The sequence below is a fragment of the Juglans regia genome, chromosome 15 (assembly GCF_001411555.2).
Source record: "Juglans regia cultivar Chandler chromosome 15, Walnut 2.0, whole genome shotgun sequence".
In the NCBI taxonomy this organism is placed as follows: Eukaryota; Viridiplantae; Streptophyta; class Magnoliopsida; order Fagales; family Juglandaceae; genus Juglans; species Juglans regia.
The window spans coordinates 8,984,416-9,056,504 of record NC_049915.1 but is presented as its reverse complement, the minus strand read 5'-3'; the positions used below and the strand labels follow the sequence as shown (position 1 = coordinate 9,056,504).

Genomic DNA, 72,089 nt, shown 5'->3' with positions numbered 1-72,089 from the left:
TCTCTTAATATGTAAATAAATAATCTTATAATTTTATGATGTATCATTATAAATGATAAAAGTTAAAAAAATCATAACCTTTTTTAAAATAAAAATTATTGTATAAAATTAGAATCAACGCCAATATTTCCATGGTCAAAACATTAATTTCCTTACGCATGAGGCAAGCACCATTACTAATATTATGCCCACTTGTTTTTCAATATGCTGTTTTGGATGACTAATCATGACTTGAGGAACATAGAATTACTTGCATGTTGACTCTGTTGATTACTCTTTTTATTTTTATTTTTTTAAAAAATTTAACTAAAATAATAAATTAAAAGAAAAAAGGCATACAGAAAAACAAGTTAGCATTTATATTTTTGGTACTTACCTCATGCGTAAGGAAATTGATGTTTTGACTACGGAAACATCTGATTTCATCGGATTGATTATAAGAAAATTATTTATTTGTGACTAATTATTTTTAATAAAAATAATTATTTTCTGTTAAAATGAATCTTTTTTTATCGTAAATAATAAATTAAAAGAAAAAGAGCATACAGAAAAACAAGTTAGCATTCATATTTTTGGTACTTACCTCATGCGTAAGGAAATTGATGTTTTGACTACGGAAACGTCCGATTTCATCGGATTGACTATAAGAAAATTATTTATTTGTGACTAATTATTTTTAACAAAAATAATTATTTTCTGTTAAAATAAGTCTTTTTTTATCGTAAATAATGGTTATCGTAACAAATAATCAGTCACAAATATTTATTTTTATTGTAATATATATATATATGAAGAAAATAATTTATAATAGGTAGATTGGAACCTATAATATTTATTATTATGTATTACTTAATATTATTATTAAAAAAGTTTATACATACAACAATAAATATTATAGAGTTTACTTGTGTGCATCTTTTTCTCTAACATTGGACCCTATGCATCATATAAATATTTTAGAAGATCCTAGTCTCAATTCAACATTAACTAATCTTATACATTGGAAATCCACCATATATTTGAGAGATCATCTTTGACAATTATGGCGGAAAAAAAAAAATCTTCTGAATTTGAATACTTCAAGTAAGAAAGAGACGAACACATAAAATGAATCATTCAACACTTTTTATTATTTGTGTGACTTTTTCAAACGTCTTTAAATGTTTAATAAATATTAGAAGTATAAGATAAATAATCTAGAAGATCCTAGTCTCGATTCAACATTAACTAATCTTATACAGTGGAAACCCACCATACGAGAGATCATCTGACAATTATGGCGAAAAAAATCCTTTTGAATTTGAGTGTCTCAAACAGGAGAAAGACAGATATACAAAATAGATTATACGACACGTATTATTATTTGTGTAACTTTTTCAAACGGCATTAAACGTTTAATAAATATTATAAGACTAACCAGGCTTTCTAACTATTCACCAAGAGATGATTTTATCATAAGAATAATATTATATACAGTCGTAAAATATATAAATATTATGTAATCACTTTAAAAAAGAGTAGACTCTATTATTAAAAAATTATGTGAATTCCGTATTTATTTTTTTTTTTTAAATAATTATACGATATTTACACATTCATAATTATAACTATGACTTCTCTTACTAGAATATGGTGACAAAAAGCAACGTGACATGATTTTCTTAATACACATACATACATACACATGAGGCACAAACAACCGTTTGCTAATGATTATTTTCTTCATAATAACGTGTAAAATATATAGGTGGAAGTCAGCCTCAAAGAGACTATAAAATAAATGTGAAACCTAAAAAAGCAGATGGCCTAACACGTTCATCATGGTAATACGTACAAGATAGCATCATGACCCACTTGCTAGACAGAAAAAGCACGAACACAAGGCAACCAAAAAGCTAGCTCATAATAAGATAAAAGGAAAATGCTAGATTGTTTCTGAATTTGTTTTTAGATTTTAAATTAATTTTTTTAATAATTAAGTAAGTGACTATTAATAAAATTGTGTATTTTTTAAAAAATATCTAAAAAATATTTTTAAAAAAATACAATTGCACTAGGAATACACCCAACGTTAATTTGAAGCTAAAACATAAGTGTCATGAGCAGTACCAAAGTTAATTTGAAATAAAAAAATATATATTAAAAAAAAAAAAAACATGGTGGAAATGAGACAAAAGTAGATGGGAATGTTAGGTTCCCACTAACATCAAATTTGTCGGTGCCTATACTTGTGTTCTTTGTTTTGGCTGACTTTAGGGTTTTGAAGGGGATCACTATGCAAGGCATATAGCTGAAATTAGCTGTATTCTAGTTTAATAGCATTTATAATTATTTTTTGTATTTCTAAAAATAATATAATTTTGTCTATTTTAAATTTTAGGTGAGTTACAAAAAAAATTCCCACATATTAGAGGGTATTTATGACTTAATTAATCCTTGAAATTATCGATTATGATCGGTAGTTCATTGTGCCGAACCGAGAGAGTAAAATAAAAAGAGGAATAAATACGCTTTATGCTTTCAAATTATTAAGAATTTTGCATTTTGACACCCCAAACTTTGTATTCATCCTCGAGATTGTGTCATCTATATTATTTGAGTGTAGGGCAATTATGTTATTTTTCTTATAAATGTATAATATTACTATAAAAAAAAATGAACATTTGTGACGGATAATTATTTGCAACGAAAAAAAGATTTATTTTAATTTAAAATAATAATTTTTACAGAAAATAAATAATCATATATAAGTAATTTTTTTACAGTATATATACTAATGTTTGTTTTACAGAATATCTTTTTAAAAGTAATATTCTCTATGATCCACGTTGGATTATAAGTATAACGTAATATTCCTTATTATTAAAAAAAATATTTAATTTTTTAAAAGATAATTATTTATTTTTTCTTTTATCATATTTTAGGAGGTGGATAATAAGTTTGGGAAGAGGCCTACACGTGATGGATGCATGTGCAAGGACGGACGTTGCCTCACCCACCTTACCTGGCATCTCGTGAAAAGCAATTACATCGATAATACATGTCCAAACCAACCAATCCCATCCATCCATCCATCCATGCATCCATTGCATGCATCATGTGACCCTTTTGCCTTTTGACATCCACCGCCACTACTCCCACGTGGCCCCCACTTTTTTGGTAAACGTATCAACCTTTCTAGTTTCTAGAAAGATCTTCTCCCTCCATCCATCCATTTCAATTCAAACTAATTAACATATTAAAAATTATTCTCTTTAATCAATATTCATTATTTTATGCTCTACATTTTATAAAAAAAAAATTAATATAAGATGTAATATAGAATATGAAAATGAATTACTCCTAATACATAGAATTCCTCTTTACACATTTAAATAAAGAGTATTGATATGTCACAAAATGAATTATATAAATTAACGTAATTTTATTTGATCTGTTAAATTTATTTTATAATAAAAAAATAATTTTATAATCTGAAAAAACTCATCAAAATTTATTAGTTTGTAAAATTATTTTTATATAATTCATTTATAACTATAATATTTTTCTGTAATAAAATTTATTATATAGAAGTTTCTTATCCACAGACAACGTGAGAATTTGTCTACTTAGGCTTTCCATTAACAATAGATTTCCCCTCTACCTTTGGTCCAAATAAATTATTAGTTTGAATTTTATGTTATGCACCTCTTCAATATGTTAATTGGGTACATTTGTTATTTTAATGTAATGTTAAATATAGTCTTAATATATACAAAAGCCGTAACTTTCTTTTAGAAAATTTAGAGCCTATTATTAAAAAATGAGTTTGTTCATGTAGGTCTTATATTTGTTTAAATAAAGCACGCGAGATTTATACATTCTAAAATTATTATACAATATATATATATATATATATGTATATTGTAATGTTTATTATATGAAGGATGTTTACTTCATGAAGGAAGATTTTGCAAAAATGTTGTGTTATATCATATCATCAAACTTTCTATTTCATTTTTAAGAAATAAATCTAACTCAATTACAAAGTGTTATTTTCTTATATTTAAGAGTAATTGTATGAATAAGTATTTTTTTAATATTTATTTATAAATATATTAAATAATATATTTATAAGTAAAATATAATAAATAATTTTTAATAATTTAATATTATATTAAAAAATTATAAGGAGGCGAAAACAAAAGAGACGGTGAGAATCGTTACTCATATTTATTAATCTTGAAATAACAAAAATCTGCACAAAACTCGTGTGAGGGAAAAACATGTTCTCCTAGATTAGGGCTTCGTTTGGATGACAAATATCTCTCAATTCATCTCAACTCATCATTACAATTTTTTTAAATCTCAACATAAAATATAATAAACAATTCAACTTTTTTAAATTCTAAAATAATAATAATATTAAAAAATAATATTCTAATAATATTTTATCATCTCAACTCAATTCAACTCAACTCACTTCAACATCCAAACGCAACTTAAGATCTGAGGACACAAAAACCGAATCAGAGCGGAAGGTGGTGCCTGCCTGCCCACCGCCCACGTTAGACTCTCAAGTTTCAACATGTTTTAGTTCGATTTTGTCTTTGGGCATTATTGCCATAGTCGTTGTTGCCATCTGGAGCTGAGTCGGCTTCGCGTCGCGCGCCGCTCTTTTTATTTTATGGAGCAGGTGGGTTCTTTAGTAAAAGATGGCGAGAGAGAAATACGAGAAATTTTTTATAATATAAAATAAAAAAATATATTTATAATCATAAATTGATAATTTTTTTAAAAAATATAAAAAATTATTTTAAATAAAATTATAAATTAACATAATTATATAATATATTAGATTTAATTTATAATAAAAATGATTTTATAATTTAATATATTAATTTATAAATTTATTTTTATAAAATTTATTTAAAATTAAAATATTTCTCAATAAATATTTTTCAAACGTTGGAGATTCCGTATCGAATCGTATCGCTAGGAGCAGGAGTTTCCGACTAGGTGGAAAGAGTGTGTTTTGTTACAGTTGGGGACAACTACTACTACCAAGTGGGTGGTTGAGGACAGAGCAGTGTATCAGTGTGTGAGCGCGTGGCAAAGTGATATGTTATCTTTCACGTTTGCCACTATGCCACTTGTATAGTTGCATGTTATTAATATGGGATTTGAGTTGAAATGAGATAAATTAAGATAAAAATTTAAATTTAAATAAAATTTTATTTTTTTAAAATTTAAAAAAATTAAATTATTTATTATATTTTATATAAAAATTTAAAAAAATTATAATAATAAAATGAAATGAGATAAAATATTTCTTGTATTCAAATAGAGCTTAACTTCCTTGTTAGATTGTATGGCATGCAAATAAATAATTTTTTTTTAAATATTTGTACAATTTTAAAACAAAAATTCTATGTATAAATGATAAGTAAAATAATTCAAATAGGTTAAGAAAAATAAAACAAAACCAAAAATTAATAAATAAATAAATAAAGTGTTGTGTGTGGTGTGTAAGATAATGAATAGCAAAGCTCATCATTCCTACACTACATATCAATACATAATTTGTTATTTATATCCTTCTATTTAAATACAATATATTTATATATAAATATAAATGTTTAAATAGAATGATAAAAATGACAAATTACATGTTGGTGTGTGGTGTAGAGAATGATAAATAAAATTTTTCTTTTAAAATGTATAAATTTAGTACATGCTCATTAAAGAAAAGTAAAAAAACGAGACATAACGAAGATATCTATTTTTTAATAATAAACCCTATTATTTTTCAGAATGAGTATTTGAAACTTTTATAAGCTTAATGCAAAACAAAAACTACTATAAAATATATATATATATATGTTCAATTAATTTTTATCTCTACTTAACCACTTTCACATAAATTAATACAAAACATATTCAAAAATTATTCAAATGTTCTTATCCAATTTTTTTTTACAGATCCCAATAAACAACATATCTAAAAAATATTATAAAAAAATTCACTCAAACATACCCTATATATGCTTCATCCATTAAGTTCTATACAACTTTTCATCTTTCAATTGATTATTTAGTTTAGTTTTTCTCCTAACAAATAATTATAATATCTCGGGGGCTTTTTTCTGAAAAAAAAAAATACTTATAAAAGTGAGATCCTAATATGATTTGAAAAATTAGAGTTTTAGGTTATGTTTGGATGTTGAAGTGAGTTGAGTTGAGTTGAGCTGAGATGATAAAATATTGTTAGAATATTATTTTTTAATATTATTATTATTTTGAGATTTGAAAAAGTTGAATTGTTTATTATATTTTGTGTTGAGATTTGAAAAAATTGTAATGATGAGTTGAGATGAGTTTGGAATTCCTCAATTCAATTTTCTTTTTAAAAGGAATTTACAGTGAAATTACCCTCATCAAAATGAGTGTAAGAGCCTCCATTCAATCAAAAACAGTAATCACAACAATACTTTAATGTTTTCGATAAATTTTAATTAAAAATTCTCATTCTCTATTTTAACAGTCCTTATGTTCAAAGAGTAATACTAATATATCCCATAATTAATTATACTCACTTTATTTTCTTAAAATGACACCATAATGTGGCGTCACGTAACTTATTAAAAAATTAAAAACACAAATATAAAATGTTAGAGGGAATCTAGGATTTTAATCTTTCCTTTTTTGTGTTTTTAAGCATAATTTGTTTTAAATATTTATTTTTTATTTTTTTAATAAACCACATGATACCATATTGTAGTGCCGCATCAAGGGCCGAAGTTAGTGATATAAATTAGGAGGCACAATAACATTACTCTCTTTCAAATGACATATTTTACTTTTTTTTTTTTTTTTTCAAAATTCATCTATTCACAGTAGTCAATTTTCAAATACTCATGTCTACTTGATGTATCTTATCAAAATTTATCTATTCTCTAAAATTATTTAAGAAAAAAACCATTTTTTCCCTAAATATCACAGTTAAAAATAAAAACAAATGGCATGTACCGGTTTAAAAAACACATTGTAAATTTTTTTTTTCAAAAAAAAAAACTAAATAATTATAGAAAAAAATAACATGGACTCCACCTAATCTCACGAACAAAAATTTATATTATTCACATCCATATAGCAATTTTTGACGCGATAAATAACATGGGACCATGACACCAAAAGAGTAGATTATGTACAAGAATGTTTAAAATGTGTGTACTATATTACCAGTGCATGTGAAACAGATTGCATTCACCCTAACATATCTTCTTGGAGACCCGGTAGTGTCAAAATCGAAAGCATCTTCTTCAAAATAAAAGAACTTGAGTTGAAAAAAAGATGAACATGTGAAGTAGGTTTAATAAATGAATAATTTTATTTGAAAATTTTTACACTACATATCATCTACGTGATATAATTCAATTTGATATTGTAGTCTACCTCACGTGTTTATTTTTCTTGTTTTAGACAAATCCCAATTGAAATTAAAGAGAATCTGCCTCGTTTGCATTTAAAACTCACATTAAGTCATCTCATCTCATTATTACAACTTTTATAAATTTCCACACAAACCATCTCAACCCATCTCTACTATTCACAAACCATCTCATTCCATTTCAACTCATCTCTGAATCCATCAATGCAACACGATCCATGCACAATCAATTCCTTGTAGAGTAATGATAGAAATATAACTCATATAACTATTTTATAATTATTTTAGGCTATGTTAAGATATTGAGGCGGTCTCAGATGATCTGTGAATAGTAATAAAAAAAATAATGAATAACTGTAAAAAAGTAGTAAATAGTTTGTAAATGGTAGTGAGATAGTCTAACGCCTCGTTTGTATTCGTAACCCATCTCAACTTATCTCTTATCATCATTACAACTTTCTTAAATTCCCACACAAAATATAATAAACAATTTAACTTTTCTAAATTTTAAAATAACTTTATCAAATTTCTACACAAAATATAATAAATAATTCAATTTTTATTCTATTATTAACAAATTATCTTAATCCATCTTAACTCATTTTTGAATCCAACTCCCCTCGTTAACTAAACATAACAGAAATCTTATCATTTCTAACTTAGACATCATAGACATCCTCTGTTGGAATATTCTGTGTCTTCAACTGGTATGTAGTGGAGTGATGGTGTCGGGTTTGTAGAAAGTTGTCTCAACATTAACAATTATGTTTTACAAAACTGCTCTTAATTTAAAATAAAGTTATAAAATGGTTGTATAAAAATATTATGTTTTATAATTTTCCACCCCGTAAATTGTCAAACTAATTTATTCTTTTTCCTAGTGATAAAAAAGATGTGAATTTCTTATAATTTTGAATATTATTCTTGCTCATCATAATTTTTATTATCCTTAATCACACCTGATAATATCGTATAATCAAGACACTTATACTTTGAAAATGTATACAAAATGTAAAAAAATTATTATGAGTTTTACTATATATACGTTGGTGTGTTAACACAGAATTCATAGTCAGATCTATTTTAAACTAAAAAAAATTAAAATAGTAATTATTTTTTGACATAATGAGGTGAAAACTTTCACATCAACTGTATGTTGGTTGTGTTAAATAGATTTTCTCTTTTATTATATATAATACCAGCATTCATCCTGTTGACCGGCAGTGATTAGTGTCAAGGACTACATAGACTACACCTAGTTTTTTTTTTTCAATCTCTATAGTCACGTTTGAACGTTGATATGAGTTGAAATAAATTAAATTTTTTATAAATAATAATAAATTAAAATAATAGGTTTATTTGTATTTATAAGGTCCACTTAAGATATTTTTACGTATCAAGATAAGTTTATTTATATTTATAAGAAGTTTAAAAAAATTATAAGTCTCGTGCGTAAAAAATTGTTGAGTTAAAAAAGGTTATGAGCTCTATACATAGAGAGATTTTGAATTGAAATGAATCTAGTGATTTGAGAGTAGAGTATTTGGATATTAAATGGATGTTGAATTGAATTTAACTCAGTTACGTTCTTTATGAATAATAGTAAATTTTATGGGATTCACCTAAGATGAGCTTAAATGTATTTGGATGTTAAAATGAGTTTAGATGTATTTATATAAAGTTAAAAAAAAATTGTGAATCATGCATTTAAAGAAGTGTGAATTGAAAAACGTTGTGAGTCCTACGTTTAAATAAGTTTTGAATTGAGATGAGTTTAACAATTTGATAATTAAGTATTTAAATGTTAAATTCAGCTTAAAATAAGATTAAACTAAATTGATCTCAACTGAATATCAATCAAACGGGCTCCTAAAAGTAGAATCAGTTCAAGTTTCAAACGGGGCCTAAATTATTGAAAATATATTTAAATAAAAATGATAGAGAGATGTGGCAAAACAAAGTTTTGTAACTTTGTTATTTAAATAGAAATTATTGAAAATATATTTAAATAACAAAGTTAGAAAACACACACCGTCAGCCTTGCGATGGATTTTCCTACCAAACAAACAAATCTCAAGTCAGCCGAGCCGAGCCGAGCCGAGCCAAAAGACAACGGAAAAAAAGGGAAAGAGGCCGAGATTGACTAGGCAGGCCAGAGCACGTGGACCCCACGAAAGAAACCGGATCTCAACGTAAAATTCAAATCAGTTTAATAGAAACCCTCTCCGACACGATACTAGGAAAATAAAGTAAAAAACACAAACAAAACAGGCAAGCCGTCCGTGATGACCAAAGTATTCTCCCCCTCACGCGCCTGCGTCACCATCATTATCCCACGCTCTCTCTCCTCTGTCTCTTTCTCTCTCTAACTTTGTCCCCCTTTATATACTCCTCCTCGCTTTACCGGACCTCCCCACCACTGCCTCTACATAGCTTACGTAGATTTTGTTCATCGGAAACTTCTCTCTCTCTCTTTTTGTTTCCATGTCTGGCTTTGCGGAGGACCGGAATAACAAGAAGCGGGTCCGGGATGACTTGGAGGAGTCTTCAGAGCTGGACTCGCCGGAGGTGAAGCGTCTAAGGGAGAACCTTCTCGGTTTCCTCGACGACTCTGATCCCGATCCGACGTTTCAGGATCTTGCCTCAGTCATGAAGAGCTTCGAGGAGGAGATATCTCGGTCTCCGGTGCCCGTGGTTGACTTGACGTCTGATTCTGGCGAGTCTCAACCGGAACTAGGGTACCTTCTGGAGGCCTCCGACGACGAGCTTGGCTTGCCACCCTCTGGTAGTTCCTCGGGCGAGGAGGGGGCGCTGGATCTGGAGTCCGACTTAGTCCGGGTCACGTCCGAGTCGCCTTGTATCGGCGGGCTGTGGGGTTTCGAGGATCAGATCCCAAGTTACGACTCGTTCGAGTTGGTTGCTGGAGAAAGGTATAACGATACGACCGAGTACGTGGCGTTCGATGGGCTATTCGAGTACTCCGATATGTATTTCGACTCGTCCGACTTTTCGGACCTCTCGTGGCGGCAAGGATATTTGCCGGCACAATAGCAAAAAATTAAAATTAAAAAAAAATCCGAAACGTTTCGTTCTGACGGATCTTATACACGACCGAAAGTTGTAAATTTTGTTTTTATTTTATTAAAAGAAAAGGGAATATATGTAGGTTTAGGGTGATATGTAAGAACAAAAAGAGACGGACAAAGTCATTTTATATTTTGGATCTCAAGGCTTTCAATTAATCCCCAAGTGAAAAATGATTTGTAAACGAGTAGTGCAATAGATGAGTACATTTTACCATAATATTATATGTTTTCACTTGAAAGTTTAATTTTATCAATATTTTTTAAATTTGAATTTTTAAATATAATTATGTAAGTAAAATTATTAATATAAATAATATTTTTTTGGCCTAGTTTCTTTATAAAAGTTTGAATCCTGCCATTAAAAAATAAAAAGCATTAAAAAACTTTTTTTTAGTGAAATTCTTTTTTTCACAAAAAACTTGCACAATCTCGCTTATTTTCACCACCATTATCATTTAATATAATCATTATAATTATTTTAAATTTTTACATAAAATAAAATAAATAATTTAATTTTTTAATAAAAAATATATATGATATAATATTTTATTTAATTTTTAACTTTTATTTTAAATTATTTCACCAAAAACAAATGAGGCTTTAATAGTTAATACTACTCTTTTTACTTGGTTTAAATATTAAAATACTCTTAATTAATTTCAATTCATTTCAATATCTAAACATCACAATCAAAATTATAAATACTTTTTAATTTCAAATATTCAATTATTTTCATCTAATTATTTCTTATTATAACTTTTTCAAACTTCTAAATATAATATAAAAAATAATTTAATTTTTTTAAATATTAAAAAATATTATAATAATAGTTTAGCATTATATTATTTTTATTCAATTTTTCTGTCTCTACTTATCCAAAATTTCATAAACTAAATTAAACTTAAATAATTTTACTATTATTTATATCTAATCTTCTAAACCGGCCCTACTCTCATTGTTAGAAAAGAATAGCAAACATAGGTTGAAAGTAGCAAACAGTGAGACTATTGTAAAATTTGAACACTAATCTAAGAACAAATATATATATATATATATATATATAATAGCAACAATTGTATTGTTTTATTCAAATTTAAATAAAACGGTTTATATAAAAAAACGTGTGAAATAATTGTCATTGACAGTTGATAATAATGGTCAAGAAATAAAAAAACATATCATTTCGTTTGAATTAAAATAATTCAGTCATTTACGACGATGCGTGAGTGCTAAATGCGTCTGTAATAGCAACAGTTGTATTGTTTTACTTAAATTTAAATAAACGGTTTCTATCATAATTGTGTGAAATAATTGTCATTGATAGTTAATAATAACGGTCAAGAAATGAAAAAACATATCATTTCGTTTGATTTAAATTAATTACATCACTTATGAAGATGCGTAAGTGCTAAGTGCGTCTGTAATAGTAACAGTTGTACCGTTTTATTTAAATTTAAATAAAAGAATTTAAATAAAAAATGTGTGAAATAACTGTCATTCACAGTTAATAATAACGGTCAAGAAATGAAAAAAAATATTATTTCTTTTGAATTAAAATAATTTTGTTACTTGCAACGGTGCGTATGATGGGAACCATGATGAGCCTAGTCTTAAAGATCACGGAGACAATACAAGGATTGATGCAATCCACTTGGGACGAGTTTAGCAAGAGCCCAACATTCAAGATGGGGCTTGAAGGATGAAGATCCAATTTTGATTCATTTGATCAGCTATGGAAGATGGCAACAACAAGACTTAAAGGCTTTGCGCTCTTGAAGGGTTACAACTTATTTAATTCATTTAAATAACTTATTTTATTAGTTTAGAATAATTGAGTTTATTATGGGAAGCACTTAAGGGGGCCTATGCAAGGGCACGTTGGGAAAGTTATTATTTTATTGAACTAGGGTTAGGGTTACTGTAGCCGAGTTACTGTAGCGCGGCACTGTAGCCGAGGCACTGTTCATCCAAGGGCACTTTGGAAGATGAGAGTTTATTTTAGCTAGGGTTTCATTAGGTTTTGCTTTAAATACTCTATGTAGCCTCATTCTAATCAGTTTTATGAAATTTGATGAATTTATTCATTGTGAGTTGAGTTTTAGTCCTCTTGTTCTTAATTGAACTTTTGAACTTATCAAAGGTAAATCACAACCTTTGTGGCGTTCCTCATTTGTAATATGGGTTCTTGAGACAGGTTCTTCAACGGGTCTAGATTTTAATATAATCTAGGTTCTTGAAACGAGTTCTCAACGGGTCTAGGTTCTCCATCTATTGACTTGATTTTGGCTTTCTTCGGGAGTTTTCAAATTGATTGTGGGTTCAAGGGAATTCATCCCACGGGTTCATATCATTTGGTATTCAGAGCAAGGTTTCCAATCAGGTCTTATTCTATCTTTTATTTTTTGCATATTTAATTCTAGGGCTTCATTGTTCTAGGATTGATTACAAAAAATTAAAAAAAAAAAAATAGTGGTGGTTAGCAGATTTCTTCACTATTGTTAGGGTTGCTGAAATTCATTGTTTTAGGGTTTGTGTTGGCTGAAATCTCTTGTTCTAGGGGCTGCAGCACATTATAATGTCTCATCGGAGTAGCTCATCACTAAGGGGGAGCAAATATAACTCATCCATTGTGATGCAAGCCATGCAACAACAGTTTGAGCAGTTAAACTTGGTGTTGGGTGAAGTGAGGGATAGTATGGATAATCATGAAGCAGTGATTAGAAATTTGTAAGGTGAGAGAGATAGGAGGCGACGTGAGCCTAGAATTGAGAATGGGTATAAAAATAGAGAGTTTGGTAAGGATGAGGAAGGCTTAACATCTGAAGTTGGATTGGGTGGATATAGAGGAGTTAGGCATGGAAGAGGCCTTAGGGCAAACTATGGGGGTCGAGATGGAGTAGATAAGAACCTTGGGAGCATCAAAATGAAAATACCATCATTCCAAGGTAGAACTGACCCTGAAATTTATTTAGAGTGGGAGAAAAGAATAGAGTTGGTGTTTGATTGTCATAATTACTCTGAGGAGAAGAATGTGAAGTTGGTTGTAATTGAGTTCACTGATTATGTGATTCTTTGGTGGGATCAATTAGTGACCAATAGGAGGAGGAATCTTGAGAGGCCTGTAGAAACATGGAGAGAGTTGAAAGCTATCATGAGGCGGAGATTTGTACCTAGCCACTACTATAGAGACCTCTACCAAAAATTACAAAATCTTATACAGGGGTCTAGGAGTGTAGAGGACTACCATAAGGAGATGGAGGTGGCTATGATTCGGGCTAATGTAGTGGAGGATCGGGAGGCCACGATGACGAGATTTTTGAGGGGGTTGAATAGGGAGATAGCCAATGTAGTTGAGTTTCAACATTATGAGGAGGTAGAGGACATGGTGCACATGGCTATGAAGGTGGAGAGAAGGCTAAAAGGAAAGGGTACATCAAGGTATACTTCGGTTTCTAGTACTATTTGGAAACCAAAGTGGGACAAAAATGATCAAGTTGTAGCAAAGGGGAAGACCGAACCATCAAAGGGAAAATATTTGGGTGAGGCTGAAACCTCAAGAAAAAGAGAGAATGAGTTGAAAAACAATTGTGAGGCCGAGAGTTCAAAAAAAGATGAGACTGAAAGAAAAACAGAGAGTGAAAAGAATAAAGAGAGTAAGAGGAAAAAAGAGAATGAGGCTGAAACATCAAAAGAAAGAGAGAGAAAAAAAGAAAATAGAGAGGTGGTTGAGAGTCAAGAAAAAAGAGTGGAGCCACAAGAGGAAAAAGAAAGAGAGATTGTAGAGAGAAATAAAAAGACAAAAGTGAGTTTTTATGCTAAGGTCAGTTTTTATGCTAACGAATTTAACGACTCTTTACCTAGTGCTGTTGTTTCTTTGTTGCAGGGATATGAGGTCGTGATTCCTAGAGGTGTGTTTAGGGGATAGTCGTCTATTAGGGAGATAGAGCACTACGTTGATCTTGTGCCAAGTGCCACAATTCCTAACCGGCCTTTATTTGAAGAATATGAGTCCTTGACACACTTAAAGAGACAATGTAAGCTGTTGAATAGAATGCATGCTAAGTGGGAGGACTGTATTGAGATTTTTCCTCATGTATTCAAATACACACAAGGTATGAAAAATTTTGTGACTGATGCTTTAGCAGGAAAGTATGTTCTTGTTTTCATTTTAGATGCAGGATTGTTGGGACTTGAATATGATAAAGAATTGCATGCTAATGATGATGACTTTGCTAGTGTGTATGGAACAAGTGAGAAAGCATCGTTCGGTGGAGAATGATGATGACTTTGCTAGTGTGTATGGAACAAGTGAGAAAGCATCGTTCGGTGGAGATTCGAGGTTGAATCATTTTGAGGAGAGTGGAAATGATGGGAACCAAGGTGGAGATTCGAGGTCGAATCATTTTGATGAGAGGGGGAATGATGGGAACCATGATGGGCCTAGTCTTAAAGATCACGGAGACAATACAAGGATTAATGCAATCCACTTGGGACGAGTTTAGCAAGAGCCCAACATTCAAGATGGGGCTTGAAGGATGAAGATCCAATTTTGATTTATTTGATCAGCTATGGAAGATGGCAACAACAAGACTTAAAGGCTTTGGGCTCTTGAAGGGTTACAACTTATTTAATTCATTTAAAGAACTTATTTTATTAGTTTAGAATAATTGAGTTTATTATGGGAAGCACTTAAGGGGGCCTATGCAAGGGCACGTTGGGAAAGTTATTATTTTATTGAATTAGGGTTAGGGTTACTGTAGTCGAGTTACTGTAGCGCGGCACTGTAGCCGAGGCACTGTTCATCCAGGGCACTTTTGGAAGATGAGGGTTTATTTTGGCTAGGGTTTCATTAGGTTTTGTTTTAAATACTCTATGTAGCCTCATTCTAATCAGTTTTATGAAATTTATGAAATTTGATGAATTTATTCATTGTGAGTTGAGTTTTACTCCTCTTGTTCTTCATTGAACTATTGAACTTATCAAAGGTAAATCACAACCATTGTGGCGTTCCTCCTTTGTAATCTGGGTTCTTGAGACAAGTTCTTCAACGGGTTTAGATTTTAATATAATCTAGGTTCTTGAAACGAGTTCTCAACGGGTCTAGGTTCTCCATCTATTGACTTGATTTTGGCTTTCTTCGGGAGTTTTCAAATTGATTGTGGGTTCAAGGGAATTCATTCCCGCGGGTTCATATCAGCTTAAGTGCTAAATGAGTCTATGCGTCGTGCGCACGGGTCAGTACTCTGCACTAGGTGACCATTGTGTGTCTAGCCTTATATTACAATTTATGTATTGTGAAACTCATTCACTTTCAGTTTGGATCATAAACCCATCTCAATTCATCATTGATTCATTACAATTTTTTCAAATTTTAACATAAAATATAATAAATAACTTGAAATTTTCAAATCTCAAAATAATAATAATATTAAAAAATAATATTTTAATAATATTTTATCATCTCAATTTAACTCAATTTAACATCTAAATGCAGTATAAAAGTTGTTTGTCTTTCCAATATGGGACAAAAATTAGTTGGTGCGGATATATGTGCCGCTATTGTCTGCTTTATTATTAATTAATTAGTTTAAGGATTATTGTTAGGTTTCTTACCTATTTTTTCCCTTACTTATTAGCAAGGATTATTCATACTTGTTTTTTTTTTGGAATAAGGATTATTGATACTTGATTTCTCAATAAAGTGGCACTATAGCAGTGGCACCTCCAAAAATTTACTTCAGGGCGAATTAGTATTGAATTAATCAAGTTTTTATTGTATTTTGTTTATAAATATTTTATTGTATTATATATAATATAATGGTATTATAAAAATGATTCAAGCTTAAATATTGATATATTTATAAATTATTGATATAGGATATATGATGCACAGTTATATTAACACATAATAAATAAGGGTTTCCATTTTTAACAAAATAGTTATATGCTCAAGGTAAATTAGAAAGAAAGATGTTAATATAAATTTAGAAAAAAAAGTAAAGGAAAAATAGGCATATTAATGATAAAAATTGGGATTGGGTTGGGAAAAAAAAAAAACTAAATGTATATATTTTTAACAGTTTTACAATTATTTTAAATGGATAGTAAGGGAGTTATTTTAAAATTTTTTGAAAAACAATCAGCGTTTTGTAAATTTCAAATATAAAAATTATATGTGCAATCACTTTTACGTATTCTATTAATATGATTGATTGCGTCATTTTTTTTAATATAAAATAATTATTTTATCCAATCACATTAATAGTATATAAATAATACACAAAAATACAATTCCGCTACGCACAGTCGTCTTATGCAGACGCTGTGCAGTCGGCTGACGTGGCATCATGCCACGTCAGCCGATGAATTAAAAAAAAAAAAAAAACGAAACCCATTTCACCATTTCGTTTCCCGCTTCTGAGACTAAAATCTTTCAGACCAACTGACCAAGCCATTTCGTCTCGGGCTCTCGTGTGGGTGCAGGCGCAGGATCCTTCCGTGACTCCGTCTCGTCTTGGAGCGATTTGCGGTGGGTAGTGGGTCAACCGAAGGCCGGTCTGGTGGGCTGGGTGTGGGTCAGTTTCGTGGGCTTGGTGTGGGTAAGTCTCGTGGGCTTGGTTTGGGTCAGCTTCGTGGGCTTCGTTGGGGTGAGCTTCGTGGGCCAGCATCGGTTCGGGTCGGCTTCGTCAGCCAGCAGCAGTTCGGGTCAACTTCGTGGGGCAGCAGTTCGGGTCAGCCTCGTCTCCATACCGTCGCCACCAAAGGTACCATCTGTCTAGACAGATGTTTGCTTCATCATGCAATAAAAAATGTTTTGCAATATCTGCAAGTTTTGATGTTTGTTGGATGAAAATAAATTGCGAGTCAGTCACATGTATTAGTTAGTTTGGATGTTTTTTTTCAAGTCAGTTCCACAAATTTGGATGTTTGTATGATTTATTTCTGGTTGGTTGAATAAATTTGGATGTTTGTATGATCTATTTCAAGTCAGTTCCCAAATGAGTTTTTGTTTTTCCTACACATACAAAACAAGTAATTGTATTAATTAATTACATAAAAATTAAAAATATTGAAGTTTGATGTTGGTAAAGTTTGATTAGTGTGGTCCTTTTGAGAAATGTCATGCTTGCCCCTTTGAATATATTGCATGGGTTGGTTAGCATCAATTGTCTGACATTGTAAATAAATCTTATTCGAATTTTTATCAAATTTTGATCAGTTTTGTAATTCTTGGAAGAAATATGTACACACTATTGGTTGATTGAATTAAATTTCCTGAAAACTTATCAAAAACTAACCTGGGATATTGAAGAACCTGAACAGGGCATGGGAAAAGGAGAAGAACACTCATCTCAGCTAACACCATCTACCTCAAATCCGTCAAACTTAGTATGTTATTTCATAATTTAAAAATTTATTGCAACTCAATGTTTAACGTCCTAATTATTATTTTTATTTTTATGTTAGGACATCCTTCAAACTGGTCTACTAAATTATCCAAATTACATGCATGGCTACTTTGGACCAATGCTTGCATGTTCACCAGCTTTTCTGCCATATCCATATGACAACAAAAATCCAAGCAACATTCAGGTGGTTTTTCAACTTCGTTGTTGTCTTTTAGTTATAACGTAACTAACTTTTTATTACGGCTTAAATGTTTTTTGTTTTTTGTTTTCAGCAAAACGTTGGTTACCCATTTCAATATGGGATGGGACCTCCGAGGCCAGTTATCGCTACAAGCTCCGCAACAAGTGTTAGGGTTAGTGAAAAAAATAGGCCCGATTGTTTAGAAATTGAACCTCCATGTTCTTCAACTAGAGTTGATGAAGAAATTATATTGGATAGACCAGATGAACGGGAAATTGACGATGGCACTACCGGTACACCATGGGTAGTGCCATCATTGGATAGTGATGATATCATTGAGGAGCCAAAGTCGGGGATGGAGTTTAATTTGTTTGAAGATTTGTTGAGCTATTATAAACAGTATGCAAAGAAATGCGGGTTTGGGGTGATGACACAGAGGAGTGAGAGGTCAGAGGATCAAAGTGTCAGATATGTCACCATTGGTTGTGCACGGGGAGGGAAGGCCCGGAATAAGAGTTCGAATGTCGCCAACCCACGTCCGACGGGGAAAACGGGCTGTAAGGCAAGAATTAATGCCTTAAGAGTTGAGGGAAAGATGCGGATAACAACTGTGCATAATACACATAATCACGGCCTCAGCCCAAAAAAATCCCGCTTTTTTCGATGTAACAGAGAAGTGAGTGAGACCGTTAAAAGAGTCCTAGACACGAACGACTTAGCTGGCATCCGATTGAATAAGAGTTACGGTTCTCTTGTTGTTGGCGCAGGTGGCTTCGAGAACCTCCCATTTTTAGAAAAAGATTGTCGCAATTACATCGACAAAGCACGACATCTGCGACTTGGCGCAGGTGGTGCTGGAGCACTACGGGATTATTTTATGAGAATGCAGTACAAGAATAATGGATTTTTTGCATTGATGGATCTAGGCGATGACGGTAGATTAAAGAATGTTTTTTGGGCAGATCCACGTAGTCGGGCAGCCTACCAGTATTTTGGTGATGTAGTTACATTCGACACCACATACCTAACGAATAGGTATGGGATGCCCTTTGCACCATTTGTCGGTGTAAATCACCATGGGCAGTCGATTCTTTTGGGAGCTGGGTTGATTTCCAGTGAGGACACAGAGACATTTACATGGCTATTTCAAACCTGGTTGCAGTGTATGGACGGTATAGCTCCAAAGGCTATTATTACTGATCAAGACAGAGCAATGAAAAATGCAATTGCTACTGTCTTTCCAGAAACTCGACATAGATTATGCTTGTGGCATATACTGAAGAAAGTCCCTGAGAAGCTTGGGTCGTATGCTGCGTACAGAAGTGAGCTAAAAACTCAACTAATGAAATGTGTGTATGACACACAAACTATTGAGGAGTTTGAGAAATGTTGGGCTGGGTTTATTAACACATACGACTTACATGAGAATGTGTGGTTGAAAAGTTTATATGTGGAGCGTGAGTATTGGGTACCGGTATTCCTGAAAGAGCATTTTTGGGCTGGAATGAGTACAACCCAGCGCAGCGAGAGTATGAATGCTTTTTTTGACGGTTATGTTCACTCGAAGACAAACTTGAAGGAGTTTGTCGACCAGTTTGACAGTGCGTTGAGGAAGAAAATTGAGAATGAAAACCATGCGGAATTCCAGTCATTTAGCCAGGTCATTCCCTGCATATCTAGATCTCTAATCGAAAAGAAATTCCAAGAGTTGTACACTAACGCTAAATTTAGGGAAGTTCATCAGCAAGTAATTGGTCTGCTCGATTTGGATCCATCTCTACTTACATCGGATGGTGTAATGAAGAGTTATTTGCTAGAAGATGAAGTTCGTATTGAGGAGTTCACTAAACCAGTGACATTTTTAGTGGACTTTAATGAGGAAGACTGCAGTGCTAAGTGTTCATGTGGGTTATTTCAGATGAGAGGGATACTGTGTAGGCATATTTTGGCCGTATTCAAGTGTAACGGTATAAAATCATTGCCAGACCGGTACATCTTGGACCGATGGAGAAAGGACATCAAGAGGAGATACACGTTCATTCGCAGTAGTTATGACGCAGGGGAGCAGAGGTCAAATGGTCATAGATATTCAATTCTTTTAAATATGTGTTATGGGATGATAACTTATGTGGCGGATTCTAATGAGCAATTCGAAGATGCAAAGAAGAGGATACATGAGATGACTGAATGTTATCGCGAGCAAACACGCAACTTATCTCAAATCCAAACAGGTTCGATTCCGATGAATTTTAAAATAAGTTAATCTGGTTTACTTCATACTAACTACTTAATATCTAAGTGTAAAATTTTTGTTCATAACAGGTTCGAATGCTGGTTTGATGACAGAGAACAAAAATACAGTTGGTAGTTCACAACAAGTGAAGAGTCCACTTGTTGTGAGAGGGAAAGGAAGACCCCCATCTCTGAGGCGAGCATCCAGGATGGAGACGGACATGTGAAAGGTTAAAGCCAAACAAAAGAAAGCACAAGTCAGAGGGAAATGCAAACACGTGAATTTTTAAGATTGGGAGAATAATAATAAAAAAAAAAAAAAAACCTAAGTGTAAATGTGTATTACATTTATAATGTTAATTCGCAAAGAAAGAAAATTTACTAACAGGAATTATTTTTAGCGAGAGGGAGATACACCAGAAGGAGATATACCAGTAGTGGGGACGTGCAGGAATTTATTTGGGCCATCAGAAGTGGATATCACCAATCCTGTACAAGTGCAGGTATTACTTTACTTTTTCATGCCTTTAATATTTACTAAGAAATTTCTTTAGTATTGTGGTCAACCTCCCATTTTTAATATTTACTAAGAAATTTCTTATTTATAAACAGTTTGTTATAGACAGCTATATATTTGACAGTAGTGGAACCCAAAACCAAGAAACAGTATTTGGCAGCCAAGAAAGTGTAACATTCCTAAACTTTGCATCTACTAATGTAATATTTAGATGACATTAATATTATTGAACTTTCCATGTACTAACAGAAATTTATCTGCATACTAATCCACGTAGATTCTTTTGGATTCGATGGCGCTCAACCAGACCTCCTTGGGTTCTGATGGATCACAACCGGTGCAAGAAGGCTGAAATTTAATTTTTGCAACCATGGAAGTGATTTGTTTTGTAATTATTTTTGGAAGAAGTTATTTTGGCAAGGGATCTATTTTGTAAGAAGTTATATTTTGTTTATAGTGATAATGTATTGCTGATTATTTTTGTCAAGTTACGGTTGTGATTATTTTTTGGTAGTGATAATGTATTGCTGTTAAACAAGTTCATTTATGTGTATTTTGTTTATAGTGATAATGTATTGCTGATTATTTTTGGCAAGTGATCTATTTTGGCAAGTTACAGTTGTGATTATTTTTGGTAGTGATAATGTATTGTTGTTAAACAGGTTCATTTATGTGTGCACATGTACTGAGAATACATTTGTATGTGTAACAGGTTCATTGCAGTGTTATGGTTATGGGTATTGATAGTGCATTTTACATTAGGCCAACAGAATGCATTTCAACATTTACAGGTTCATTTACGTGTTTACTGAGTCATCTTGGCTCGCAGGTACTAGGCATTTACGTGTAAATCAGGTACTAGGCATTACCATGTACTTCTTTGTGACCGTGAAGAGTCATCAGTAATGCAGCTTTACGTGTGCATTATTAGTGCTAAGTGTGTTGACATTTAGGCAACACTTTCAGCCAACATTTACTGGACGTTCAACCTGTAACTTGGTGCTTTGTTTTGCCAAACAACAGATTCATCATGAGAATTGATTGAATAAACCTGTAACTCTGTGTGTGTAACAGGATTGACACAAGTTCATTTCATTTCAGCGATTGTAAAGTTTTTATTCAATTCTCATGGAAGACCAAAATTCCATATACAAATTCAGACCAAAATACACTTAACTAACTTACACTTACATTGTACATGGGAGAATAACAAATTCAGACCAAAATACACTTAACTAACTTACACTTACATCGCACAGCTAATACAAATTCAGACCAAAACACTTACATCGCACATCTAATAAACTTACATCACACAAGTACAAATTCAGACTAAAAACTAAAAAACAGAAACCACTACCTTGTCAATAAATAGCAGCAAAAAACTAAAAAAAGACCAAAATACACCCAGGATTGCGTGCGTGAATGCCTTAAGACAGATTCTCTTTCAAGAAGCACCAACTCCATCTCTCTCTTCTTAAATTCATCTACTATCTTACGGAGCTCAGTTACTTGGATTTCAACTTCGAAGAGTCTCTTCTCGAGCTCTTCCTCCTTCCTTGACAATTTATTTGCATATTCTTGTAATTCTATATCAGCCCACTTAAAATATTTACAGTATGGTAATTCCTAATAAGTGACAATAAAAATTAAAAAATTGTTAGATGTACGTAACAGTGTATGAATCTATTAACTACAAAGGTTGTAGTTACCTTTGTATTGTACTTTGGACACCCTAAGAAGGGTCGTCCTGGATTTGCCTTAGTAGTTGAGTATCTCACTACAGCTTGAACCTCACAGAAGCACAATGGAGGAGCAAAAGTACGTTTGCCAACAGATGAAGAAGACAGTGATGACGACGGCATTCTAACCTCAACCATAATCACAATGGAAAGGCACACATATCAACAGAATTACAATTAATTTTTTCAGAAAAAAAAAAACAAAAACTTGCAAATATTAAGAAAGCCCTTTCTAGGCCAGAAATAAACATCCATAATCACTCATAAGTTACTGATACAGTTTAAAAGAAACACCACGCACAGATTCAAATCAGGATGCTAAAACAATTTTCATGCCCCTTAAAAAATTGTACAACACATTGAAAATACCATTATACAGATACATGAGAGATGGCTAATTGGAACTGATTGCATTCCCCACCTTGAACAAACAACTGCTTCAAAAAAGAATTGCCTGGTTTTGCTTTATTCTATTTCATTCTTACTTATGAACAAAAAAAAAAAACTTTTACCATCTTTATTGAACAAGAGATTCAAAAACACATTAAAATGAATACTCTTTTCCAAGTTAAACTGACAGGTCCTAACACATAAAATTTTTCGAGAAAGACTACCAAGAACAGGCTAATGAGCAAAGGGAAGGCAGGCACATCTCCCTCTCATTTGCAATATTTATTGACCATGGGATGCAAAAAGACTTATCAAAGGAATCATTTGATTGATGTTCAACTCACACCATGAATCCAAGGATATAATGCACAACAAAGGTACAGAGTAAATTAAACAAGTACACCCAAACAACCCCTAGTGATTTATTTAATTTTTATTGTTTTTTGGGGCATAGGCAATTGATTTATAATAGTGATGGGTCATCTCTGTTGTGATTTATTTGGTCATACAGATTATGCCTCAGCCTAGTAATTCCTCTTTCTTTAAATTAATCATACTACTCCTTCGTTACAGCAGATTAAATAACAATCATAAACCCAAATTTCTTTTATTGTCAAATCCGATACATTCACTAGTCCAATCATGATCCAACCATGAAAAATGAATACAATGCATGTATATCGGAAGGCACAACCCATTCACTAGTCCAAGCATGATCAACATAAAAAACTCCAAACCAAAATAGTTGAAAAGTTAAACAAAAGCAACAAACAAAATAAGGAAAAAAAATGCATAATAAAAAAAGAAATGTACTTGCCTTCCACTTGGACTGGACATGGGCGACTGTCTTCCTTGTGCCTTGATGAAGGATAGGGGCTAGGGTTAGGGGTCAGGGAAAGGGGATGGTTAGGGTTAGGCTTAGATTTAGGGTTAGGGTTTCGAGGGTTTCGGGATGAGGGATGAGGGAAAGGGGATGGTTAGGGTTCGGCTTAGATTTAGGGTTAGGGTTTCGGGATGAAGGGAAATGGGCTGGGTTAGGGTTAGGGTTATGGTTACGGTTTCGGGTTAGGTCTACTGGGTCATCTACGAGGGAGGTGAGAAGTCGGGATGAAGGGAAATGGAAGACCTTTGCATTTCGAAACACAGAGAGGAAGGGGCTTCGGGCTTCGCTAGAGAGAACGTAAACGGCTGGTCTTCGCCAAGAGAACGAAAATCGCTTCAGGGGATTTGCATAAACACAGAGAGGAAGGAAGGGGTTCGCGAGAAAGGGGGAGAGGTGTCTTCGAGGAAGGAGAAACATAGAACATTCGAGAGGAAGGAAGGGGTTCGCGAGAAAGGAGAAAGGGGGAGAGGGGCCTTCGGGGGAAGGAGAAATACAGAATGTTCGAGAAAGCAGAGAATGAGAGAGGGCTGGGGGAAAATGATGCAAAGCCCCTCAAATTAGAACGGCGTAGTTTTATTTTTCCACGTCAGCAGCCGACTGCAAGCCGTTTACTTACGCAACTGTAAGTAGCGTTTTTGATAAAGTTAAGGGAGCTAGATGGTATGGATTGAAGCATACGGCTGGGCTGTTAAACCTACCCACAATTTTTTTTTTTCCAAGCAACGGAACCGGTCATGCAGCTTCCGAAAATTGGCTTGTGTTTCGGTCAAACTAAGGTTGGTTTGAGGTATTGTTTGCATTCAAAAATCTATCTCAACTCATCTTATATCATTATTACAATTTTTTTAAATTTTTATACAAAATATAATAAATAATTCAACTTTTATTCCACTATTCACAAACCATTTTAACTCATCTCTGAATCCACACCACTCAGTCAATTCACTAATTGGCCCCGGCCTTGGTAGGGCGGGGGGACCGTACACTAGATTCGGGCAGTTGGGTATCTGCCTGCATCTTTGAGTCCAGCGGGGGCGAGGGGCGGGTTCGGCCTAAACCTGCTTGTCTTTTTTCCTCTCTGTCTGCATATTATATATAATATATATTGTATATATTAAAAAATTATATATTTATATTAAAACGAAATCCCAAACTGTTTTGGAGTTTCAAAGTTTTTTTTTTTAATATATATATTTATATATTGTTGGTAAGTCTAATTTATTTTTTCTAATTTTATTATCTCACAATCTCACTTGCCTACCACCTCCAAATTCCAGTCTCAAAGTCAATGTCAAATGATATCATCTTGCTACAATTTGTTATTGTTTTTTGAATCATTGTTATTTATTTAAATTATTTAATAATTTGTAATTTTTTAGATTAATTTGTAGTAATTATAGATTAATTTGTAATAACTTAGAATTATTAATTAAAATTTAGAAGTTACTGACTGACTAGTTAGAACTTGGAATTTTATGTTTTATGCTCTAACAAGTTTTGTTTTAATATGTATAATATTGTTTTCCAGTTTTTGTTTTTATTTTAAGCAATTTGGAAAGGCAACTGCTCGGGCCCGGCCCAACTATTCGAGTCAGGCTTCGTAAGGCCCTTCAAGGAGGATTTTTTTAGCCATTCAATTTTGATATATTTTTAATTCTAAAGCCCATTTTTAATATGAGAAATTTAACAAAATAGTTCTAATGTGATGCATTAAATTTAAAACTATTTTTATTATAAAATAATTCTAACTATTTTTATTGCATTAAATTGATGATCTCAGATCACTCAACTACCAAAACATAACTTAAAAAGAGAACACTACAACCATCGAGAATTCCTCCTGAGGAACTCTCCCAACAAGTGCATTTGCTTTTATTTTTTTATTTTTATTTTTTTTCTTCATGTATTTTTAAAAACATTTTAAACATTTTAAAAACAAAAAAAATCACAATAATGACAACATTATTAAAAAAACACTTCCTTAATCACTAAGTAAAAAAATAATGTCAAGACCCATTATTGGGATACTTAGCATTTTCCATATAAAAAAATGAACCTCACCATGAAAAAGTTTGAAAAACTTGTTTTTACTTAGGGCAGGTTTGGAGGGTGAGATAAGAATTTTGTGTTTTGTTTTGAAATTTAAAATATTATGTTTTAATATTATTATTGTTTTGGAATTTAAAAAAGGTGTATTGGGATTTGAAAAAGTTGAATTGTTTATTATATTTTATATGGAGATTTGAAAAAAGTGTAATGATGAGATGAGATGAGATGATAATTTTATGTTTTGTTTTGGTTACCAAACCTGCCCTTAGTGGGACCTACTTTTCATAAAAGACTTTACATTTTAAGTTAATCCATAACATTACTTGAAATGATAATATCATTGCCCCATTTTACAAAAAGCTCTTAATATTAACGATGGACTCTTGAAGTATCAAAAGGAGTACCTGTATTTTAACCAATTTTGAGCACAAACAAGAATTGTAAAGGTCTTCGGAGATAATAATTTGGTCTTGGATAGGACTGACTTTTGATAGATTTGTGATTTTGATTATGGCTTCCGCTTTTGTTTGGGATTTGGTTTTCAAATGGGATTTTAGTTAAAAGTCTGATTGTTTTGACTGTAGGATAGGTGCGGCAGGTTTGCTCGAATGTAAGGCTTGAAAAACTGATTCGATTTAGGTGGATTTAGCCGATTTGAATTGAATCAATAAGAAACAGAATCAATTTTAATGAACATTTTGAATCGTTCAATGAACCGTTTTAATTGACCAATTCAGATAGATTTAAGCTGATTTTAAACCGATTTGATCCGATTCCAACTGATTCAAAATTATATTTATTCTTAAATTGTCTAACAACTGAGTTTTTTCTTTTAATTTATTGTACAAAAATATGATAGAACTAAATATATATTAACTTCTTCATTATTGTATTCAATAAGAATCGCAAAAAACTGAAAAATTAAACATGTAGTTCTTTATTATTATTATTTTTAGTTGAACAAAAAATTAAAGAGATAAATGAATATTTTATACTAAATTTATGGTTGTGCATAAAATACAACATTTGGCCTTTGTTTCCAGCTTAGCGGTCTTCCTTTTTCGTATTTAAGACAAAAAATGGCGGCAATGGAGGTTAAATACATAAATTACATATTTATTGAAATTATTTAGATTCATAGCATATTTGTATTGAAACTAGTCAATGAATTTCTATTTTATACTCTTTTATACATGATATAACATGCTTTAATTGCAACAAATATGATTTTTAATAATATTGAAATACCTAATTCAAAATTATCATGAATCGCCCAATTCAACTTGTTGAATCACCCCATCCATATAGGGCGGATATCGGTCCTTGTCGGGACAACATTTGCTACTGAATCTTCCAACAAGCAAAGAAACTTTTGACTAATAAAAGATGAACCAATTTAAGAAAAAAAAGATCATTTAGCAGTGATACTTAAGGTTCTAATCATAAGGAGCTGTTAAGGGTTCCTGTTTTTCCCCTGACTGCAATACAAAATAGCCAAATTCTTCTCACCTTGAAGAAGCATGATGGCAAATGACAATAAAATCATTCTCAATGTCTAGGCATGCATATCGACACCTACTAAACGGCTAAAGATTGTATAAGATCACTCAACTTTCTAACAAAACAGGCCCTGAGACACATCAAAAATTGAAAGTTATTCCCCTGTCAAAATCTTCCCAACAATATCTGAAAAAGAGCTGGAACCCTTTAGAAACCCAAAATGAAAAACAACAGAAGCACGACATTGCTGGGGCAAGCTTTCAGATTTAGTAACCTGATACACAACATCTACAATGTCAGGCTTTCTGGGTTCTCAACAATCTTTGCGAACGTCCGAAGAAAGGCAGCTAAGTCAGCACCGTAAATAATCCGGTGATCCGCTGTTACATTCACCTGTAAAAAGATTCACGCAGCAACCCAGTTAGAATCTTCATAGAATTTTTTGAAGTACTAGAAAAGTTTCACTGTATTGTCTTTTCAGCCGAGAAGTTGTTTGATGTTTCATTGGCAAAATTAAGTGCAGAAGGTGTATAAAATATTCACAGATAGCAGAGGGGCCTAACTGAGACATTCCAATTGGTGATAAAAAAAAGGCATCTCCAAATACCGAAGTCTAAGAACACAATAAGCTGACAATTCAATTTCAATTTAATTCAGTAGTTTCAAAGAAGGGTATATTAGGATGTGATTCAGTTACAACATTTTGTTTCAGTCCTTTCAGATATATTCGAGCCCAAGTAATTGAACTACATAGTTGGAGAATTAAGTCGAAAAAGATTTTGATACTGGCAGAATATAGCTCCCTTCAGTAATAATAACATACCAAGTAATACAAAGTAGAATCATAGAAGCATATATTCATGAACAAGAGAGGCAGAGTTCACAGATATCTCTGAACATTATGCCTGACTTTGGCACTAAACCCCAAAAGAAAGGGGGATGGAAATAAAGCAACTGCAATGAGTGGGGGTGTAATTTTCCCTTCACGCCACATCGGGTATGACTCTGCGCTCAATCTTGCCTTGTGCATAACATTTCAGAATCTTAAACTTCCACCATTTAATATCTATCATCAAATCTCCGTAATTCTAAAAGTGACTCTGCTGATGAGTTATTGTAACCTTTTAAACTTATAGAAGAAATCTAATTACTCCCATGATAAATTCTTGTCCAAGTTAAGAGTTCAAACATGTCCTAGTCCCGCAACAGATAAAAAAAACATGTTTGAACTCTTCACACACATCTTGGGACAAAACAGATAAAAAAAAAAAAAAAAAACTGGGAACAGAACAAAAGATAGAAAAGGATCTGCACCTCTTCACACTCATCTTTTTAAATGCCAAAGTTAGAAACAAAAAAGTCTTGGCCCATGACCACAATCCTCCACCTAATTATGAGATGCCGTTTGAACCAAAGCTCAGTGGCACCTTTCGATACTCCATTGAATGCTTTTTTCCAATTAGTATGATTTTATTTAAAAACATAAAGAGCATAGCTTAAAACACTGGAAATAAAACAAAAGATATGAAACCAAAAAGAAAAATGAAAAGCTAAGAAAATGAAATAATAAAATTTTTCAGTATGGTTTAGAATTATGTGGAAGTGAAGTGATTGCACTGCAAGAACGATCATATCCAAGGAAAGGGCAGAATAGGGTTGTCGCACCATGAACCTACCTACCATGTTTCCATGCTATTTAAGTAAACAAGAAAAACCTACCTTGTTTCCATATTAATTGTGTTCTTTTTTTCCTTGGTAGTTAGCTACCATCATTTTTTTTTCTCTTGAAAAGCATTTGCATCATTACTCATATCAAGGCTCTGAAAGCAGACTTACTTTCACTGCCAAGAGAAATACACCCCCAACAACAAAAATCTTTGAGTAGTGCTATTTGAAGGCGCCTTTGCACCACATACCATCCACATGACATAATTTGATTTGTGAGATTCAAATTTTAAAATTTATATTATAAATCAAATTATGCCAGATGGATGGTGTGTGGTGTAAAGACCTTCAAATAGAATTATTCAAAATCTTTATGTAGAAGAGTTTTAGGCTATGTTTGGTTAGTGAGGTGATCTAAGATCACCTCAACATCTAAACGTAGTGTTTTTTTTTTTGATAAGTAAAAACATCTAAACGTAGTGTTAATGTCTACGAAGATCAAATCAAATTTTTGTAAGCCTATTGAGAATTAATGTTTGTAGTTTTCCACTCAGTTCAACACCCTTTCAAAGTTGTTTCCTTTCCCTCTAAGTCCTGATAGAAGATGACGGACTCTTGATCCGATGGGCAATTTTTTTCCCTCTTTACTCATCTCCATTCCTGCTTTACTCTTAACTCTTCTAGTCTGAAGTTGATTTGGCATTAAGAAATTATTTATACTGGGGAAGCTCTACTTTGGTCAACACCTAATATAGATCACGAAACTAATAACGTGCTCCATAAAGAATAAGGTAAGAAGTAATTTTCCCTTATATACGTGCAAGGGTCCAAAGTGAGATGGTTATCACCCATGAGTGTGCTGTTCTCTTTTAACAAACAGAAGGGTCTTTAAAGTCAGAAAATGTAAGGAAGAGACCTTCTACATACAAGCAGATGAGGGTGTGTCTTCCAGACCGGCTTGCAATTTTTTCTTTTTCTGCTTTTTTTTTTTTGTAATGCAGGAAATTCAAAAGGACATATTTAGTTTAGAACTAAAATTTCTGAACAAAAAAAACAATTGTCCGAAACAAACTGCCAAAGGCATATCTATGTTACACCAATTGCTCTCACAATTGAAAACTGGATGTTGTTCATAACCCAAACCGTACAACTTACCACTACAAGGCTTTCATAACTGGGACAGGATTTTGTCACTACATATCTTATCATAATTTAAATTTCGGAACTAGTCCCAAAGAAGCTCTTATCACAGGTTTCTGACATGCTTCGCTTTTAGAATCAGGGTGGCAAACATTTGCTTCTTAAGTGGATGATTGTTCGTGTTGGGTGAGGGCTTGGACCAAAACCCAGATGGCCCATCCTTTACCACCTGAGCCAAGGCCTAACAGCTACTTCTTAAACTGGACCTCGCAAAGAGCGGGTGCCAATAATGTAAATGTTTTTGCTTCAAGAGGCATTTTATCTTAATCAAGCTCCCCAATTTCATTGGATTCAAGACTTAGGGCTTGTTTGTGAGATGATCTCATCTCATCTCAAGACTTCTCATAGTTTACTTCCCAAACATCACTTAAACAAAAACACTTTTCAATTTCAAATCTTCAACTTTTTCATCTAATTATTACCTAATTATTACAACTTTTTCAAACTTTCAAACAAAAAAAAAAACTTTTTCAAATTTCAAAACAAAAATAATATTAAAAAATAATATTCTAACAATATTTTAACTTTATAATATTTTTATTCAATTTTTTCTCTTTTTTGTCCCAAAACTCAATAAAACATCCTAACTCAAACCATTTCACTAATATTCACAAAATTCTCATCTCATTTCATTATCCAAACATGCCCCAGTGAAATTGTGAAGGATGCACAAGATCACTGGTGGAATTCTGAGCTACAGAACTCTAAATAAATTAGTAAAAGATCGTGTGCCATTGTTAAAATCCTTATATATGTCATTACTTATTGATAGTGCAACTGCAGAAGGTTAAGTGGCAGATTGATGCCTTTCTCAGAAATCTGACTTCATGTCTCATATGGTCTTTCAATTAATAAGGAATGTGAAACACATTATTTTGTAACTTGCAAAGAAATGGAAACTAAACTTACCAGCATTTTACTTTTTACACTGAAAAATCCATCTGCATCAGCCACAACGGTAGGCTTCGATGCTCCAACAGCCATGATAGCCCCCTGAATATCATTCCCGATCTTCAGCAAATGGCAAAATAATTCGAATAGGTAGAATAATATCATCAATTAATGGAGGCAAAAAAAAAAAAAAAAAAAAAAGCCTAGCTCTTATTTGTTATCACCCCACCTGGCCTGGAGGAAGAATAGCATCAAATCTGTCCACTCCAAACATGCCCAGATTGGATAAAGTGAAAGTCCCTGCGAATTGCATTTGAGTTTAGTGGTACTAACGCCGAAAAGTTTATCAACCACAACCTAAAGTCAAGATTATGGAATAAAAAAAACTGAAAAAAAAACCTGAATTATACTCATTAGGCTGAAGTTGCTTCGCCCGAGCCTTCTTCAGTAGCTCTTTCCATTTTTCCGATAACAGATACAAATCCAACTGCCCATGATACAAATGTAAGTAACGAAACACTAACCTAAACTCGGTAAAGCCCAACAACTAGATTTATTACATTTATTAAACACCGAATAGCCCAATCACTGACCTTATCTGCGTCTTGAAGAACAGGGGTTATCAACCCACCATCGATAGCCACAGCAACAGCAATGTTTATGCTACTATTGTGCGCAAAGCTCTTTCCATCTTTACAGGTCGCATTGACAACCGGGTGCTGAACCAGCGCCATCGCTGCAGCCTTGGCTAACAGCGCAGTCATGGTCACACCTTTTGGTTTCACCTGAAATTTGAATCCCATGTCCTCATTTCCAAGCTAAATTTCCAAGAGCCAATTACCCAATTCAATAAAAAGAATGATTGGGACCCAATGGCAACGTACCTTCACATACAGCGCATCGAGAGCATCGGTTGTCACTGGATAACCGACGCGGAAAGTGGGCACGGCGAGGCTATCCACCATGTTCTTCGACACTGCCGCTTGCATTGTCGTGAAGGGCACGACCGTGGAGCCAGGAACCGGAGGTGGAGCAGCCACAGAGGGGGCGGGTTTTGGTGGCGTCGGCTGGGAGACAATGTTCGAACCGGCATTGGTTCCAATACCCTTCGAAGGCGTGATTCCCGCTGCGGTCTCCACATCGGCTGGTGTGACTCGACCGAATGGCCCGGTCCCCACTACCGATTCGATATTGACCTTGTGCTGCTTAGCTAACTTCTTCGCAAACGGGGTTGCTACGATTTTCCTCGGGCCGTCAGAGGCTGGCTTAGCCGGCGGAGGCGGAGGCTGAGAAATTGCAGGAGCTGGAGTGGAAGTAGGAGGTGGAGGAGTGGGAGTAACGGCTTTGGGAGTAGAAGGAGCGGATTTGGAGGCGGCTTTGGCTCTGGCCTCATCGATTTCTTCCTCGGTCTCGGCCAAGAGGCCGATGGGAGCGCCGACAGGGGCAGACTCACCCTCGGGTACGACGATGGCGGCGAGGATACCATCGTAGAAGGTCTCGACATCCATGTCGGCCTTGTCGGACTCGACAACGACGACGCTTTCGCCCTTGGAGAGGCGGTCGCCCTCAGACTTAATCCAGGAGACGATCTTGCCCTCGGTCATGGTGGAGCTGAGGGCCGGCATGAAGATCTCCCTGATCTTGGATCGGACGGAGAGAATCCTCCGCCGGGAATAATTCTTGGACGAGGGGGAGCGTAGAAAATGCGCGGGGAGGGAGGTGGAGGTGGAGGAAGAGAAGGAAATGGAGGTGTTGGAGAGAGAGGGCCTGCAGAGGAAAGGGGTGGAAGCCATTGCCAGAAGAGAAAGGAGAAGAAAGAAACAGAGAGTGTTTGTGTCTGCGAGAGTGTGTCCGGGAGAGTAATGTAAGGATGGAGGCGGAGAAGACGAGGTTGAGGAGAGTTGGTTGGGAGAGTTGGAGCAACCTTGAACTGTGTTAACATCGCCCAATGCTAATGTATTTTCTTCCTTTTGGGGGGCGTTGGTCAAAGTTCGTTACAATGAATTTCTAAGCCAAAATAACTGCAATCCCTTCCACCTTTTGAAAAGATAAAAATATTTTTGGAATAAATTTTATAAAAATAAATATATAAATTATAATAGATTTTTAAGTCAAATTATCTAACGTGATTTATAGGTAAGATTATAATTTTTTTTTTAATTTTTTTTATAAATGTAACTCTTTTTTAAAAAATATTTTTTTATTCATTGGCAAACTGTCTATTCCAGACATTTTATGTTGGAATAATAATATGCGTATAATTATTTTGATAATTATGTTTTAAATTAAAGACATTTTTATAAAATGATGTTAATTTTATAAGTTATTTTATAAAAATATTTTTTATTTAAAATAAAATTATATAAAAATTATAAAATTATGCGTGTATATTTTTTTTCAAAAAATTTTAGACATAAACTTCACACTCTGTACATCACTTAAAAATATGTGATTTAATTTTTTTATCCTCATATTTTTTAACATGTGATATATGAAATATGAAGATAAAAAATTAAAATTACATATTTTTAAAAAGGTGTGTAGAAATGTGAAATTTTTATGTAGCAAATCCCTTTTTTAACATTGCTGTCATGTTGGTCATCCATTGGTTGTATGGTAAGCATTAGAACGTATCACTTCCAAAAAAAATTTAAAGGCTGTCAAAGTTAAGGTGATATATACATTAACACTTATATAAACTAAAATTTTAAAGATCTATTCAAATAAAATATTGGTGCTTGCCAATCAATTTAATTAATGACCCGTTAATAAGTAAATAGGCCATTACATGTGTATTAATAGTGATGACTGTAACCACTGACATTCAAACATTGTAATCGACCACATATTATATAGATAAGATCTTGTTTGGTGAGTGAGATGAGATGGAAATTTTATGAATCTGTAAGATAGTTTGTGAATAGTAATTATGAGTATACGAAAGTGTATTTTAAATACCTTATTATTGGACTAAAATGCTAAAATGTGAATAGAAATCGTAATAATTAATGTGTATTCTTGAATTGAGTTTTTATTTACTTTGGTATATTCATAAGCAGATTTTTATGTTTAATTTCTGGGTTTATAAAAGAGCGAGTCAAAACCCAGTCAAATTTAAAGAAAGACTTTCAAGTGGGCAAGATGTTGGAACAACCTAAGAACTTTCAAAGAGTGTAGAACTCTTCAAATAAGGATAATGATAAATTTTGAGAGTAATTCGGATCAGAGTCTAAAATGTGCTAGGAGACAACATGAATATACTTTAGTATTTTGATCGTAACTTTCCAGTCACATATCAGATTGATGCGATTCTTGATGAGTTGGAAATCTATCTTAAAGGCATACAAATGTGTCTCTAATAAGGATTTTTAAATTCAAAATCCTAAAGTGTATACGTGGCTGCCAATATGAGTGCTAAAATTTAGGCTATTTTTCATGTGGGAATTATGAAGATATTATGGTTTCTTTTCTACTCTATATAAGCATGAAATTGTAGAGATCTTTTGAAGGGAGACAGCTCAGTTTTGAAGAAAGGAGAAACATATTATTTTTATTTATTTTTAATTCTTCTATGGAGAACTAAATCTTGTGTAAAGCCTATGATGAAAATTGATTGGTGAAAATATTTTAACTTTATTTCAATTCATATGTTAAGCTTTATTGTTTAAGATTTTAGGATTGAATTCTCCATTTGTTTTGGATATTATAAGTTTGAGACAATTATATTAAATCTTGCTTTGGTTTGATTTTATTGAGCTATAAGATTATAAATATATGATTGTGACTTAAACAAGCTTTTCATACCATTAATGTTATTTTATGCTGCCCTATTGTTTATGAATATAGGGTTGTCTTTAGATCTGATATTCATTTTTATATATGAAAACCGTGGTTTGTAAAAGGAGAATAGATTCTAGAATTAAATTTGAGAAAATAGATGAATATAATGTCATATCTTCCAATTAGAAATTTGGTACTATAATTCTTAATTGTGTATATCATTTGGATTGAAAAAGTGAAAGTATTGGATCCGGTTGATAGAAGCCTAAAGTTTTACTTGCCTTCTTATATGTGCCCTAATATCATTTTAATTACGTGCTTTAGGTAGAATTTTCAGATTTTTTTCATATATTATAATTTGATCTTTTTTTTTTAGTTTGCGTCTTGTTGTGTTTATGCCGACTCCCTGTGAATTCACACTTTGAACTATACTATAATACCGCGTACTAGTTTGGATGTAATCAAGTAGTGAGATAATTTGAATTGAGTGTTATTTGAGTTTTGGAAAATGAGAGAGAAAAATATGAGAATTTCGTGAATAGGAGTAAGATAGTTTGTGAATAGTATTTAGATAGTTTGAGTTGAATATTATTTGAGTTTTGGAAAAAGGAGAGAGAAAAAAAGTTGAATAAAAAATATTATAAAGTTAAAATATTGTTAGAATATAATTTTATAATATTATTTTTGTTTAAAGATTTGAAAAAATTAAATTATTTTTTATTTTTTGTTTGAAAGTTTGAAAAAATTGTAATGATTATTTTGAAAAATTATAATGATTAGTTTTTAAAATTTAATATTTGAATTATGTTTAGAAAGAAGATGAGATGATAATTTTAGGATAAGATCTAATTCAAACAAGCTCTAAGATTCTCATATCCAAACTTGAGAGTCTCAAGTAAAAAAAAATAGACACATCAAGTAGATTATACAATATCTATATCTATGCTGGCAAATTAAGATTGAAAAATCTTAATTGAAAGTTGCAAATCTCTATTTTATTGACAAGACAAGATTTGATTTATTAAAAAATTTAAATTTAAAATCTCAATCATTAAACTTTGATAGGTTTAGGAGAGCCCAAAAATAAGGGGCTTATGAATAGTATATATATGAAGCCCACAAATCCACATGTTGCTTCAGGCTACCGTTAGATATTGATGTTCAGTGGATTTAAACGAAATCCAGATCTGAAAAGTTCAGCCCAATAGTTTTATAGTAGTGAAACCACAGTCCAATCTGTTTAAAAATGCATCTATATTCATTTAAAAATATATATATATATATATATATATTTATATAATAAGTTCTGCTATTTACAAGTCGATGACTAAACACATTATTTACTTAGGATATTTTATAAAGAAATATTACTCATCATCTCAAATCATGCACACACCTTATAATGGAAATCAAGATGGGCATAGTCTTAAAGATTATTTGCAACTTCCAGATGGGCCAAGAAGTATAAGGAGACAATACAATGATTGATGTAATCCACTTGGGACAAGTTTAGCAAGAGCCCAACATTCAAGATGGGGCTTGAAGGATGAAGATTCAGTTTTAATTCATTTGATCAGTTACGGAAGAGGGCAACGACAAGACTTAAAGGATTTGAGCTCTTGAAGGGTTTCAACTTATTTAATTCATTTAAAGAACTTATTTTATTAGAATATAATAATTGAGTTTATTATGAGAAGTACTTAAGGGGGCCTATGCAAGGGCATGTTGGGAAAGTTATTATTTTATTGAACTAGTGTTAGGGTTACTGTAGCCGAGTTACTGTAGCCGTGACACTGTTCATCCAGGGGCACTTGTGGAAGATGGGGGTTTATTTTGGCTAGGGTTTCATTAGGTTTTGCTTTAAATACTCTATGTAGTCTCATTCTAATCAGTTAATGAAATTTATGAAATTTGATGAATTTATTCATTGTGAGTTGAGTTTTACTCCTCTTGTTCTTAATTAAACTTTTGAACTTATCAAAGGTAAATCACAACCTTTGTGGCGTTCCTCCTTTGTAATCCAGGTTCTTGAGACGGGTTCTTCAACTGGTCTAGATTTTAATATAATCTAGGTTCATGAAATGAGTTCTCATCGGGTCTAGATTCTCCATCATTGACTTGATTTTGGCTTTCTTGGGGAGTTTTCAAATTGATTGTGGGTTCAAGGGATTCATTTTTTGCGGGTTCATATCACCTTATATAAAATATATTTTTTTAATTTATTCTTGTTAAACTAATGAAGTTGTTCTACTCATCATCCATACACTATATACTTATTATGAAAAAAAGATATAGTGTATGGTGTGAGGGATGACGAGTATAATTTTTCTATTTTATAATGAATAATGCTATTTGGAGACTTTTACACCACATACTATCCACATGGTATAATTTGATTTGTAAGATTTAAATTTTAAATTTTATCTTTTAAATCAAATTATGCCACGTGGATAATGTGTAATGTAAAGACAATCAAATATAATTATTATTTTATAATTATTAAAAATAATAATATTTTTTATTCTAGCTGATATGAGAAGATTCCATTTCGTAGTGTGTATGGATATATTTATAAGGATAGATTTTTTTTTACCCTTAAACTATGGGATGTTTTACACAAGTTATCGTTCTTCATTGATTACTTACTTTCTGTATCTAAATGATTAGATTTAGACGATAGAATATCCTTTAAAACTAAAAAAAAAAAGGTAGAAAAAAAAATCAATACTTTTTTATGCTAATCTATGGGTAAAGCTTCCACATGGTAATGCTTGTATGTGTGAATGAGCATACTAGCAAATATATATTTTCTTTTATTTTTTTATTCTAACTAAAAGATAATTTATTAAGCTTAATAGTTTTTTTTTTTTTTTTTTATTGAAAATGATAATATCATTCATCAACTGGAAAACAAACGATTACAAACGATCATCAAACCATACGGCTTGAGAAATACAGTTTGGAATACAATTTCACCAAACCTCCATACTTTCAACCTTAAAAGCATTTCTAGCCAACTTATGAGCTACCATATTGCTTTCCCTGTATACATGAGAAAACATACAAGCAGCAAAACAAGTGGCAAGTTTCTTAATCTCATAATAAAGCACACCTAACATAGAATTAGTCATGCTATCATCATTTAGAGCGTCAATACTTAACAAACTGTCACTTTCCACAATAAGATTGGAGACACCCATAGTGGCACATTGTTGCAATCCTCTAAAGATGGCTAGAAGCTCTATTCCTTCTGAATCCTCCATGGGAATTTCTGCTCGGCTAAGTGCCATAATGATTCTACCATTTTCATCCCTCAACATTGCCCCTACACCTGCCTTATCCCACTCAGGAAATACCGCATCATCAACATTCAATTTCAGGCAACCAGCCGTGGGGGGATGCCATTTATAGTGTTTCAGAGTTTGACTTCGTGTCTTAATGTTGACTTCAGCATGCTTCTTGGCAAAACAAAGGCATTCTCGGCCACACTTGTAGGCCCTAACAACTCTTGCTCATTCACAAAATTATTTCTGCGATACCATAAGCCCCAGGCTAAAGCAAATAACATAGACAGCTTTTCAGACATATTCCTCTCGCAAAGTTGCAAGGCCATCTCAAATAAGGACTGTTGTTTATCCAGTATTAATTCAGGAAGATAAAAACGCCACAAACCTTGCACAACCCCACAATGGATAGCTGCATGAGTGATATATTCTTCTTCTGATAAACAAAGTCTGCAAGTAGCATCCGTTAAGACATGTCTCTTCACTAAATTCACAGCAGCAGGAAGGCCATCTTTGCATGCACGCCATGCAAATTTTTTATTATCTTATTTGGCACTTTCATCTTCCACAAAGACTTCCAAAGTTTCTGTTGAGCTTGCATGTTTGAGGATTCAGCACACTGAAACCCAACTTGAGCGTAGATAAATCTGTAGCAACTTTGCACATTGAACAAACCAGTACGTTCATGAGCCCAAACCCTTCTATCTTCTACATTATCAGAACATAAAGGAACTTTAAGAATATCTGAGACTATACTTGGATTGAAGAGAGCTTTTGAATATCCCACAATCTGTCAACAAATAAAGAATCCACCAAGCCCGAGTTAGTACCCTTACTTCCACCCACCCCTTCTGCCATCAAGGATAAATGCCCTGGAATCCACTGATCTTGCCATATATTAACAGGCCTCCCATTCCCTATTCGCCACCTACATCCTGCATCTAGCCATTTACGTGCCTCCCAAATCCCCCTCCAAGTATAAGAAATGCATTTGCCTAAACTAGCCTTCATAAAACAGGTATGAGAAAAATATTTAGCCTTTAGTAATTTATACAATAAGGAACCTTCATCTTGGGATAACCTCCACCCTTGTTTTGCAAGTAGAGCAAGATTAAAGATTCTTAAATCTTTGAAACCCAACCCTCCACAGTTCTTTGTCTGACACAGCTTGTTCCAACTCAACCAATGTACTTTCCTCTCACTTCCTTTTTGGCCCCACCAGAACCTTGGCATCATACCTTCTAACTCAGCACAAAAATTAGACGGTAAAAGGAAGCAACACATTGTATAGTTGGTATGGATAGGGCTACTGCTTTCAACAAAATCTCCTTACCACCTTGTGACAACAACTTCTCCTTCCAAGTTTGAAGCTTTTGCCATACCCTTTGTTTAATAGACTGAAAATCACTCTTTTTTGACCTTCCTATAATAGGTGGAAGTCCCAAATATTTTTCATATTGTTGTATTTCACCATTACTCCATAGATTCTTGATCTCATTTTGAGTCTCCACACTCACAGGTAACTAAACACAATAGCTATTTTTTCTTTATTAATTATTTAACTGAAAACAACTTCGTATCTCTCCAATAACACTTGTATCCTTCTATTTTCTTCCACCTCCGCACAACAAAAGACAACACTATCATCAACAAAAGTAGGTGGTTTATAGTTGGTGCCCCTGTACAAATTTTCAACTCAGAAATTTCATTTCTCAGCCACGCAATTCTTAATAACGAAATTAGTCCTTCAGTACATAGTAAAAATAGATATGGAGATAATGGGTCTCCTTGTCGTAACCCTCTAGTTGGCAAAATGGGGCCCCGTGGGTCACCATTGATCAAAACAGAAAAAGAGATAGATCCAATACAATACATAATCAACTCAATAAACTTCGGATGAAATCCCATCACTTCCATAACTGACTTTATAAAACCCCATTCGACTTGGTTGTATGCCTTGCTTATGTCTAATTTTAAGGACATAAACCCATTTTTTCCTTTCTTTTTATGCTTTAGGAAATTAATAAACTCATAAGCAATAAAACGTTATCAGAGATAAGACGCCCAGGAACAAAAGCACTTTGACTCTCACTAATTATGTTTGGCAGTATGGATTTAAGTCTATTCGAAAGAACATTTGCAACAAGTTTATAGGCCACATTACATAAACTGATGGGCCTATAGTCACTCATTTTAATAGCACACTTCTTCTTAGGAATCAAAGTGATATGACTGTGATTCAGGGTAAGAGGAAAAAAACCTGAGTTGAGTGCTTCAAGTATTGCTGTAGTAACATTGTCACCAACAACATGCCAATATTTTTGAAAAAATATTGGAGACATGCCATCAGGTCCGGGGGCCTTTGTAGGATTCATCTGATTCAACGCTTCCTTAACAACATCAGTTGTGAACTCCTTCATTAGATTCAGGTTCATCTCATCTGAAACTCTACCAGCCAATGGTTCCAAGAACTCCAAAGAACTAGCATCAACAGACTGAGAAGAGCTCTTAAAAAGGGTTCGAAAATAGTCAAGGATAACCCCATCCCTCTAAGAGCCCTCCCGCCAACAACCACTGTCATCTTGGATCTTTAAAATATGATTCCTCTTTCGCTGAGATGCCTTCATGTGAAAATATTTAGTATTACTATCACCTTCTTTGAGCCACAATGCCTTTGAACGTTGTCTCCACATGATCTCTTTCCTCTCCAACCAAAGTTGTACCTCACCTTTTGCAAAATTCATATCTTCTATAGGAACCAAGTTCGGGCCCCTCTCCTGTAGACTGTGTAGAGTTCTCTGTGCTTTACAAAGCTAAGTTTGAAAATTTCCAAAGCATTGTTTATTCCACCCCTGTAGTTGAGCTCCACATTCCATAATCAAACCAGAAACAACAGCCATAGTAGTTGGACTAGCAACCCTCCTCCAAACACCTCTGATAATATCTTCACAAGCTTTCTCACCAACCCACATGACCTCAAATTTGAAAGACTTTTTAACAGGACGGGAAACAGAGGCCCCCTCCAAATTCACCAAAATAGGTAAATGGTCTGAATAAGCTACCACCCCATGAGTTATTCTAGCGTTCGGAAAACTATCCCACCAAACAGAATTGACCAAGAACCGATCAGTCCTTTCACTAATACATTGATCCCTATGTCTCCTATTTGACCACGTAAACATTGGACCTGAGTAACCCAAATCCCTTAAATTACAGTCTTCAACAACCTCTTTGAAAGCGTAAAGCTGATTGTCGGGCCTAGGTCTACCCCCACATTTCTCATGAGGATACATTAATTCATTAAAATCCCTCATCACCATCCAAGGTTCATCATTCACTCTACATAACAATCTAAGCAACCACCAAGCTTGATGCCGTAAGTGAGTCTCAGGAAAACCATAAATAATAGTTAAAAACCAGTGTCCCATCCTCAAATTTGGTTCTTTTATCACATAATCAATATGATTAAAAGAATAGTTAATAACTGAAAGATCAACATCTGCATCCTATAATAATGCAATACCTCATTTCCTACCTTGAGAACTAATAGCCTAACAATTTTGAAAACCTAACTTGTACTTACAGGATTCAACTTCACGAGTGGAGATTCTGGTCTCCTATAAGAACTAGGGGTGGCAATATGTGACACGACCCGTTAACCCAATACGAACACGACACGATAAAAGCGAGTTAGGGTTTAGCCTTAACGGGTTCGGGTCAAAACGGGTTGACCCATTAAGACACGATTGCTTAACGGGTCACTAACGGGTCAACCCATTATGACCCGTTAAGAAAATTAAATTTACCTTTATACCCTTAGACCTAAAGGATAGGGAGGACGCTCCACTTCCTTCTGGCTTCTTCAAGTTCTAAATTTATTTAGATCTGTGTTTTTAATTTTTTATTATATTTGAGATTGTAATATTAATATATTTACATTGTATGTTTTGTTTATTACATTTGGGATGTAATTTTAATAATGAATATTATTACAAATTGTGTGGATCATATTTGTTTGGATTGTAATTTTAGACTTGTAGTTAGTTTTTTATTTTTTTATAGATATTATTTATATTTAAATATTTATATAAAATCAATTAAGTCAAACGGGTCGTGTCGTGTCGTATCGTGTATGTCCAACCCATTAACGTAAACGTGTTGAAACGGAACGGGTCGTGTCGTGTTATGTCGTGTCAATTTATTTCTTATTCATTAACGGGTCGTGTCGTGTCAACCCGTTATCTTATCGTGTCGTGTTCGGGTTTGGAATTTTGACACGAAATCCTTAACGGGTCGTGTTCGTGTTGACCCGTTAAGTGTAATGTATATACCTTGACATGACACAAACACGACCCGTTAACACGATTTGACACCTCTAATAAGAACACTACATCGAGCCATTCCCTCTGAATTAGATCGCAGAGGGTTCGAATGCCACATGGGTTTCCAAGCCCACGTGCATTCCAACTGCAGATTTTCATGGCTCTTGGCAGTGCTGATCCACAGCCACCGCTAATATCTTAGGGTTTGGAACTGCCTTCACAGCCTCATCAAGAGCATCAAGAATTGGAGCTACTTGAAGACGCTTTGATATCCTTCCACAAGAATTGTCTTCCTCCGAAAGCCCCTTTCGTTTTCTGGAAGCCCCCCTTCACCGAACCTCGCCCAGGAGGAAATGAATTTGTTTCATGTAGTAGGGAACTGCGTTTCCACTTCTTACTTCTAAGCCCATCTGGTTTTTTGGCACTATTTCCCTCTTGGCCAACCCCCTCGACACTAAAGCCCATATCTTCAGGCCCACCAGGCCCAAAAACGACTTTACTCGATTCTTGGCGAGAAGATTCCAGAATATCCTTCCTGTAAATCTGCATCCATCCCTGCTGTACCTACCATCGGGTTAGGTTGAATGTTTGGCAGAAAGGACACTCCTCCGTCTTCCACAATATCTGACCCATTCTCTATGGTAGGGGAAGAAGTTGGAGTGTGTTTCAAAGGATTGGGTCCTCTATTTCTCCCTGCAGATGGACGGCCTCCAAACCCACTACCTACACGAAGCCACATACCATATGGGAGATCCTTCACTGTATGCCCCTCATATCCTTGTATTACATTGGCACAATCCCTCTCACCATGTCCCAAACACCCACACCAATAGTAGAAATTCGGTAATCGCTCATAAGAGAACCAAACCCACACTGGTTCGCCATCCCCAATCATCAGTTTTGAACCAGCAAGGGTTTATCGACTGCTAAAGCAACTCGTACTCGCAAATACTCCCCCCATTCCATCTCCCCTGCCTCCACAACACCAAGTTTCTCACCCAATAAGCGACCAACAAAATCAGTTCGAGCCATAAGAGGTAAGTCATGAATTTGGACCCAAAATGAAGCCATCTTCATCTGAATCTGGTGAACTTGACACCAGCCATCAACTTCAGACATTAAAACTAAATGCTTATCAAACGACCAAGGACCCTCTTGGAGAACCCTCTCCTTATCCTTGATGTTCTTAAATTCGGCTAAAATGAGAGTGGAATCCATATATATGAACTTCACCCTTAACCCAAAATGCCAAGCTTTCCGCATCATACTCTTGAACACCTCTTTATTATAATGCTTCGCAGTGAATAACTTCATTATCCGACACTTACCTCTGCTCAGAATAGCATCTGCTAACTTCACCGGTTCCAAAACAACCTCCGTATTTTCCATCTTCGTCAAAGCGAGACGTTGATAGAGATCATGGAGAGAGTCCTCCATTTGCAACGGGAAACCTAAAACAAGAAAAACAGAGCACAACACAGACAACAGTGGAAAGATGCCTCAACGTATATAACCCAGTGTTGTGAATTTCGTACCGTACTAGCTGGTACGGTCGAAATTTTTCGTACCGGCCGTCCGACCGGTACAGGTACCATATTTGTTTCGTATCGGCCAAAATACTGGCCGTATTAGCCGGTACCGGACGTACCGGCCTCAATTTCGGCCAGTACCGGCCAGTGTTTTCATTTTTTCAAATTACAAGCTTATTTTTTAACCTCCAATTCAGACTAAACTATTTATAATTTATATATATATGTATTTATATATAATTTATTTATATATAGACTATTATTTTAGAATATAATTTTAGAATATAATTTATTTATATATCGACTATCTCAAAATGTTATCTCAAAAAGCTATTCTAAAATGATATCGATATCAAAATATTTCGTTCTAATATCTTGACCGATACGATGTCCGATACGATATTCAAAATATTGATATAACCTTCAAAAACCTAGAGAGGAAAAGTTTTTCGGCTTTATCTATTAAGCTTAATAGTTAAAAACGTTGTGCATACCTATGTTTTCTCGTCTTAATGATTGGACTTTTATTGAAAATATTTTTTTTCCTGATTCCTAATGGATTTAGGGTAGGTTTAGAGGGTGAGATGAGAATTTTATGTTTTGTTTTAGTGTTTAAAATATTATGTTTTGATATTATTATTGTATTGGGATTTGAAAAAGTTGAATTGAGATTTGAAAAAGTTGAATTGTTTATTATATTTTGTATGGAGATTTGAAAAATGTATAATGATGAGATGAGATGAGATGAGAATTTTGTATCTCATCCCACCCTACAAACCTGACCGAAGTGATACTTTTATTTCTTTACTTTATTTCCTTTTTATTTAGCTTAAAATAATTAAAAAAATACTATTTATAATTATAAAATGTATAAATTCTTCATATTTTTTTTAAAAATAATAAATAAATTTAAATTTTATGATAAAAAATTATTTTTTTAATAATAAAATTATTTTTATTAAAAAAAATATACGGAATGCTATATGAATCTGTATATAACATTATTTATTATTAAAGTACAAGAAATAAGGACCCAAAGGGATCAAGCTGTCCCAAATTAGACCGACATAAAACTTCCAGCAAATAATTACATCCTATCACGCCAAGGACAGGCACATTGATTGGTCAGCTAAATTATCTTATGAGATACGTGCACGCTTCACAAACCATTTTAGGCATGATTTGTATTCAAATTTAAAATTTTGAAAATTTTAAAAATTTTTTTATCTCATTTTTATAATTTTTTTTAAATTTTTATATAAAATAAAATAAATAATTCAATTTTTTTAAATCTTAAAATAAAAATAATATTAAAAAATATATTTTAATAATATTTTATTTAATTTTTTAATTATAATTATAATTTATTTTATTTCATCTCATTTTATTTTTAAAAATAAATGAGGCCTTAATTTCTCTTTCAAATCTATTGAGCGTAATATCATGTACAACAAATCTTTGTATTCCCTTAAAATTCTAGAATAATTGATAATTTTATATAATATCACGATAAAAATATTTAATCCGAATTCTAATTTTAAACTTTACTCCATTAATTAAATATTTAATGTATTTAACCTATTTATTAAAAAAAAAATGGGTCCACACGTAAAAAAGAATATTAAGAATATAATTTTTTTTCACCAACTTGAACCTTTACAATATAATTCTTTCATCCAAAGAGGGTTTTTTTTTTCAATTTCCAAGGGCTTAAATTTAAGAGTAATATTTAATGTACTAAGATTTCACTACAAACTTATATGTCATCAATCAAAATTCTAAATTAAAAAGTCAAGTCAATATTTATTATATTGATAACATGTTACCAATTACACAGTTTTAATTTGTAAGATTTCTATAGTAAATTTGCAATACGTTATTATTATTATTATTTTTTTAAATTTGGGATCTTACAGAAAATAGTAATGTTAGATACAGTCTTCGGGTGTTCTGCTTAAAACTATTAAAAAATATTTTTTCCTATGAGTATGTGATTTACCTATTTTTTTAATAAAAAAGTACGTGAGACTTGCACACTCTAACACTGTAAATATCATTTCCCAAGTTTTAATGACATAACATATTGTGATCTGTACTGCATATTCACACTCCATAACTATTTAATAACTATCTCTTAGTTCACACGATCCAATATATATATATATATATATATATATATATATATATATATATAAATATGAATTCTGTATGCTATTTTACAAGAAGAATTATCATTAAGGGATCAAAAGTTATTTCTCCCTAAAATTATCTTTACATGTTCAAAATTCTCATTTGTTTAGGGCTTGAGGCTTGATGACTATTGTCCTAGCTAGAGACAAGCATTGATCTCTATGGTGTATGCATACGGTTCGAAGCCGAGTAAATTAGCTCAACTTGTATGAATTGTTATTGCAAAATTCATTAGGTATCAATGGAGTACGAATTATATAGTATTTCAATGGTATCACAACATTATAATATGATAGAAAAATACTTTAACAACAAAAAGATTTTATAAAAATATATTTATAAATTGATGTGTTTGATATGGTACGTTATATTGTAAAGTAAATCCAATGGATCACATGAAGTCAAGTAAATTTATAATTTTTTTTTTGTGAAATTTCTTTATAACTATAACACTTCTCTATATAATGAAGATAAGAGTATAGGATGGCCTTGATCACTTTCATAAAACTTTTCATCTCATTTTATCTAATTATTATAATTTTTTTAAATTTTCACATAAAATAAATAAATAATTTAAGTTTTTCAAATCTTAAAATAAAAATAATATTAAAAAAAGATATTCTAACAATATTTTATTCAACTTTCAACTTTTATCTCAACTCATCTCATCTACAAAAACAAATGAGGCTATTTTTATCTCAACTCCCAGATTATCTAATAATTACTTTTGTGACTTGATTGATTATTTAAAATCAAAACATTACTAAACAAAGAATTTGGTAACAACCTCTAAGGAATCATTGTTGGGAAGAAAATTACGTAACACAGCTCATTTGTGGGCCTATTTTTGGGAATGAAACATCTATTTCAACTATGCACAACACCTTTTTCATTTTTGTTTGTGTTCTTTTTGATATTTTATGACTTTTGTTTTTTTTTTTTTTTTTTCACTTTACTATGCTTGTGATCTTATCGTGTTCCATCGCCATCTTCCTTTGTTCTGCAACAACTGAAACCTAAAGAAGCATCTTCAAAAAGGGATGGGGTTGGTCTTTCAGTAGCAGCTGGAGTAGTTCGCAGATCTTTTTCAGCTTCTCTTTTGCAGTTTTAGGATTGAACATGTTACCTTATTTATATGAAAGATCCACCCTCTCTGAATGGCCGTTACATTAACAAAGACATGATGGCTGCTGCTTTTGGTCGTCCTAAAAAGAAGCTTCCTCCAACTACTGCTATCAGAAGAAACTCAGAGAGCAGCAGCTTCCTACTACTTTCTGCAACCAGCCTTGCCTCTGTTGAATCTTTATCCATGCCTCTTGTCCGTACCTCTCTCTCTCTCTCTCTCTCTCTCTCTCTCTCTCTCTCTCTCTCTCTCTCTCTCTCTCTCTCTCTCTCTCTCTCTCTCTCTCATTTTCTGTGTGGTTTTTTCTGGTCTTATATATGTTTGGTAATTTGTTCAGAACAGGTCCAGGAAGTTGTTCTTTCAGCAGACATTCGATGTGCAGAATGTCAAAGGAGAGTTGCTGATATAATGTCCAGAATGAATGGTGAGTTTTCCATGTTTTTGTTTTTTTCTGGGAAATTTTGGTCTCAACAACCTTAATTCATGTACTTCCTAGTACTTAGGTCTAGGATTCGAATAATTATAGGAAAGAAAAATCAGTTCATGTACTATGAGTTCATTAAAAAGAGAATGGCAAAAGGTTATGACTAGACATGTTATCCTTATTATCTCTTGTAAAGGAAATAACAAACAGTGATTTTGCCTAGAATGGGAGGTAAAGAGAACTGTTTTTCAGAATCATTTATTATTATTATTCTCTTTCACTTGTACTGATCTTCTTGGAACTTTGCTTTGAGGGAACTCCTCATAAAAAGATGCTCTCTATGCTCTAAAAAAGAGTAGAAAAAAGGGAGAAAAAGAAAGAAAGAATGGGAAATAGTATGTGATCTAATTAAGCTTTACAAATGTTAGACGCATGGTTTAGATATGATAATGGTGTGATTTATGCAAGGTGACTATTTGCATTTGTCTAAAGTTGCATAGCATGTATGATATTCAGATGAACTACTTAATATAAGGATTAAGATCCTCTACAAATTTCTTATCTAAACACATTCTATAATTCGACGCTTTTAGTAAAATCGCATTGAGTTTATGATATTTAGAGGAATTACTTACAGATCAACGATTAAGATCCACTATAAGAAAACTGCTTATTTGTGACCATTTAATTCTAGCGAAATGACTATTTACAGCTAAAATGAGTCTATTTTGATCACAAATAACCTTTTCGCCGCAATTAAATGGCCACAAAAGTTCATTTTTCTTGTAGTGATCCTCGATCTACAATTTTCTGACATAAATACGTTCTATTATCCATAAGAGATAGACATAGATTGTGGATCCAACAAAATTAAATGGTACCATAAACAACGTGCATGCGGACTCCAATATTAATTACAGTGGAATCTACAGATTGTATATAAATGTGAGAATGATATTTTTTGTGAAAATAGAATAGGAATGATCTTAATGCACTCATCATCATTTGGCAGAGACACAGTCAGTGGTGGTGAATTTGTTGGAGAAAAAGGTGATACTAACATACAAGAATGCAAGTGCTGGCAAAGCATCCACACATGAGCAAGCTGTTGCTACCATATACAGGAATCCTCTTAGCAAAGTTGCCATTATCAGGCGGATTTTCCGCTCTTCTCGATGATATATGATTACTGATATATACTCTCTTAGACCATGTATAAAAAAGTTTCAATTTTCATTGTTGATGAATAAATCAATTGTGTATGTTGTACTTGGTTTTTAGTTTGCTTGCCTTTAAAGCCAAAAAAGATGAGTAATTACTTTAATTTTTGCAACATAATTAAAGAGCATGCATGTTTAATTGGTTTATTTTTCTTTTTTCTTTTTTAAAAAAGATAGACTACTTCAACTTTCCATCTAATGATTATGTACCCAAAAAAATCAAAATAAAGTTATAAAAAAAAACACAATAAGAGCTCGTTTGGATATTGAGTTGAATTGAGATGAGTTGAGTTCTTTATCAATAATAGTAAATTGAGATGATAGAATGAGTTTTGTGAGACCCACCTAAGATGAGTTTAGATGTGTTTGGATGTTAAAATAAATTTATATATATTTATGGAAAGTTGAAAAAGGTTATGAGTCCGTGTGTAAAAAATGTGTTTAATTGAAAAAGGTTGTGAGTCCAACGTGTAAAAAAGTTTTGAGTTGAGATGAGTTTAGTGATTTGAAAGTTAAGTGCTTGATGTTAGACTCAATTTAAAATTAGACTGATAATCCAAGTTCCAAACGGGGCCTAAAAGTTACTATTAAAAAATTATATTCAAAAAAATTTTCAAGTTTAACATCCATTTTCAAAATCTTCTCTATTTTCACATAACCCAACTAACAATATTTCTTGAAAAGTTCTCAAATTTTCTAAAATTGGAAACCAAACATGACCAAACCTCTGTTAAATAAAAAAGAGTAATGATACACTTCGTCCTAAAGAATACCAAGAAAACCTCAGAAGAGTCGGGCTACTCTTACTATTATTCACTATTATTCATTACTTTATTATTATTTTTTATCTATTTTTTATTACTATTTATTATTTTTCACTATTATTAAATATTTTATTATTATTTTTTTACTATTATTTACAATTCTTTTTAACACTTTTCACTACTCAAACGGAAGTCATTTCCATTTACCGCTTATTGGGTGGCTCGACGTTTTAAGTGAAACTTTTTAAATAATGATACATTTTAAGTGGTTGAGTAGGTATGACTGGGAACGACAAAATTTAAAAAGAAAACAAAAATCATTTATATATCAATAAGAAAATATCATTATATATGTTGCATGAAGTAATTAAATATGCAAAAACCTTATATAGCATACGAAGGAAGTACTACGTAATGCTTTCATTTGCACTATGATATAAAAAAGATGATCAGGCTTGATCACGAAGTATATATTAGGCATAAAAAGCTGTTAGTTCATATATATATATATATATATATATATATATATATATATATACATATATACAAAAAACCTTCGATCCACCAACGTATATATATATAGAATCAGGTTCCAAAATGAAGGAGAAGATCTTCACACAGACAATATATTCCAAAAGTAGAAATATGATCGGCAGTTTCATATAAATATGACTAATTGATTATAGGCGATCGAGAAGGAAAGACTAAAGAGGAGTCTCTAAAATCTATTTTTATGTCGTTTAAATTAATGTTTATAACTGTAATTTGTTAACCGTAGTACGTAGTTGAGTAAAATAGTTATATATATATATATATATATATATGTAATGAATAGCAGTGTGTTGTATTTATTTATGGGATACATGTATGTCTCGTACATAGTGGCGTACGTGTGAGGTAATTTGTTGTCTGGTAAGTGGTTTCAATTAAAAGATTTACAAGTTATATCAATCAAATATAACAACTGAACTCTATACTTACCTTATGATATTTGGTCATCTTTATCTTTATCTTTTGTAATTGGCGCTGGACTGCATCTTTGAACTTATTGTTTGCTGCAGTGTGATTTGTTGGGATTGTTGTTACTGCCTTAACATCCCCCTTCAAGTTGATAGGGAGTTCATGGATTGAAAGCTTGTCTTAAAGATAGAGGGAGCGTGAGAAAGTAAGTCCTTTGGTGAAGATGTCGGCCAATTGAACATAAGTGGACATATATCTAAGAATGATGTCTTTTTGAGCAACCTTCTCGTGAATAAAGTGGTAATTCACTTTAATGTGTTTTGTTCTTACTTGAAAAATTGAATTTGCTGCAAGAGAGAGGGCTCTAAGGTTGTCACACAAAAGAATAGGAGGAGAGGTGAGTGGAACTTAGAGATCAGCGAGAAGCATGCGAATCCAACAAAGTTTTGCAATTGCAAAGGCCATGGCTCGGTACTTTGATTCTTTGCTAGAGTAAGAGACCACATGTTGCTTTTTGGCACTCCATGACACTAAAGAGGGACCAAGAAACACAGCATAACCTGTTGTAGAATGACGATCAATCATATCACTTGGCCAATAAGAGTCACTAACAACATGAGGTTGCAAGGATCCCTTTGCAAAGTAGATGCTGTGATGAAGAGTTCCCTTTAAATAGCGCAACATACGCTTTGTTGCGGACTAGTGAAGAGGTGGCTACATGCATGAATTAACAAAGTTGATTAACCACAAATGCTAGTTCAAGATGTGTGAGTGTACAATACTGAAGAGCACCCACAACTTGTTTTTAGCAGGTGACATCTTGTAGGGGATCACTTGTGGTTTGTGAAAGCTTGGTGCATGTGGTGCTCGTGGTGATATCTTAGCATCCTCATTGGTTTAGCCAAAGTTGAAAGATGACTAAAATTTAGATAATTTGTGTCAAAAAGACCCCCACATTAGATTGAGTATCTCTAAAATAATTTAGATTTTAGATACAGTGCTTCACCAAATATAGCTAACTACAATTGCTTCATCAAACATTAAAATATTAGTTTCTCATTCCAAGCAAACAAATTAAATTAATTAGAATATAATTAACATTTAACATTTAGAATATAATTATTATTAACATTTAATTGGTAGAACTACAAAATGTGATAAAAATAAATTTAATTAATTAATTATTAAAATAATAATATTTTATTATTATATAGAGAGTAAATTGATAATCCAATGTGATGATTGAATTTAAATGGAAAATGTAAATATAAATTCATGTGATATTAGCTAAAATTTGAATATGCTCTTACATATACAAGTTTTAGATTGATCCTAATAAGATAAGGACTCAGGAGTTATCTCTATAACAGTTGGGCCTCTATTCTTATCATCAAAACTTTGGTCATCTTTATTTTTTGTAATTGACGTTAGAGCATCATGATCTGCATCTTTGAACTTATCGTTTGCTGCAGGGTGATTTGTTGGATTGTTGTTACTGCCTTAACATCTCTCTCACCTGAAGTGGTTTATAAGAAATGTTTGGTTTATAAAAAAAGAGTTTTACTATGTATAAATAAGTTTGCATATCAATCTGCATATTAAGGTATTGTCTTCATATTCTAAATTCAAATTAGTACTGTTTTTAATAAAATCTACTTTCTGACCAATCATATTGAATGAGTGCGTGTATTAGTTCGTAAAATCGCTTACAATTAGATTTTTCCATAAAGAAATCTCATAAAATAAAACTCACAAACTGATGTAACTCGTTGTGGTATATTAGATTGTATTTTTTTTTTTTTTTTACAATTTAAGTACATCACGTGACAAACCCACGACACGGGGGAAACTTATACCTTGGTCCTTGGCAATAAAAGTAAAAAACAAGAAAAACCAAAGAATCAATATTCTAGACATTAAAGAGTCCAATGGAGTCATCGATCTACTAACATATAATACAACTAATTAAATCAACTTCTTTCGATAAGTTTAAACGTCGAAATGAGTGGTGATTTAATATAGTATAAACGATCAAGATCTTAGATTGATGTCTAATTAGATATTGATCTTAATGATAGAGATTTACAAGTAATTTTGATTGAGTGAAATCAGATTCTTGTGCATCGTTTTATGTATCCTGAGGTGCATGTCAGTTTATACCTCATTTTTCGTCCACACCCTTAGTAGCTAGGGGTGTAAAATTTGGAAAATGATGGAGCCACCAAGAAACTCTACCGATTATTTGTACCGAAATATGTTTTTTTAGCATTTGTATTTGTTTATATTTTAGTATTTTGTTTGTTTATTTTTAATTTAAAAAAAAAAGTTAAAAAAACACAAAAATGCTTTAACACGTTTCGGTACAAAGTGTCGGTGGGTTTTCTCGGTGTGAGTTGCACCTTCCATATAATTTTCATGGGCATCTAATCCCACTCAATTTGAAACTTAGATCTCTTAGATTTTTACTCGAATACTATTATCAAGGGCTTGTTTGGAAATACAAATCATCACATTTCATATCAAAATTTTTTATAATTTTATTATCAAATATCACTTAAATAAAAATATTTTTTAATTTTAAATATTCAACTTTTTCATTTAATTATTATCTAATAATTACAACTTTATTAAATTTTCAAACAAAATAAAAAAAAATCATACAACTTTTTTCAAAATTTTAAAGAAAAATAATGTTAAAAAGTTACATTTTAATAATATTTTAACTCAATTTTTTTTTTCTCTTTTCTCAAAATCTAATAAACCATCTTAACTCAAATCACTTCACCATTATTAAGAGATTTCTCATCTCATCTTATCTCCAAACATTCGCTTAGAGTATGCGAGAAATAAAATATATAACGTGGATTCCACAATATTTATAGTTGTCTAGGTAACATTAAGTGCTCAATAAATATTATAGAATCTAAATTCTACCATGTCTCTCTATTCCACTCCCAATATAAATTCTAGAAAAATTTTGTTCATAAGTCTCATACACCACATATTATTATTTTTGTGATTTTTTAATTTTTTCCTCTTATTAAATATGTGGTATATAGATGATGAGTAGAAGAATTTAATTGTTTTAAGAAGAATAAAATTTTTAAAAAAAAATTATGGTGTGTGAAGCTTATGAATAACAATGTTCTAAATTCTATATTTCAATCTGATCTAATCACTCAATTTGATTCATTAATTAGTAGTGTTTGTTTTTTTGAAAAGCATTAATTTGTTGTACATTTTGGTTTCAAGATTATCAAGCGCGTTCGTGGGTCAGGGTCGAGAAATGCTACAAATCACTCTACTGTACATCACACTCTCCACACACCTCACATAAATTTTTATTTTTTTTTATTTTATTATTTTTTTTTTACTCCAGCACGTTGAGTGTGCTGGGGACTCTACAAACAGTAGAGTGTTATTTACATTTTGAGAAAATATATTTTACAGCCTACTGTTTGTAGCAGCTGCAGTACACTCTACTGATTGAGTAGGGAAAAAAAAAAAAAAAAAAAAACCACAGCACGGTGTGCTGCGGCTATGGGCTGCTGCCCAGAATCACTCTTAGATTTTTTCGGGTCAGCGATGCTGTTCGTATTAACCCTATCAATTAGGTAAAGGTTTCGTGAGAAAATAAAAAACAAAAAAAAGGGAAAGAAAGGAAAGAAGACTTCCCGTTGTAATCCATCTGCCGCTCAGAAGCCATAACTTCCAAACCGATTCACGGGGCATTACGTTCAACTGGGTAACTGCATTTCTCGAATTGGCCTCCACCATCGGAGGAGACCGGCCATGACTACCTCTACTGCCTCCAAGGCTCTCTCCACCTCGTTCGATTTCTCGCCCGATTTGCCGCCGAGACTCGCTCTCACCCCCGATCAGTTCGGCCGCTGCTCCGAAGCTCTTGGGTTCTTCCGGGAGAGGCTCTCTATGCCACAGACTATCAACCAGGAATTCGCTCGCTTGCTGGTCAGAAAAACTGGATTTTGTTTCTTTCCGTCGTTCAATTTATGCTTTCTTTATTGAACACAATCGATTGAATGATGTACTCTTAAAAAAGTTGGGTTTTCAATGCCCGTTCGTTTAAATTTGTATTAGGTTTTTTTTTGTTTATATATTTCTGTTTCGATTATAGCACTAAGTTTTACAGTCGATTTCAGGCCAGTAGGATAACCCCATCTGAGATGAGGAGAAACTGTACTGTGGCTCTTAACGGCGTCAATTTGAACAAGAACCGCTATACGGATGTCTTACCATGTATGTTATATTTTTCTCTTTTCACTCCTGGATGCTTAAGCAAGTTGAATTATTTTGTTCTTAAATGTGACTGTATACCTGTGAAGCTTGAAGACAAAAGCTTTTGTTACCAGATTGCTGTAATGTTGTTGATTTCAGTTGACAAGAGTAGGGTTGTTCTTAACTCATGTAAGGATTACAGACCGGCAGCAAATGGCTACATAAATGCGAGCCTTGTCATGGTATGAGCATATATAATTTGCATTTAGTTGATAAGAATATCATCCAGTGTACTTGGTTACTCCTATTGATTTATATATAATACTTTTACTTATAAAAAAATAAAAAAAATCGAAGGAATGGTCTCCCTGATTGACCCTTCATTGACGACTCTCAAATGTAGGCTTCTTCCTTTGAAAATGTTTCTCAATTTATTGCCACTCAAGGCCCACTACCGCATACCTATGAGGACTTTTGGGAGATGGTGATCCAGTACTGTTGCCCTGTGGTTGTGATGTTGACTAGGTTGGTGGACAATTACAAGGTATTTCAATGCATAGAGTTTAAGATAACTTTTTAAATCCCAGTTGCTTGTAATTGGTCAAATCTTTATTATCCAACAAAATCTGGTCATGATAAATGTAATGATCTAGGGATGCATTAGTTAGATTATACGCAGAAGAATAATACAAATTGTAGCTCCATAGAATCACTTATAAAAAGTCTAGTTCATCTTTATTGCATTGTGAGGCAGCTAGTGCTCTTTGAAATTCTATTCACAATTTAGATTTGGCATGCCTTGTATTGCGGTGGATCTTTTGGTGTGTTTGAGAAAGGAAGCTTTAGGGGTTGTTTGGAAGATGGGATGGCTTCATCCCATCCCATCCCATCCCATCTCATCTCATATCCTTCCCAAACATACCTATAAAAAAAAAAAAAAAATCCTTCCCAAACATTACAACACACTTTTCAATTTCAAATATTAAACTTTTTGATCTAATTAGTACCTAATCATTACAACTTTCCCAAAATTCCAAACAAAACACGTAAAACAATTCAATTTTTTCAAATCCCAAAACAAAAATAATATTATAACAATATTTTAACTTTATAATATTTTTATTCAATTTTTTCTCTCATTTCATAAAACCCCATAAAACATCATAACTCAAACCATTTCACTACTATTCACAAACAATTTTACTATTATTCACAAATTTCTTGCCTCATCTCATTCTCCAAACATCTCCTTAGTTGTCCATGGAGTGCAACATCATGGAAGAAAATCTTGTGTTGTTTGTTGTGGGATATATGGAGAGAGAGAAACAATTGGAGCTTTGAGGATTGTAAAAAGACAGCGGTGGACAGATCAGTGTTGTTGAAAGCGCAAGCGCATGCCTCATTGAAGTAAATCTCATATTTTTAAAATTACGATATAATAATAAAAACTTACAAAATACAATAAAAAAGGTTTACAAAGGAAGATGGTAATATACATAGCCTATTAACTTAATTTATTTATTAGAGTAACGCAACATGAAAATCAAGTAATCAACTAATTACATAGATTTAGAAAATTTTTGTCAAACACCCTTGTGCTGTGGGTACTTAGGTTTAAGATCCTTCAATTTTTTTTTGAGAATTAACCACATGGTATGACTTGAGTTAATTAGAAAGATCTTTATTAATTTTTTCGTATTAATGCTAATAAAAAACATGTGGTAGCTTCACAGATTGCCACATGTCACCTTTTCCCATCCACATATATTTACTTATAAAAAAAAAAAAGATTGCCACATGTCACCTTTAACATTTAAAATAATTAATATTTTTAATAATAATAAATAAGTTTTTATAATAAAAAACAAAGGTGTGATTAACATGCAGTTACAGTGGTGATTAGCATGTAGTCTGGTGTAGATTTTAGATAATTTGCCTTTAATGGCGTTTGTGGGAGTTTGATCGTGGGATCTAGTTTAGAAGAGGAGGTTTCTTTGCCTTTAAGGGATTTTAATCCTAGTATGAGATGTTTTTCAATATTGAATCAAAGCTTTTCGAGGTGGATAGGAATGGCAGGTACGTGATTCTTACAGAGAAGGGGTGGAAAGGGATAAAAAAGTTGAACTTAAGTCTGGGAACAGTACGCTGGTTTTTTAATGCATTGGAGGTGTGCTTGAAGAAGGAGGGTAAGGGCTTTTACTCTGCATATAGGGATGGAGACAGGGGCTACATTGCGCAACGGTGTTCCAACTCGCGGGGAGAATACATGGCGCTGGTGGAGTATTGTGGAGGGGGTCGTCGAAACTGTGTCTTCATACCAGGGGATAAGGATAGAGTTGGATGGAGAAAATTAGCGATGGAGCTGAAGGAAGCTGGAAGTGGTGGTGGGGTTCAGTTACCACCAATCACAACTGTGCAGAATTCAAACTTGCGCTCATACAGTGATGTTTTGCGGGGGAGCAGAGAAGTGGAGAAGTTTCGAGACGTAAACTATGCAGAGAAAATGGGTTTGGTGAAGAAAGGTCCCGTCACTTCTGCGGGTAATGACCTGTTGCGGGATGGAGTTGGCAGAGACGTTGTCGCGCTGAAAGAAGAAAACGTGTTGAAGGCGTTAAGTGATATGGAGGAGCAATTGGGAGAGTTAGCAAATAAGGTGGGATGGCTAAAACGGTGTGTTGAAGTTAAAGGCATAGCGAGACTGGGCTTGGATCATGGACGGGATATTGAAGATCAATGGGCCAAGGAAAACGCTGGTAAGGGGAAGGGTAAAATACTAGGCCGGGAAGTTGGGTTTCAGCCCAACAAGACCCAAAAACAATCGGGCCCTTTCTGGAGGCAGACATTCAACCGGACCCGAGAGGAAGTTGGAGGTCCATCGGGGGATGGAACTGTGCCGTCGCTTTCGGTGTTGCCACAGACAACATCGACGAAGGTGGTAGTCCCTACAACGGAGGTTGTGGTACAGGCAAAGGTTTTGAAAATCGCACAGAAAGGTGCGACGGAGGCTAGCGATTTTACGACGCTGTCTCTGGGGCCTGAAATTCATGTGAGGGAGGAGATGGGTCCATCCCACTCGAATGGGTTGTTACAGGGGTCAACGAAGGGGGATTCTCAGACACATTTGAGTAACGTAACAGTGACAGAGCTGCTTTCGGAGTTGCCTCAGACAACTTCGCCGAATGTAATAGAGTCTATGGCGGAGGTAGTGGTGCAGGAAATTGTTTCGGATATCGCACAGAAAGGTGCGACAGAGGCAGAGAGACCTATGGCGACGCCTTTGGGGCTTGAGATTAATGCGAGGGAGGAGATGGGTTCACCCCTCACGAGTGGGCTGTTACAGGGGTCAGCGACGGGGGTTATACAGACCTCTCTGGAACAGAAATCTACGATGGAAACTAGCGGCACTTCTACGATGGAAACTAGCGGCATTTCTACAGATGGATTGCTACAGAATTCAGCTATGTCTCAAATGGTTGTTGGAGAACTCCTTGTTGGACAGAAATCAAATTCAAAGGTTAATGATATAGTCGGTTCAAATAGAGATGGAGAAGCAAGTATAGAAGGTATTAACATGCAGTTGGGGTTTTGTGAAGGGGATTGCATGGATAATAGAGAGGCTGAACCATTAAGAATGCTTCCTCCTAGCCCCAATTCTGACATTATCCCTGATTGGGTTCTCAAGAAAGTGGATGAATTGCAATTATGTACTGGGGTGTCTTGTACAGGTTTTGAAGAGCAGTTTTGGGCTCTCATTATAGCCATTGAAGAGAGTAGATTGAAGTCGGCTACAAAGAGAGAAAGGGAGCTTAAAAGATTACAATGTTCTATAAATTATGAAGGGAAGGAGGGTAGTTGTAGTAGGGATAGAACGAAAGGGAGGGGTATGACCATTGTCCATGAAACCTAAAATTCTATCTTGGAACGTGAGGGGGCTTAATGAGCGCATCAAACGCGCCCGCATCAAAACTTTGTTGAGAATGTGGAAGGTGGATATAGTGTGCCTTCAAGAAACAAAATTAAGATATGTTGAGCGAAGTCTTATTCGTAGTATTTGGGGATGTCCTTATGTGGGATGGTCATATTTGGCTTCGGAAGGAGCTTCTGGGGGGGTGCTCTTGATGTGGGATAAAAGAATTGTGGAGGTGATGGAAGAGTGTGTTGGGACTTGCTCGGTGGCTTGTTTATTTAGAAATGTAATTGATGGGTGGGAATGGGCATTTGCAGGCATTTATGGACCTAATCGATATAGAGAAAGAAGAAGGTTGTGGGAGGAGTTAGCGGGTGTATATCATCTTTGGGATGTGCCGTGGTGTATGGGTGGGGATTTCAATATCATTCGTTTTCCAAGCGAGCGATCAGGGAATAATGGCCACTCAATAGCAATGGAAGAGTTCTCCGAGTTCATGTTTGATCTGAATCTTATGGATCTCCCCCTTGCAGGGGGGGAGTTCACATGGTCTAATAATAGGGGGTGGTCAAGACTGGATAGGTTTCTTGTTTCTCCTTCTTGGGAAACCCACTATTCGGAGCTGTATCAGAAGAGGTTGGCCCGGGTTTGCTCGGACCATTTCCCAATTATGTTAGATTGTGGAGGTATTAATAGGGGTCGTCAGTATTTCAAGTTCGAAAATATGTGGTTAGCAGTGGATGGCTTTGTTGAGAAAGTTCGTTCTTGGTGGTCTTCTTATCAGATCTCGGGTACCCCTAGTTTCATTCTCGCTGGGAAACTTAAGGCATTAAAGCAAGATTTAAGGAGATGGAACATAGAAGTTTTTGGCAATATTGAAAATCAGAAAACTAGTCTATTAGAGGAGCTTCAGGTCTTGGAGGAACAGGCGTTAAGGGGAAATGCTTCGGAAGAGGCACTACTACGGAAAAGGGTAGTGGTGACTGAATTAGAGAGGGTCTTGTTGATGGAGGAAACATCGTGGCGCCAAAAATCCAGGGCTCTTTGGTTAAAAGAAGGGGATAAATGTACGAAGTTTTTTCATAGAGTGGCCAATTCTCATAGGCGTAACAACACTATTGAGTCCCTTCAGTCAGGTAATCAAGTTCTATCTTCTCCTACTGATTTAGAGCATCATATTGTGAACTACTATGAGAATCTGCTAACAGAGCCGACTGGTTGGAGGCCAAAGCTCGATGGTTTGCCATTTCAGTCCATTGACATGCAAAGTGCAAGTTGGTTGGAAAGACCTTTTGAAGAAGAAGAGGTACAGAAGATCATTAGTAGCATGGCCAAAGACAAAGCACCTGGACCGGATGGGTTTTCGATGGGGTTTTTTCAACATTGTTGGGAGATAGTGAAATGTGACGTTATGCGGGTATTTTCTGAATTCCACACTTTCCAAAAATTCGAAAAATGCTTCAATGCGACGTTCATAGCTCTTGTTCCGAAGAAACAGGGAGTGCTGGAAATTGAAGATTTTCGCCCCATTAGTTTAGTGAGTGGGATTTATAAAATTATTTCAAAGGTGCTGGCTAATCGTTTAAGTGTGGTTATGGAACAAATCATTTCAAAGTCTCAAAATGCCTTTGTACGGGGGAGGCAGATACTTGATTCAGTTCTTATTGCTAATGAGTGTCTAGATCAGAGGTTAAAGGAAGGTAAATCAGGTATACTTTGTAAACTGGATATGGAAAAAGCCTATGATCATGTAAACTGGGATTTCCTCCTTTACCTACTTGGGAGATGTGGTTTCGGTAACAAGTGGATCTCATGGATACGATATTGCATAACTACTGTGCGTTTCTCAGTGCTTGTTAATGGTAATCCGGTGGGTTTCTTTCGTAGTTCACGTGGTCTGAGGCAAGGGGATCCATTGTCTCCATTTCTTTTCGTTATTGTTATGGAGGCACTAGGCCGGATGGTGAAGGCAGCTGTTGAAGGAGGCTATATAGCGGGTTTTGTGGCAGGCAATGGTACTTTTGGCTCTGTCATGATATCACACCTTTTATTTGCAGATGATACACTTCTCTTGTGTGAAGCGGAGGTGGATCAAATACAAGCCTTAAGGGCACTCTTGTTGTGCTTCGAGGCGGTGACGGGTCTAAAGGTCAATTTGGGCAAATCCGAGATGGTGGCGGTAGGAGTGGTGCCTCATATCAATACACTAGCAGAAACGTTGGGATGCGTAGTGGGTTCTTTGCCAATGAAATATTTGGGCCTTCCTTTGGGTGCCACTTTCAAAGCTAGAGGTATATGGGAAGGGGTTATTGAGAGAATAGAGAAACGATTGGCAGGGTGGAAACGGTTGTATTTATCGAAGGGAGGGCGGCTCACTTTGATCAATAGCACTTTATCCAATCTACCAACTTATTTCTTATCATTATTCCCGTTGCCGGTAGGGGTGGCGCATCGTATCGAGAAATTATTCCGGGAGTTCTTGTGGGGTGGTCTGGGGGAAGAAACTAAATTCCATCTTGCTAGTTGGAACAAAGTTTGCTCTCCAGTTTCGGGTGGTGGTTTAGGTGTGCGCAATTTGAGAACTTTCAATAAAGCGCTTTTGGGAAAATGGTTATGGAGGTATCAAGAAGAAGGGGAGTCATTATGGAAGGAAGTGGTAGTTTCGAGACATGGAGGTGCTTGGGGGGGATGGTGCACTAATGAAGTAAGGGGGGGTATGGTGTGGGTCTATGGAGATATATAAGGGGGGGATGTCAGTGCTTTGAAAATAATGTTAGATTTGTAGTTGGTCAGGGCACTCGCATCAAGTTTTGGCAGAATGTTTGGTGTGGAGAGCGTTCTTTGGAGAGAGCCTTTCCAGCTCTATACAATATTGCGATTAATAGGGAGGCTTCTATAGCAGATCTATGTGTGATGGCCCAAGACTCTTTTCAGTGGAACATTTTATTCACTCGGGCTAATCATGATTGGGAGCTGTCTATTGTTTCAGAATTTTTTAGCATGATATATTCCTCAGAAAGATTAACGACACAAGATGATAGGCTACAATGGAGGGGCAAAGACAGTAAGAAGTTCTCAGTCAAGACATACTATAAAATTCTGGTATCACAAGGTAATGAATATTTTCCGTGGAAAAGTATTTGGAAGTCACGCGTACCTTCCAAAGTGGCTTTTTTTGTGTGGACTGCGGCACTTGGGAAAATTCTAACCACGGATAATTTAAGAAAGAGGGGACTCATAGTAACGGACTGGTGTTATTTGTGCAAAAAAAATGGAGAATCAGTGGACCATCTATTATTGCATTGTGAGGTGACGAGAGAGTTGTGGAATGGAATATTTCGTAGGGTAGATGTCGCATGGGTTATGCCGGCAAAGGTGGTGGACTTGCTTGCTTGTTGGAAGGGTCTAAAAGGCGGTACACAAGTAGCTGCAGCTTGGAAGATGATCCCGCTGTGCATTATGTGGTGTATTTGGTTGGAAAGGAACGCACGCTGCTTTGAAGATAGGGAGCGATCGATGGAGGAGCTTCAGAATTTTTTTCTACACACTTTACTATTATGGTTTTCAGCCATTGTTCTTAATGGAAACAGTGTACATGAGTTCCTAGCTCAAATTTAGTTTTTGAAGAATGTATTTAGGTGTTTTCTATTGTATACTCCCTGTGTACATAGGCCTTGCCTATCTTCATTCATATTAATGAAAATTCACTTTTTACTGATAAAAAAAAAATAAAAAACAAATTTTTATTTAAATATAACAAACTTAGAAAACCAAAAAACAAAAAAAACTAAAGAATTGTAGGTATTAACTTCTATGCTAACATAAGCAATTTTAGGGAGCAAATTTAGACTAGTATATCAAGTTCAAAACATATACCTCATATACAACATTATGTGGAGCTATAGCATGTGATTGATCTTTAATATCATCTAAATATTGAAAGAATATTTGTTTTCAATATTTTCTGGGTCTTCAAATGATATTTTATAATTTTTTTTAAAAAACGTTATAGAAGTGTGCTTTTTTGCTCTTTAATCTCATGCAAAAAGCTCCAAAAGGCGTGTTTTTATTTTTTTTTTAAAAATGATTTACTGGAGTTAGTTAATTGATCTCATATAACTTGAGAGGGAGAAGTTCTTGATCTTTAAAACGATCCTTAGTTCATTGCACTTAGAACGTATTTAGGTGTTCTATTGTATACTTCCTGTGTACTTGGTACATGCCTATTTCATTCACATCCATAAAGTTTATCTCTTATAAAAAAAAAAATGATTTCAACAAACTCCAGTTACAACCTTGATTATTTTTTTTGGGGTATAAACAGATGTGGCTAGCACTTTTCTTGGGTCATTACAATTGTTATCTGAGACAATTTCAACCAAAATTGTGGGGCTTAAGTCAGGCCGTAACGAAATGGGTTGACGAGGAGATAATGAGATTTGAGTGAGGGAGATTATAATACCCCAAATCTATTAGAGGGTGGTGAATGAGTTATTGGTGGATGAGATCCTACATTGCCCAGGAAGAAGAAGTTCTTGACTTTTATTGTAATTACCCTAGAAAATTTCAAGGCACATATGAGTTTATACTTTATACTACAAAATGATTAATCAATGTTATAATTGGAACTTGGTGGAATCATTTTAAATCGCAGAGTGTCCCCCTCTCAAGCAATGGCAGATACCATTCTTATTGCCACTTTCTCATACTAACTTTGGAGTATTACATTTATAATGGATTTGAAGGGGCTTCAATAACCTAAATTAGTCATTTTAGAGTGTAAATGCAGATGCGGCTAGTAATTTTCTTTGGTTGTTATAAATGGTATTGAAACCACATTTGCGTTTACACTTCAAAAGAAGTCAATTTTAACTTTGGAGCTCTATTTGCTGGCGATCTAGGATGTGGTTAGCCCATCCCTAGATATTGACCAATGGTATCAAAGTTGACCTAGCAATGCAATGTGGTGTTGTGGCATTCTACTGTTATTGGATCCTGGCAAGAATGTTAGGGACTTTGTAGAAATATATGATATTCCAGATTATATTAAATCCCACATTGAGTGGGTGAATTGTGAAAGAGTTATATTGGTGCCAAGTTCCACGTTTGAATGTTTATTAGAATGGACTGAGTTTTATAAGTGATTATAGGATGTTCCAATTGAAATTTTGACTAGTTATTTTGGAGTACAGCGCATCCCTGAGTCGTGAAAATTAGGTCTTTTGAATAATAGTGTTATTTTGACTATTCATTTGACTCTTCTTTAACTGTAGCTTAATTTAACTTATACATTTCTTATAACACTATTATTCATTAGATGTCTTCTGGATGTGAACTTTATGTGCAGATGGTAAAATGTGGAGATTATTTCCAGGCGGAAGATGGTCCCAGGGAATTTGGTAATATAACTATAGCTACTAAATGGATAAGAAATACAGAAACTTCGTTAGTGTTGCGCCTTTTGGAGGTAAACTATAATGAGGTAAGATGAGTTTGTTGAAAATAATTCTGGCATAATGTAAATGGTGCTTCTTGGGTTGTTTATGCATGCCATATGTGGGAGAAGCATGCATTGTCATCTTTGGCAAATAATCTCTGTCTGCATCCCTATCTTTGCTGATCTCTTTTTGTGTCCTACTCCTCATGAGTAACATGGGTTATCTTCAATTACTCGAGACATAAGACATCCTGATATACTTATAAAAAAAAAAAAGACATCCTGATATCAGGTGTTTCTTCAATTTGGAGGTTAGGAATAATTGAAATGAGCCAAAAGGGATTTAGATCTAGATCTTTTTAGTAGTGAGCACTAATTTAATTACTGGGAGTAGAAAGATTGGTGGATTATTGCTGTTTGTGATGTATAAGTGAACCCTCTTTGGCTTTACAGAAGACTTTGTAGAAGAGTAGTGGCTTGAAGTCTTGAACTCTCTCCTGATTGGGCAGCCCACTTTTTAGTAATTTTTCAAAGACACCCTAGACTACTACCGGACAAGTTCCCATTGATGCTTGTGTGTGATGATAAGAATTGTGGAAAAGGTGAAACAGTAGCGGAGTTCCTATAATTTTCATGGTTCTCCAGTCATGTTATGGCTAGCAAATTGAAAGCCCTGAAACTAGATTTGAAGAAATGGTACCAAGAGGTGTTTGGTCATGTTAGGAAGAGGAAGCAAAAATTTATGGAGGAACTTGGTGAGATGGATACTATTACAGAAGAAGGAGCGTTATCTGAGTGTAAGCAATCGATAAGGGTTGAATTGTTGGTAAGGTGGAAAGGATTCTTCTCTTGGAGGAAACATGTTGGAGACAAAAATCATGCCCTGTTTGGCTGAAGGAAGGAGACAAGAATACAAAGTTCTTCCTCCAGATCACCATGCGATTGAGACTCTAGTTATTGGTGGTGCAATGTCTTCGACAACGTAAGAATTAGGGCCTATATTACAGTTTTCCACCCATCTTTATCATAAAAAGTTCTCCTAGAGACCCAAGTTAGGTGGTCTTAGCTTTGATTCTATTGATGAAGAGGATGGTGCGGCTGGATTCTGGGGACTGGAGAGAGCCTTCCAAGAGGTTGAAGAACTTGAGGTAGTGAAGTCTATGAATGGTGATAAGGCCTCTAGCCTTGATCGTTTCTTATTAGCCTTTTTTTCAGACTTGTTGGGAGATTATCATAGAAGGCCAGTCGAATGTATTCTTTCAGTTCCATGTTTGAGGCAAGTTTGAGAAGATTCTCAATGCTACTTTTTCTTTGCTCTTATTCCTAAGATTTTTAGGGCAGTGGAGATCAAGGACTTTTGTCCTATTAGTTTGGTTCGTTGCATTTATAAAATTATTGCCAAGGTTCTAGCTAATAGGCTGAAATAAGTGGTGTTGAAAATTATCTCTAGCTCACAGAATGCTTTCATCAAGTCGTGACAACTTTTAGACTTGATTCTTATAGCAAAGGAATACTTTGATAGCAGAGTTAGGTTAGGAATCCTAGGGGTGATTTGCCAACTGGGTGAAAGTGGCTATATAAGGTGGGTGGGTTGCTTTGATAAATAGTACTCTCTCTCTATCAAAGTGGCTATATAAGGAGGGTGGGCTGCTTTGATAAAGAATACTCTCTCCAATCTACCAACCTACTTCTTGATTCATTATCCCTGTCGATGCAGCGCCAATGTCTTGAGAAACTTCAAAGTGACATGTTCTAGGGAGGAATTGGCAATAAGTTCAAGTTCCTCCTAGTCAAGTGGTCTAAGATTTGCATTTCAATTTTTCCTGGTTGCTTGGGTCTTAGGATTTTTCTCTTGTTGAATAAAGCTTTATTAGGAAAATGGTTTTTGCTGTACGCCATTAAGAGGGAGGCTTTGTGGCAAATTGGCAGTGGAAGCCAAACATGGTGGCATTTGAGGAGGATGGTGTTGAATGAGGTCAGTGGGCCCTTTGAGGTTGGGGTGTTGAAGAACATCAAGAAAGGGTTGGGGGGGGGGGGGGGGGGGGGACTTCTCTCGCTTTATTAGATTTAAGGTGGTTGACGGGTCTAAAGTCAGATTTTGGTACGAGGTGTGGTGCAGGGACCAGCCCTTGAAGAAAATATACATGGAATTGGATCCTATCCAAGAGATGGAACATCAAGATTAAATCCTTTCAAAGGGCTCCCCCCTTTAGTTGGCTCCTCATTTCCTTGAAAGTTTCTATATACCGCCTAGAAGGGCTACAATTGGATTGTTGCTGGAAATCTGAAGCCCTTATTTATTTATTCTTCTTCTAGGATCATGAATCATGGGAGGCCTTCAAGTCTCCCTTCTCCCTTTCACCCCTATCCCTCCTTTTAGCATCATTATATAAAGCTTCCGTCCGTATGAAGTGTCTTGTGTTTTCGATGTACCTTTAGGTCCTTGTACTCATCTCATAGATGTGGTGTCCATCCTCTAAGGTGTTAGCTATACTATTTTGCTCACATGCAAACTTTGTTCAAGTATTTGGTGTTCTTATTGTCTTTTAGAATTGATGTCGGCGACCTTTGATTCGGGAATGTGTTGAAATCTGCACTTCTCTTGTTTGTTGTTTATTTTGCAGTCAGAGGAGGCACCCATATCTGTTCTTCATGTTCAGTACCCAGAGTGGCCTGATCATGGAGTTCCAAAGGACACATTTGCTGTGCGTGAAATTTTAAAAAGAATATATAATGTGCCACCTAATCTTGGTCCCATAGTGGTCCACTGCAGGTTCAGCTCTTGTTTACATTATCTAAATTTGCCATGATGATATTGCATGATTCATAATACACTTTTGTCTGAATCTCTCTCTCTCTCTCTCTCCCCCTCTCTCTCAGTGCAGGTATTGGGAGAACTGGAACATATTGCACCATTCATAACACGATCCAAAGAATCCTTGCTGGGGACATGTCTGCTTTAGACCTTGTTAATACCATAACTATGTTTAGGTCTCAGAGAATTGGAATGGTCCAAACACAGGTATAATTGCTAATTTCTAATGATTGTTATTGATTTTTTTATAAGTAAAAGTAAAACTTTACTGATAGAAAAAGGCATAGCCTGAATACATAGGAAGTATACACAAAATACACCTAGCAACCACTAAGCACTAGTGATGGATACAGGTAAATTATGAAAACTATCCCATTACGAACAATGATAGAAGCCCAAGAAAAGTGTTGAAAAAGAATCTCTTCAACTTGTCCAAGGAACGCTTCTGGTCTTCGAGACACCTACCATTTCTCTCCATCCACAGACACCACATAATACAATGAGAAATCATGCCACATGCCAGGCATAACACAAAAAAACCAGGCATAACATATGCCACACTAGTCCGGTTGAAGATATAATCCCACAAAAACATGTCTACCTCAATGTAACAATAGATGATCTACAACCTACCTGTTTTTCTTACACAAGTAACACCAATCTATAATGATAAGACCCCATTTCCTCAGATTGTCAATGGTGAGAATTTTTCAAAGGGAAGCGTCCAACCAAAGAAAGCAATCTTGAGAGGTACCTTGCATCTCCAAATACTCTTCTAGGGAGAGTGGTTACTATGATGACCTGAAAGAGCTGTATAAGAGGATCACAAAGAGAATCTTCTACTCCATTTGGAGCCCAAATCATTATGTCCACCACATTACAAGTATTCATAGCATACAATGAATCGAAAAAATAAGCAAAGCTTCCAAGCTCCAAATCCTGAGCCGCTATCATGAAACAAACCTTCCACTGGGTAGAGCCATTGGAGCAATCCAACAAATCAGCCACCATAAGCCTCTTTATCATTTGCAATCCAAAAGAGAGTGGAGAAAACACACTTAAGGGCCCTCTCCCCATACCAAACCTCATGCCAGAAATAAACACTAGAAAACCTACTAACCTCAAATCGGAAAAATTTAGAAAACCTCCCCACCCTTTACAAATAGATTTCTACTACCCCACTCCGTATGGCCCCCAAACTTTGTTAGAACACCATTCCCCCTAGCACTCTCATACTTAGAATCAATAACAACTCTCCACAAATCCCCCCCACGCCGATGTTATTCTAGTCATTGGCAAGTTGCAGTCTGACTGCCCTCAGTCACCAGTTGCAAATGAGGTTGGTACTTTTTTCCAGAGTCTACTTTTAGTTGAAGATGGGGTATTTCCAAGGTTTTGAGTACTTTGAAAGAAGCGGACGAGTTTCTTTCAGAAGATGAAAATGGTGTAATAGAAGGTAGTGCTTCCCCACTAGTTTCAGGGGGGGGATGAGCATAGCCCTATCTATTCTATGCCTCCTAAAGGAGCAGTAGGGTCTAATGAAGTGGCACAGAAAGGATCTTCGGGGGGTGGCACAACTACAAGCAATGTTCTCGTTGATAAAACGACGACACCTACGACAGAGGTAAAGGAACCTCCAATGGTGACAACAATAATGGACAACAACAATATAGCTGTTGAGGAGATTCGGGATTTGAATGCAGGAGATGATGGGGAGGAAATTATGGGTTTGCCATTGGTGCCTTGTGAGGAATGTTTAGGGTTGGGAGTGCAGTTGGGAGCAGTGTTTGGGGAAAATGTTGTTCTCCTTGTATTGCTTCCTCCGATAAACAATATAGCAGGTTCATCATCGGATTGAGTTTTGCATAAGGTTAATGAGATTCAGCAGTGTGGGGATTTCATATGAAGGATGTGACAACCCATTTACAGCACTACTCACTGTGCTTGAGGCAGGCCACTCGCTTGAAACCAAATCAAGATTTAAAAAAAGCAAGGAGTTAAAGGGTCTTTCTTGGGCAATCAACTACGATGCTAAGCAAGGTAGTTTAAGTCGAGAGAAGACTAAAGGGAGGGCATTATGAAGCCATTCTCGTAGAGGGAGTTTCGGGTGGAGTAGTAGTCTTAAGGGAAACAAGGGATTGGGGTCGTGGAGATGCGTTCTGTTCCCATTCGAGCTTGGTGTATTTTGAATAGATTTCTAATTTTCATGGGCTTATTGGTCATTAGGGGCTCTCTAGTATGGACTAGGTGTTTATTTTATACGCCCAGTGTACATGGTTTCTCCTATCGATATTAATATATATAATATTTTTACTTATAAAAAAAAAAAATTCTGTCACAAGAATGTACAATAGATAAATCTGATTGTCATTGCACCCCTCCCCCTTTTCATTCTCTTTTTTCTTAAAAAGCAATGCTGAATCTTCTCTACTTCTAATACACAGTCTCTGTTAACTTTCTGTTGGCTAGGATCAATATCTTTTCTGCTATAAGGCAATCATTGACGAATTAGAAGACCTAATCTCAGAGTTCAATACTCGGAGCTCAAAATGGTAGGTACATAATTTGAACTTTTGTGTCTTTGCATAGATTTTTGCACTGTGTAAAATTTCTTTTAGTAAAATGAAAATTCTTTTTCGTTTATTTTGTTTTAGTATAGACCTTTTACCGTATCATGCTTTGTAGGATAATTTATTAATCCAGATGTCTTTTACTTTATGCTTTGGCAGCTAGGTCAATAATCGTTGCTCATCCATACTACCAATGGTCAATAAGGGTGAGAGAAGTCCAGCTGCCTGCATATTTCTTCAAAGTTGAATAAACAAGGGATTCAATATGCTTCTTCCTGTATGTTTTTGTTATTCAGCAGCTGGATCTGGTTCCTTATGCTGAACAACTAATATCTCCTCAAATCCAGCTGAAGTTCGGAATGATTCAAATGGCCTCTATTTCAAGTTCTCATGATTCCTCGCAGTTAATTAGAAAAATGAACGGACTTACAGCCATTGCAGGCTTCCGATTCAAGGAGCATTAATGACAGTTTGAAGTTTCTGTTTTCCGTTAAGGCCGGTAAGTCGATTGTGAATGCTGAGTTACAGTCATAAATACTAAAAATGATTTGCAAAGTTCTCTTTGTTGACGATGATCATTGTTAATTGAACTATATAGTTTGTGTCTTGAGTTCAATTCTTTGACTTTCTTGTTACCAGGAGCTTTGTGCATATAGATTACTAGCTCAGGTGATATTCTCAACCTACCTGATAGAAAAGATGGAGAGTAATTCTTATATATAATATTTCTGCATTATTTCAATATATTAGATATTATTTTCTTTGGTTCACATTTCAAGGAGGTTTGTGCTTAACACGAAATATATTTACTTTTGTGCATTACTATTTACTTGTAAGAAATTATATTTGCAATCGAGCTAGATACAAGAGTAATGAGAGATTATTTAGGCATAATCTTTAGAGATCTCAAGTTTTTCTTTTGTTTTTTGTTTTTTTGTTTTTTTTTTTTAATTTGCTCTATTTTATTCTTTCAATTTTACCTTTGAGAAGTTCTTAATTTCTATGTCTATGAGATCACTCCACTACTATTCAATATTTTATCATTACTTTTCACCTACTTTTTACTACTATTCAATATTTTATCATCACTTTTTTTATTACTTTTTCACTACTATTTTACAGATCATCTGAGTTCACCTCACTACCCAAACGTAGTCTTAGTATCCAACTTGTGAATTCACAAAGTTTTCATCAAACTTCACTTTTCAGATGAGTTATTTTATTTTCAAGTCAGTGTTAGAACATGCCGTTAACATCACTTAAATGGTAAGATTTGATATGTAAGATTCAAATTTTTAATTTTTAATTTTTTCAAATCGAATTATGTTATGTAAGCACTTTATTTGGTATGTTATCGACATCAGCTTATAAATATAATTTTCCTTTTCAGATTTGCTTTGGTTCTAGCTAGCAAATGTTTTTGCTTAGATACAATTTCAAACTAATTTATTCTTGTTATTCCTGGAACCTGTAAAGTTCTCGCAGCTCGTTTGTTGTTGCCAGTTTTTATTTTTTGTATTTTTTTGAAATGTTTTTTCTTAATTCATATACATTTTTTTTTTCTATTCATTTGGTTTATGAGTGTTAGTTCTTTTTTTCTTATATATACTTCAACCATTGACTTAATATATTGTTTCCTAAAATCTCAGCATCGAGTTAGCTTATTTTGCAAGACCTAGAATAAGAATGATTATGACCTCCAAAAGAAAGAGAAGGGTGGTTGGCAATAACAAATATAGTTCAATGGTGTAATCAAGTCAACCTCAACCTGACAATGTTCTAAGAAGCAAATATATGATTGCGTTTGGATATTGAGTTGAGTTGGAGTTGAGCTGAGTGTTTATGAATAGTAGTGAGTTGAGATGGTTGGGTGCGTTTTGTGAGACTCACTTAGTGAGTTTAAAGTGTGTTTGGCTGTTAAGATGAATTTTGATATATTTATGAGAAATTGTAAAATAATTGGGTCCCAGTTCATCTGAAACCTTCGTCCCACTTCTGGCGCCAAACCTGCAAGCAAAAGAAAAAACAAATCAATGGCAAATAACAGAAGCTGCACTTGCAGTGAAAGCTGCACAACAGCCATTGATGATGATGGCTTTCCCAATCATCGAAGAAGAAAGTATTGGATAATTGATATATTATACTTTACGATGTAGATAATATATTAATGAGGATAATTTATTGCTAATACTTGCGATCGATTAGAATGGTTGGGGCCTGCTCCTAACATATATCCATGTCAGAAAGCTCATAACTATAAAAAGTTATACAAAGTGTACATGACGGGTTTGATTACCCATAGCCAGGGTATCTCAACAATAAGAATCGATAGCAATCTCTGATTACTAATCCAT

At 34.1% G+C, this 72,089-nt stretch overlaps 5 protein-coding genes across 12 annotated transcripts; 4 read left to right on the top strand and 1 right to left on the bottom strand.

Annotated features, from left to right (window-relative positions):
* Positions 1–9,913: 9,913 nt before the first annotated feature.
* Positions 9,914–10,480, top strand: LOC109021588. Its single transcript, XM_019004248.2, has one exon. The coding sequence runs from the start codon at positions 9,914–9,916 to the stop codon at positions 10,478–10,480; it is 567 nt and encodes a 188-aa protein (XP_018859793.1).
* A 7,562-nt stretch (positions 10,481–18,042) lies between these two features.
* On the top strand, positions 18,043–20,564 carry LOC118344674 (protein FAR1-RELATED SEQUENCE 4-like). Its single transcript, XM_035685780.1, has 4 exons — positions 18,043–18,108; positions 18,197–19,105; positions 19,268–20,336; positions 20,428–20,564. Exons 1-4 carry the CDS (start codon positions 18,043–18,045, stop codon positions 20,562–20,564), a joined length of 2,181 nt encoding a protein of 726 aa, XP_035541673.1.
* A 6,724-nt stretch (positions 20,565–27,288) lies between these two features.
* LOC108986754 (dihydrolipoyllysine-residue acetyltransferase component 4 of pyruvate dehydrogenase complex, chloroplastic-like) lies at positions 27,289–33,136 on the bottom strand. The gene is made up of 6 exons (XM_018959495.2): positions 32,059–33,136; positions 31,768–31,959; positions 31,574–31,661; positions 31,404–31,474; positions 31,193–31,276; positions 27,289–27,811 (listed from the first exon to the last, which is right to left on the bottom strand). Exons 1-6 carry the CDS (start codon positions 32,965–32,967, stop codon positions 27,707–27,709), a joined length of 1,449 nt encoding a protein of 482 aa, XP_018815040.1. The 5' UTR covers positions 32,968–33,136; the 3' UTR covers positions 27,289–27,706.
* A 14,112-nt stretch (positions 33,137–47,248) lies between these two features.
* Positions 47,249–49,106, top strand: LOC108986748. Of its 2 annotated transcripts, none has more exons than XR_001995413.2 (3): positions 47,249–47,597; positions 47,740–47,826; positions 48,839–49,106. XR_001995413.2 is itself a non-coding variant. In XM_018959482.2 (3 exons), exons 1-3 carry the CDS (start codon positions 47,415–47,417, stop codon positions 49,003–49,005), a joined length of 432 nt encoding a protein of 143 aa, XP_018815027.1. In that variant the 5' UTR covers positions 47,249–47,414; the 3' UTR covers positions 49,006–49,106. The 2 variants fall into 2 exon arrangements, 1 of the variants encoding a protein (XP_018815027.1); XM_018959482.2 differs by having other exon boundaries at positions 47,745–47,826.
* A 5,208-nt stretch (positions 49,107–54,314) lies between these two features.
* Positions 54,315–70,672, top strand: LOC108986747 (protein-tyrosine-phosphatase PTP1). Of its 7 annotated transcripts, none has more exons than XM_018959478.2 (10): positions 54,315–54,739; positions 54,931–55,027; positions 55,166–55,248; positions 55,410–55,550; positions 64,261–64,395; positions 66,975–67,123; positions 67,231–67,372; positions 69,635–69,717; positions 69,895–69,941; positions 70,035–70,290. In XM_018959478.2, exons 1-9 carry the CDS (start codon positions 54,563–54,565, stop codon positions 69,896–69,898), a joined length of 1,011 nt encoding a protein of 336 aa, XP_018815023.1. In that variant the 5' UTR covers positions 54,315–54,562; the 3' UTR covers positions 69,899–69,941; positions 70,035–70,290. The 7 variants fall into 7 exon arrangements, 6 of the variants coding, with proteins under 6 accessions (XP_018815023.1, XP_018815022.1, XP_018815025.1 ...); XM_018959477.2 differs by having other exon boundaries at positions 70,032–70,290; XM_018959480.2 differs by having other exon boundaries at positions 69,635–69,721.
* Positions 70,673–72,089: the final 1,417 nt, after the last annotated feature.

Excerpts from the sequence above, each read along its gene's own strand:
- LOC109021588 (XM_019004248.2), top strand. The coding sequence starts at position 9,914 with ATGTCTGGCTTTGCGGAGGACCGGAATAACAAGAAGCGGGTCCGGGAT.
- LOC118344674 (XM_035685780.1), top strand. The coding sequence starts at position 18,043 with ATGCTTGCATGTTCACCAGCTTTTCTGCCATATCCATATGACAACAAA. Across the intron at positions 18,109-18,196 it reads AAAATCCAAGCAACATTCAG|CAAAACGTTGGTTACCCATT; the intron begins GTGGTTTTTCAA and ends TTTTGTTTTCAG. Across the intron at positions 20,337-20,427 it reads CTTATCTCAAATCCAAACAG|GTTCGAATGCTGGTTTGATG; the intron begins GTTCGATTCCGA and ends TGTTCATAACAG.
- LOC108986747 (XM_018959478.2), top strand. The coding sequence starts at position 54,563 with ATGACTACCTCTACTGCCTCCAAGGCTCTCTCCACCTCGTTCGATTTC. Across the intron at positions 54,740-54,930 it reads AGGAATTCGCTCGCTTGCTG|GCCAGTAGGATAACCCCATC; the intron begins GTCAGAAAAACT and ends AGTCGATTTCAG. Across the intron at positions 67,124-67,230 it reads CCCATAGTGGTCCACTGCAG|TGCAGGTATTGGGAGAACTG; the intron begins GTTCAGCTCTTG and ends CCTCTCTCTCAG.
- LOC108986754 (XM_018959495.2), bottom strand. The coding sequence starts at position 32,967 with ATGGCTTCCACCCCTTTCCTCTGCAGGCCCTCTCTCTCCAACACCTCC. Across the intron at positions 31,662-31,767 it reads TTCTTCAAGACGCAGATAAG|TTGGATTTGTATCTGTTATC; the intron begins GTCAGTGATTGG and ends TATCATGGGCAG. Across the intron at positions 31,475-31,573 it reads GCCTAATGAGTATAATTCAG|GGACTTTCACTTTATCCAAT; the intron begins GTTTTTTTTTCA and ends TGCAATTCGCAG.
- LOC108986748 (XM_018959482.2), top strand. The coding sequence starts at position 47,415 with ATGAAAGATCCACCCTCTCTGAATGGCCGTTACATTAACAAAGACATG. Across the intron at positions 47,598-47,744 it reads AATCTTTATCCATGCCTCTT|GTCCAGGAAGTTGTTCTTTC; the intron begins GTCCGTACCTCT and ends TGTTCAGAACAG. Across the intron at positions 47,827-48,838 it reads TATAATGTCCAGAATGAATG|AGACACAGTCAGTGGTGGTG; the intron begins GTGAGTTTTCCA and ends ATCATTTGGCAG.